This window comes from Camelus ferus, chromosome 16 (genome assembly GCF_009834535.1).
Source record: "Camelus ferus isolate YT-003-E chromosome 16, BCGSAC_Cfer_1.0, whole genome shotgun sequence".
NCBI classification, from domain to species: Eukaryota; Metazoa; Chordata; class Mammalia; order Artiodactyla; family Camelidae; genus Camelus; species Camelus ferus.
In genome coordinates this window covers 9,022,054-9,094,142 of record NC_045711.1, presented here as the reverse complement: position 1 = coordinate 9,094,142, position 72,089 = coordinate 9,022,054, and positions in this window count along the sequence as shown.

Genomic DNA, 72,089 nt, shown 5'->3' with positions numbered 1-72,089 from the left:
TTGTGTATATATAAAATTATCTCATTGTGCTTTTAATTTGAATTTATTTGGTTAAAAAGTAGACAAAGTATCTTTTTCTTTGGTGTATTAGTCATTTGAATGTCCTTTTCTGTGAATTTCCTATTCAAATTTTTTATCAATTTTTCTATTATCTTGTCCATTTTTTTAATGATTAATAAAATTTCATTAAATGATTAATTCTAAAAATGTTTATTGGGCTTTATGTACCAGGCCCTGGTCTAGGTACTCAGGATGCATCAATGGAAAACACACATGAACACACACACAGCTCCCAAACAAAATAAACATTTCCCGATCTTAGAGACCTGACATTCTAATGCTGATGTTAGTGACTGAGGGGAATCAGGCAAAAGTACAGAAAGAAAAGAGAGAAAAGAAAGAAAAAGGAGAGAGAGAGAGAGAGAGAGAAAGAAAGAAAGAAAGAAAGAAAGAAAGAAAGAAAGAAAGAAAGAAAGAAAGAAGAAAGAAAGAAAGAAAGAAAGAAAGAAAGAAAGAAAGAAAAAGAAAACAAGAAAGAAAGAAAGAAAGGGAGAAAGAAAGTTATGTGTTAAAATTTAATAAGTTCTATTAGTAAAAAAATAAATATTCAACAGGGTAAGTAAGATTTGGTTGTGGGTGTTGCATGGGAATGGACCACATTGTAACTTAAAATATTATGAGAAGAAGCCATATGGAAATAGAAATGAGGAAGACAGTTTCTGTGGAGTTGAAACTTTCACCATCCTATGATAGGCAGAGATCCCTTCCTGACCTGCCCTGACATTAGCATGAGCAAAACACTTTGCTGTATCACTCTGTTGAGATCTACAGGTTGTTCTTCACTACAGCATCACCTGATTCATCTTGCCTGAGACAGAGAAATTATGAGATGCAAATGAAAAAGCTATTTGCATCATCTTGGAGAGACAAGTCTCTTAAGCAAAGCAAAAAACTCAAACATGCTAAAGGAAGAGAACAAATTTCATTACATAAAAATCAGAAATATGTGTAGAAAAGGTACTATAAAGAAATATAAAAAATACACTCTACATTGATGACAAAATGACTGATACAGACAAAGACTAGATACCCATAATGAACAAAGAATTTCTGTATATCAGTAACAATACAAAACAATTCTAGAAACATAGGCAAGGGATATGGAAAGGCAATTCACAAAGATCAGTGTGTGGTAATATAGAAGAATATTCAAAATATGACAGACTAATATTTATATACACACATATTTAAGTCCATGTGAGTAGATATGTGTTCATATCTGAATAAGCACACATATGGTCCTACATATTTTATTTGCATATATAAAGAAAAATTTAGAAAATTATGCAATAACCTTTCAACCATTAGAGATTGAGAACATTTTTTAGCTGGAAGTCCTTAATTTTATGAAACAATTTAAAAAATGGCAAAGTGATATTTTTTGGTAGATGTCCCATTAGCACTTAAAAATAATTTTATTCTTCAGTTTTGATTGTGTTGTCCTATAAATGACAATAAGGTCAGATTGTTTCACGACATTGTTCAGAGCTTCTTCATGCTGATTGATTGGGTTGTTCTATAAGTTACTGTGTTAGAATTTCAAACAATGATTGTGGATTTACCTGTATCTTTTTTTGGTTCTGTCAAGTTTTCTTTAAAATTTGAAGTTATGCTATTAGGTATATACAAATTTAAGATTGTTATTTATTCCCTTGAAAGACCATTTATTTTATTTATTTGTATTTTGAAATATCCATTTAGTTTGTCTGATGGTCTTACAGCCACATTGGCATTCTTTTGCTAGGTATTTGTGTGGTATATCTTTTTCGTCTTTGTCTTTAACCTATCTGCATTTTTCAGTCTGTTTCTTCTAAACAGCCTATAGTTGAATCTGTTTAAAATTCAGTCTGACAAATGTCTTGATCCATTTAAATAATCCATAAGCACATGAAAAATTGCACAACATCATTAGTCATCAGTGGAAATGCATTTTAAAACCATAATTCGATGCCTCTACAGAGTTGGCAGAACAGTTAAAATATAAAGAATGACAATAGTAAGTTTTGAAAAGATATGAAACAACTAGAATTCTCATACATTGTCGGTGGGTGTGTGAATTGGTTAAGATACTTAAGAAAATGATTCAGCATTATCTACAGGTGCCCTAAGACATCAGCTCTGCTCCTAGTTATCTACCCAACAGATAAGTATGAGTGCATATGTCCAATAAAAGACATGTGCAAGATTATTCATAACAGCTTTACTCATCACAGCAAAACTGAAAACAACTCGAATGTCTATCAATAGGAAAATGAACAAATACATTTTGGTTTACTCGTGCAATGATAGACCACAAGACAAGAGAAAAGAACTACATGATACATGAAAAAACATGAATGTATCTCACAGACATGATGTTGAGTGAAAGAAGCCGGGCATGAGAGTTAAAGTGCTGTGTGAGTCAAAGTGTACGATGTTCAGTAAGAGGTGAAATTAACCTTGGGTGATGGATACCAGAGCAGTGGTTACCCCTGGGGGAAGTCGACTGATGATAAGGTAGACTGGCAGAAGGAGACCCTCTGGTGTGCTGGAAATGTTGCCTATCTTGACCTGAGTCGTGGTTTCATGAATATATACAAAATTAACCTAAAATGTAATCAACCTGTACACTTCAGATGTGCACGTTTACTGTATGTGTTATGTCTCAGTAAAAAGAACAACAACGAAAAGAAAATAAATATTAAGTTTTTGTATTAAAATAAACAGTCCCCAAATCAGTGCATATGAAAGTCATTTAAGATATGCCAGTTTGGGTTTTATGTTATCTCCCCATGATGTAATGTTGGGTAAGGAGAGGTACGTCCCTACAGCACTGCTCAGCAGAGAATGCATGTTTTGAGTGGTCTTTCCAAGGTTTTGAAAAAGTGAAATTGATCTTTGGTTCTCATGGAGGGTTGTGCCAAGGACACAATGAGGTGGAATGCAGTAGAATCATCAAAGTGTTCAGCTCCAGATTTTGTGGTCCTTTACCCTCCAGAAAGGCACTGGTGGGTATTTGTTCAGCCATTTGTTTATACTGACCATGCACAGAGAGAGGCATGAAAGATAAAGAATCCAGCTGGACCTGAAATGTTGTATAGCGGACTTCAGGGAAATGATTAACTGAGATAATCTGTGTAAATTGCTTCGAAGAGTACCTGGCACATAATGTTTGATTATTAATGTTAGTTCTCTTCGTTTATTTTTGGCACTTTGAGAAAAACAGGTGCATGTTTGGAATCGAGACATGTCTTAATCCCCAAGTAGATTCAGAAAAGATACTGATTTATTTTTCATCTCTTTATTATTCATTGATGGCAAAGCATTAGAGTGGAGATTCAGAAATCACTTGTCGAGAGGTGATGAGAAGCAAGAGCCTCTTCCCTACTTTCATTTTGTTCACATGGGTTTTTCTGTAAAATACATGCTCTTGGCAGTCAGACGGCGTGATTCGCTTACATCCCACGTGGTAGAGTGAGTGACAATTAGAACAACCCCCAGCCCTCCATATTATTCTTTATTCCGCATTATTCCTTCTTTTTTTTTCCTTTAGGTTTTAAGCTCCTTCAGATGGATAATAAATTAGCCCTCTGGATCAAAAAGAAATTCCCATGTTGTGTAAAGTCCAGTTGTTCCAACTTCTCAGGTAACTGGTAATTAATCTTTCCATCATCCTTCTGTAAAGGATGATGAGTTTTTACTGAGTTACAAATAAATTTAGCAACTTCTCAGAAATTAATTTTGCATTAAAAAAACACAGTAAAATGAAAATTCCTCGAAGACCGCACTTCATTTTATGCCTAGTGGCAAATATTCCTTGATTATGCTGGTGGTTAGGAATGGTTTAGCTTTAATTTAACTTTCTGCAAAAATGACACATCGCCCACTGTCTATAGGATGCCAAAAGCCTGGTGACAGGTGAACACCTTAGCTGGCCATCTGGATAGCTACTAAATGCCAATCATTCAGGAAAGCACAAAGAGCTGAACAGGTGACTGAATTTTCACTTTTCTTCCAGTTTTTATGTCTTTTTTCCCTCCCACATTTTCACCCTTTCATTGTTGTAATTTCCCTTCTGATTTATCTGTGATAACCACTATTGGGTGTACTGAATTTTCTTTCAGAATGACAGCATCCCTTCCTATTCTGCTTAGAGTTTCATCCTCCTTTCTCCATAGGATTTATGTCAATTGAGGATCTAAGCAATTGATAAACTGTAGCACACCTTCCCACATATGACTGATGTTGGCATTCATTCAGGGCTCTTCATGTGAGTTTTGGGTGTAAATGTCACTGCCAATATAATAAATTGTATTCAAAGCTCTGAACGCTCATAGACACAAGATTGAAAACTGACCATACTTCAATAACCATATATATATATATATATACAAAAAAAAAAAAAAAGCTCTGAACACTCAGTAAATTTCCCAAGCTAATGACATCTTTGGTACTTTTAAACTTGCTGAAAGAGAGAGATGACAACACGAAGGAACCTTGAATTTAGATTCCTTATCATCACATCTTGCTGTCTGGATAAACTTTGACTTTTTTTTTAAATTTTGACTTTTTTTTAACTCCCTGAGTCTCCTTTTTATAACCAGTAAGCCCAAAATAACCTGTGAAGGTTTCTGTGTGGACCGAAAGAGATGCCATAATCTGAGAAAGTGCCTTGGAAACTATCAAGGGGTTTATCACTGTGACGTATAGGGATGTACAATAGCATTTACTGTGTTAAGAAGGATGGATGGCATCAGGCACTGAATACAAAGTGGAGGCTTAAAAACGTATAAGAACCTCAATGACAGGAATTGTGCCATTGGGTTATAATGTGCTCCATATCTCAGCTGAAGTGAGGTGCACCTCATAAATGTTTGCTAAGTGAGAAAGAAAAATTAAACTATAAAATAGAAGAATCTTTAAATTTCAAGTCATATGGCTCTATTTTAATAGATTCACTCTCTTGTACAATGTTATTGTTTTCAACCTGCTGAAAATCAATCAATACTTGTTTCTTAAAGGTTTACTATGCATCAGGTGGTTGGCAGGGACCATGAGAAACAAAGAAGTCATTCAGAATCAAGGAAGGAGTGTTCTGATTCAGAGCACTGTCTTCAGCCTATGTTTTTAACTCTTTTGTCCCCTCCACCCACAGCCCCTTCCAATGAGTAAATTTTATTAGCATCAGGAAGCAGAAAGTGTCTAAAACCTGTAAAATTTTAGTAGAAATAAAACAGACTTGCAAGTTGCCCAAACTTCAAGGCACTGGATGAATATAGAAAACTGAATGTGTGTAAAAGTTCTCAGTGCAACCAAAGTCAGAGTGACTCTCTCTCTTGCTCTGTCTATCATATATATTTATTTTTTGCATGCAAACATATGCATGTGCATATCGCTATTTGAAGAAAGAAACAGAGAACATTGGAGGAAGTTAGAAAAGAAGCCATTATAAAATTAAAAACTGAGAAATAGAAACAGTAATTTACATCATTTAAAGTAAGAAAAGGGATATAAGTATAGGAGGAAAGTATTTTAGCTATATTGATTATGAGTCTATAAAATTATATCATATTAAAATATGCACATTATATATAAACTTATGGTCATGTTAAAGTCCTACTCAAAAAGCTCTATTTTTCAAGAAAAATACTGTATTATCAGATTGACTTAAAAAGGAAGGACATCTACAAACAACAATAAAAATACAACCACACAAAATCTAAGGGATGCAGCAAAAGCAGTCCTAGGAGGGAAGTTCATAGCAATACAGGCCTTCCTCAAAAAACAGCAACAATCTCAAGTAAACAACCCAATCCATCACCTAAAATAACCAGAAAAAGAAAAGCAAACAAAACCAAAAGTCAGCAGAAGGAAGGGGATAACAAAGATCAGAGAGTAAACAAATAAAGCAGAAATTAAAAAACACAATAGAAAAATCAATCAAACCGAGAGCTGGTTTTTTGAAAGAGTAAATAAAATTGACAAACTTCTGGCCAGGCTCACCAAGAAGAAAAGAGAGAACACAAATAAAATAAGTAAGGAAAATAAAGAAATTACAGTCAGTACTGTAGAAATACAAAATATCATAAGTGAATTCTATGAGCAACTATATGGAAACAAATTGGACAACTTAGAAAAAATGGGCAAGTTTCTGGAAATATACAGTCCACCAAGATAGAATCCAACATGATCATGGTGTATGATCTTTTTTGTGTTGTTAGATTCTGTTTGCTAATATTTTGTTGAGGATTTTTGCATCTGTGTTCATCAGTGATATTGGCCTGTAACTTTATTTTTGGTGCTGTCCTTGTCTGGTTTTGGTATCAGGGTGATGGTGGCTTCCTAGAATGAGTTTGGGAGTATTCCCTCCTTTTCAATATTTTGGAAGAGTTTGAGAAGGACCCGTATGACTTCTTTATATGTTTGGTAGAATTCCCCAGTGAAGCCATCTGGCCCTGGACTTTTGGTTGCAGGGAGGTTTTTTTATTGCTAATTCTCTGTCATTTCTAGTGATCCGTCTGTTCAAGTAGTATATTTCTCCTTGATTCAGTCTTCTGTATAGCACAGGGAACTATGTTCAATATCTTGTAAAAACCTTTAATGAAAAAGACTATGAAAATGAATATATGTGTGTATATGCATGACTGGGACATGGTGCTGTACACCAGAAATGGAAACATTGTAACTGACTGTTCTTCAATTAAAAAAAGAAAAGAGGAAAGAAATCCAAGTAGATCACTAGAGCAATATGAATTAGGAAATTTGTGATTTAACACCACCTGTGATAAAGACCATATGCAGCTGAAGTACAGGATGTTTCCATCAAACTTTAAGAAAAACACGCATTTCCTGTGATGTGGAAACTATTTCAAAGCACTGAAAGAACTTATCCAATTTATTCAATGAGGAAAGCAAAGCCAAAGTCCTAAAAAAGAGAACATAAGAAACTACAGACCAATATGAGAAACTGCTGTTGTCATGGTTATTCTGCTTTTTGCCCAATAAACTTGTGTGTCATTTTATTATATTTTAAAAAATCGATTTTGATTGATGTTTTATTTAAAATGATAGGTTAACCTTTGAATAACAGATTCATTCACCTGAAGTACTTGAATGTCAAAATAAATTGAACATTGTGACAAAAATATCAAAGCAAGAGGAATTTTTTAAAGTATACATATTTTATTCCAAAAATATGAATTTTTATCTTAATTATTAATGTGACCACTGAGTCCATTTGCTTCCAACAGACTTTTTTGCAACAGGAAGGATGGAAAGTTGAACACTTAAAAGGGTCACTTTCAACAGCAATCCTGTGTCTGTCTGGGAATGCAGTGGTAGCGGACATCCCCAAAATCTCAGTAGCTTCTTCCAGGGCTGCAGATTTCTTTCTCACGTGTGCTCTTAGTCTGCTGTAAATTGGCTGAGGCTCTGTTCCATGCGATCTTCACTCTGGATCCCAGGTTGATGGAGCATCAAGTTTCAGGACCATGGCTGGTATAGTGGGTTGAATTGTGTTCTTCCAAAGTTCGTGTTCAGAACCTCAGAACATGACTAAATTTGAAAATAGGGTCTTTGGGGATGTAACTAATTAAGAATATCGAGATAAAGTCCTCCTGGGTTTCAGCTGGGCCCTAAACTCAATCACTGGTGTCCTTATAAGAAGAGGACACATAGACCCAGAGAAGATGCAGTGATTGAGGCAGAGTTTGAAGTGATGCATGTACCACCAAAACCCACCAAGGATTTCCAACAACCATGAGGATCTGACTGATGGGCATGGAATGGTTTCTGTCTGAGCTTCCAGAAGGAAGGAACCCCGCTGACTCCTTGGCTTCATACTTCTGGCCTCCTAGTCAATGAGGTGATAAATTCCTATTGTTTTAAGCCACCCAGTTTGTATATATTTTTTATGGCAGCCCTAGGAAACATACAGCAGGTGATAAGCCGTGGGACAGAGAACTCTGGAGTGTCTCCCCTTAGGCTTTCAATGCTCACCCTGGAAGCATCACGCCTCCTTCCTACTAATAACTCTTTAGCCAAAACTACTCACATAGCCTCATGAAAGCAAAGAAAGTCAGGAAGTGTAAGTCTATCAGGTGCTAAAACAAAACAAAACGAAACAAAACAAAACAAAACAAATAAACAAACAAAAAAACGTCAAAAATGTTTGGCAAAGACATTAATGACTCCCTGAGCCCACTGCACTATTTTGCTTTCAAAGGCAGATGTACAAGGAAACAAAACAAAACAAAACAAAAAAGCAAGTTTGCAAATGAATGCAGATTAAATAGATGCCACTCAAATCCTCTTCTCTTACGACAAATGGAGAGATACTTTGCCCCCAAAATCTCCGAAGTGATGTTCCATATATTATTTTTGACAGTAACATCAAATTTGAATTCTAAAATCCCTCTTAAAATCTGACAATGACTCAACATTAGGAAGAAAAGACTTCCTCATAACCTTCTAAATGGCATTTTCAGGAGCGACATCGGGAAAATATTGCCTGAATTCATCCTGCAGAGATTGGATTTGGATATTTTCTTTGAAATAGTTTTTAAGAGCTTTGCTTTTAGAAGCTTCATTAAGACAAGAAAATGATGAGGCATTTGAAGAGACAATTTGCTGGATCCTGATTCTGCATGTTCAAGGTAAATCATAAAGAGAAATAATGTTTGTTTTTCAGATATAATGTATTCAAAACTTCACTATATCAGAAAACTATACTAAGCTTTGTTGCAAGTTACACTTTTTTGACAGTTGAGGCATTTAGTCTTCAACTTAGCACTTCCTGGTTTAGAAAAGAAGGGGGAAAACGTGTTTCAACTTTTTTTATTTTATTGAAGTATAGTCGATTTACAATGCTGTGTTAATTTCCGCTGTGTAGCATAGTGATTCATTTATTCATTTATATATACATATGTATATTTCTTTTCATTTTTTTTTCATTATAGGCCATTGCAAGGTATTGAATTGCAGTCAGGCTGTCTCCTGTTGACAACTGAGGAACTTCAGTACAGGACAAAATAAATCATGAGAACATTCAAATCTTCAAAGAGCAAGGCAAATATCTGGTGTGTAGCTAACATTTCTTCATTTCTTTACCAAACTGACTCACTTATAGCATGGTCAGTGTCCTGTGGGTTACTGGGCTGTTTGGGACATCAGTGCATAGAGGTGGTGATGGAGGCAGACATTGGCAAGAGGGCGAGAGTCCGTATTTTGTGTGGGAGCCACACCCACCTGGGCCTCTGCTCTGGGGGTGCCCCCCCAAGAAAAGCTGTCCCTCCCTCTGGGCCCCAAAGTGGAGCTGATTCTAGACAGGCCTGTCCTCAGGAGCTGTTGTAATTTTGAGTTTCTCCACTACACAGGCCGAGTCAGTGAAGTTGTGGTAGAAAAGAAATGGAAGATAAGGAACCATGTGACGGATTCCATTCCGTCCTCCTGCATGGAGGCCTGTCTGGCATTTGCAGAAAGGAATTAACAGCAAGAAAAGATTCTCAGTGGTTTAGAGCAGCTAGAATCTGTAGAAATCCTGGGCTGGGAGGGAGATCTGAGTCACTTTAGTGACAAGAAGTGGAGCCGTCAGGTGGGTGGTTATGTGCGCTATGTCTTAGAACCTGAGTTTGTCATTTTTCCATAGTTCCCCTTGCAGATCTACTGAGCATTGACTCACCTGCCCTTCACCTCTTTATATAATGGTAGCCCACTTTTTCCTCTAACTTTGGAAAATAAAAGAGAAGGAGGGGAGCTAAGTGTCAGAGCACAGCACTGCCCCCGTCACCGAAGAGCTGGTGGTTGCCTCAAGGCAGGTGGGCAGGTGAGGGTGTCCCACTCAGATCACTGATCTTCACAGGTGTGAGAGTTGCCTCATTGGCCAGACTTTGCTCCAGCAGCAAAGCCTGCCTGCATGTTAAGCCTGGGCAGGCTAACGGATGAAGCCGAGACAGGCTGGGGTGCGTGCTCACAGCAACACTTCTCCTGCACACGTATCTTCAGTCCCACAAAGCCATTTTTTTAAAATGATGAGTAACAAGCGACAAAGTGGCCACGGCATGCACACCCTCTCAGTAACTACCCCATTCTCTTCTGCCCCATTTTCTACACCAGACCTGCACGGCACCGCAGGGAGCGCTCTACCACTGCACAGGCACACCCCAGCTACCACCAGCTGCAAGTCACTGCCCGTCTTGCTGATTGTCACAAGCAGGACCTTGGGCACTGGCACTGTCAAGGATAGTGTTACCAGACCCTTTCCAGATTCTTGGACAGCAGTACCATAGACATTGATTCCACAAGACTTTAAGGTAAACAACACTTTTTATTCGAAGAGATAGCTTGTGCACAAAAGAGAAGGTGGAAAAAAAGTGACAGCTCCCCAAGCAGAAGGGGCGAGCTGCTTTTATAACAAGAGAGGGATTTATCTCATGATCACTGATGATTTCCAGAAATCATCAGTCTTCTTTGATCAGCAGCAGGTGGCTCCATGGTGGCTCTCAGGAATAGGGGGGACTTCTGTGCGGGGAAAGGAGTGCATGATAATTTTCTGGAAGAAAGCACAGGAAGAGATAAGGTTAAAATTTATAGTTGAGTTTCTTGTCTTGAGGCAACTAGGTGCAACTTAGGGTAACAGAGATAAAGTTAATTTTTTTGTTCCTGCAAGCCTGGTTTTTGTCTCTGGGACTCTGGCCCCCAGGGCCTTTGTTCTTTAGCTTGGTGCTTTTCCAGAATGGCTGTGCTCTTGTCTTCCTGTTTCAATAGTAACCTATTCCCTGGTAAGAGGAGAGAACTCCCCTCCACGAATTGCTTGGCCCCCTGCAAATGGCACTTCAAAGGTGTCCCCGTGCAGTTGGAGTTTCCAGTGGCACATGCAAAGGTGATTAAACGTTTCAGGACTGGTTTCTCTGTTCATCTCCAATTCTGATGCCTTGGAGCAGGAACCCACACTGATGCCCACAAGCAGCTGATGCTGGCAACAGTTTCTCTGAATTTTCTTTTATCTGAGAGTGTCGTTACTTCATTTGCACTCATGAAGATTGTTTCACTGAACATAGACTTCTGAGCTAATGATTTTTTTTTCTCCCAGCATTTTAAATATGTGTGGAACTTCCTTCTTGCCTCCATGGCTTCTGATGTGGAAACTGAAGTCATTCCCAATCATAATTTATATGTAATATCATTGTTTTCCAGATTTTGTTCATTTTTTGTTTATTGGTTGGTTCCTTTGTTTGTTTATTAGCAGTTTGATTGCCTGAGCATGAATTTATTGATTGGGTTTCACTGAGCTTCTCAAATTTATAGGTCTTTTGCCAAATTTGGGAAATTTTCAGCCATATTTCTCAAATTATTTTTCAGCACCCCACTCTTTTTCCACTTCTTCTGAAACTCCAATGACCCAAAACTTGTAATTTTTTTTATATTGTCTCACAAGTTTCTGAGGATCTGTCCATAGTTTTTAATTATTTCTTTCTCTACTACTCACATAGGACAATTTCTGTTGATCTAGCTTCAAGTCCAGTGACTCTATCTTCTCTCATCACCATTCTGCTCTAGAGTATACCCAGTGAACATCTTTTTTGGAGGGAAATTACTTTTTTCGTTTCTGAAATTTCCTACTGGTTCTTTGTTTTTTCTGTTTCTTTACTGAAACTTCTTTCTCATTCTTTTGAAGAGTTTTTGGCCTTACTTGTTGGAGCATTGCTGTAACAGTTGTCTAAAGTTTTGTCAAGTAATTCTAACACCTTTAACATCTTGGCTTTGGGTGTCTATTAATTGATTGCCTTTTCTCATGCAAGTTGAGATTTTTTGTGGTTCTTCATATGTCAAGATCTTTCCGGTCTTATCCTGGACAATTTGAGTATGTTATGAGATTCTGGTTCTTGTATGAATCTTATGAAAAATTGACATTTTTGTTTTAGCAAGCAACTCTTGTGCTGAATTTAAGTTCAGGTTGCAAATTCTGACCTGCCTCCTGCTATGGTTCTATTATCAGTCCAGTTTTCGAACCTTTCAAGTCTTTGTGCTGCTATTTGGATTTGGTCCCATGAGTGTCACCCAGTGGTTCCGTCTGGGACACTGAAAGTGCTCTATCTGTTATTTAAGTCTCAATGTCTTTGGTAGGATTAGTAGAATTAGACTTGGGCATGACAGCTTCAGATCAGCCCAAGAGTTCATGAACAATCTTATGGAATCCCTTTCCCAAGTGTCTGCCTCTCTGTGATCTCCCAATACTTGCCACTTACCTGGGGAATCCTTTTCAGTCCTCCAGCCAATGTTAACCCTAATCTGCTACACACACCTACAACTGCAACTGTGCCCTGAACAAGCAGCAGGAAACCTGAAGAGAAAGTGTTAAATTCACCTCTGGTTTGGTAGTTCTTTGAGTTCCGGTATTCCCCAACCCATCTGCTACAGTTTACTTTTCAAAGTCATCAATACCTTTTGCTCTGGTTTTGCATCTGTGTTCACAGGTACAGAATGGACTGTGCTTCCTCCATCTTACTTAGAGTCAACACTGGAACTTGATTTTAAATTAAAAAAAAAAAAGGTACAGTTTCAGGAGTAATGTATTTATATGTGCAAGATATGCAATAGAAATGACAGCATAAATTATACTGAACACATCAGAAAGCAGTTCAGGGAACTAACATGTGTCTTACACTGCTCACTCTGAATTCTTTCTTACTATATCTTCTAAGTGTGCCTACCAGCTATGATTACTCAGAGAGAGATTTGCTCTTTGTAATTTGCATTATAAAAGCACGAGATTTCTTTTTCATTCTTCAAATGTAAAATTATGGTTCAATGTTGAATGTTCTCTTTCAAACCACACCTGCCCCTTATTTCTAATGTTCTGCTGTGTCCTTTTGACTTCACCTCCCAGTTCAGAATTGCTGCCCTAGCATATGTTGACTGTATGAATGTTGCAGATGGCCTCGGAGTATTTGTTGGTTGACTATTTGGCATTTGCGGACCAGGTACTGAACAAGTAAAGGCAACTTGAAAATTCACATGCACTTCACAGAATTCACTTTGTGGGTATTCTGCCTAGTACTTGAGAATCTTCTGTAAATAAAATTTCAACTCATATTGAAGGTCTTGGGTATACAAAGTTGTCTTTATAAAGGAAAAAGTTATCCCAAATTATTACTCTTTCACATCTCTCATGGTAGCATATGGTAACACCTACTAAATTACTGGCGGCATGGAAAACAAGGTTGTTCTTAAGAGTTTAATCTGTTCTAAGAATCCATTCTCTTACTCCTATTTCTGCCTGGTAAAATACTTGCCATCCTTGAATTTCGAATCGAATGTTATTCTCACATTAAAACCTCCATTAATACCCCCAGTCAAAGTCACTTGTTCTCTCTTCTGTGTTCTTATATCACTCTGTTCATGCTCCTCACATTGCCATGCTGCCTGATAGCTTATTTGATATAGTTTTGCCTTTTAGACAAGTGCTAGCTTCTTGATGGCACTGACTTAGGACTATTACACTTTTTCATCTTCATCCTCAGTGGCTGGTAAGATCAAGGTACGTCTCTTTTTAAACAAAGCTCCAAAGGTGATTCTGAAGCACAGCCATTTCAGAGCTTATGAGATAAAGAATTTCTAAAATAAAAACTATCTTCTTCTGAAAATTGGAAATGTTTAACGAATAAACCAGATGTAGGTTCAGCAGAAGAGATCATTCAAGATGTGAGTTATCGCTCATTCTCACCCTTTTTTTCCCATCATCTTTTTGTCATTTGTTCTTTGTCAAATAGATATTACCACAGCCAAGATACCCCACTCAGTGGTTACAGTCACCCTGGGCTCTCTGGGTAACATTAAAAAAAAAAAGCCAAGGTCAGTCAGATTGACACAAATGTAAAAGGGATTCACTAGCTTCACGGTGCCTACCAGCTTCATAGGAGCCATCTATGTAGTATCTCAAAAAAGCATGAAAAGCATAGTTTTAGTCATCTATATGGTTTTAAAAAAAATAAGACTCTTTCCCATTATCCAGTTGTATTCAGTCCTCTCTCAGTCCAACCAGCTCTCATCTTCATAACAAGCGTTCCATGTCAGAGAGAAGGAGCACTTTCTAGAGGAATAGGATGAGTATTTCAAACAAACAACACCTCCAAATAGAGACATTTCTGATCTGAAGTGATCAAGGTAAAAGTCTGAAATGTATTCACTTGATAGTATGAAGTGAATTTATTTGGAAATAAAGAACCATAAATGACTTCTAAGTAGAAAGGAAGGAAATTAACATTTATTATCTTCCATTGCCAGTCAGTGTGCTGTCTGAACTGACATCTTTGTTACGCTTTCATAACCAACTCCACACTTTTCTCCTTAAAGTCTTTCAGGGCATCCCCTCATGGCGTTAGGGCATCTGAAGTTTCAGAGGCACCAAAGCCCCACAGTTTTATTTTCTTCTGTGGCTGCACCTTGAACTGCCCTAGTGAGAATCAATTATTTTGTATTTAGACCTCCCTAACTAATCAGAGGCTCTTAACTCGAACAGGTTGAGATGGGACTTGTCAAAGTGTGACTCGAGACCACTGCCATCCCAACTACTAGCAGTGGGTGTCTGAGAGAAAGATTTTTAAGTGTCACTCCATCCACACTAATGCACAATCTCTGAAAACCAAGGATCTATATTTTAACAAACACTTTGTTAATTCTTGAGTGCTCTTAAGTGGAGGGTAAATTATTTGGAGGTACATACAAGCACAATTCATTAAGAACAAGATTCAGTGAGGTGTCCCTTACTGAACATGGCCTGAATAGCGGGATGTTTAGATCCACGACCAACACTCAACATGTATGTATGTATACATACATACATATATATATGAACCCAAGTATGTGTATATACATGTATATATACACATATATATACACATATGTATATATGCCTAAGTATTCTGTTCCTTGCACATAACCAATTAATAACTGTCTAATTTTTATTCAGCAGTGATTGGTTCAACTCACATCAAAACAAATAATGGCCATTTATAACTACAAAGGACAGACCTGAACTCTAATACTTAACATCACTTGTTTGATTTATTGGATCAACAAACCTCTTACCACATTCATTTACACCTACCACACAGCTTTCAATAATTTCAGGAAATTCAATATATATTCACATATTTGCGACCTGTGTAGAGAAAAAACTCATAATGTCGTCTCAAGCTACAAGGTCTGCTTGTAAAGAACACTGGCAATTTCACCTTCTGGTAGCACCTTTGACAGGCTGTTCTGTGAAAACCAGTGACAGACACCCATTTCCCAAGACCTACAGAGCACCAGAGCCCAGGATGGGGCCTGGGAGCAGTATCGTAGCGGGTGGACCAAATGCTTTCTCAGTACAAAGAACAAGGCAGAAATAGGAAGAAATAACCAAAGAGGGAATTCAAGAAATGTGATACTTCATTCCTTGGAAGAAGGAAGAAGCCCAGAGCTCTGGCCTCTGAGTCTCCTGAGCCCTTTTTGTGTTTACTACTTGAATAGATTATCTCTTTCCATCCTTACATTTTTGATCTTTTTGTGTCTTTGGATCCAAAGCAAGACTCCTGTTGGATTTTTTTTAAATTCATTTTACTAATCTTGGCCTTTAATTGGTAAACTTAATCCCTTCACATCTAAATTGGTTATCAATAATGAAAGACATACTTTCATCTCCAGAACTGCCTTCTTTTATGTTTGATTTTTTTTCCCCAGTGTACTATTTTTTGATTTCCTCTTCATTTCCTTATCTGTATATTTTTAAATTATTTTCTCAATGCTTACCATGGAGATGACATTTAAAATCATAAAATTTATGACAATCTAGTTTGAATTGATTACAACTTAGCTTCACAAGCATGCAATTAATCCTGCATCTAACTCCATTCCCTTTTATGCTATTACTGTCACAAATTATATCTTTATACATTGTGTACCCATTAACAAAGATTTATAATTATTGTTTTATGCATTTGTCCTTTAAATTGTGTAGGAAACAAAAGAGGAGTTCCATACTAAAAGGCAGTACTATGGGGCTTTATGTTTACCCATGTAGTTATCTTTACCACTGATCCTTATTTCTTTTATATATATGCTGAAGGACTCCTTTTGGCATTTCCTTTTTCTCTTTTCCTTTAGCATCTCTTATAGGACACGTCTACAAGCAATGAACTTCTTTAGTTTTTGTGATTGTGGTTATTGACAACAAGAAGTTGGCTGTTAATCTTTCTTGGGATCCCTTGTCTGTAACAAGGCACTTTGCTCTTGCTGCTTGCAAACTTCTCTTTTTGGCTTTGGCTTTTTCCACTTGGATTAAGACATGTCTCAGTACAGATCTCTTTTCAAGTTTACCCTGCTTGGAGTTTTGCTGTTATTTGTGAATGTGTAGATGTAATTCATCAAATCTGAGAAGTTTTTAGCCATCATTTCTTCAAATATTCTTTCTGCTCCTCCCAATGTCTGTTCTCTTTCTGGAACTCCAATAACACATGTGCTGGTCGGCTTGACAGTGTCCCGCGGGTCTTTTAGGTCATGCTCCCTTTTCATCACTTCACACTGGAGAATTTCCAGTGCCCTACTTTTAACTTTGCTGATTCTTTCTCATGACAGGTTTGATTCTTCTATTATACCTCCTAGTGGATTGTTCCTTCAGTTATTATACCTTTCAGCTCCAGAATTTCTATTTGGTTTCAATCTCTTTATTGATATTTCCTATTATTCATACGCCATTCTCCTGATTTCCTTTAGTTCTTAGGCCATGTTTGGTTTTTTTTTTTCAATTCTTTGAGCATATTTCAGACAACTAATTAAAGTCTTTTGAAGTCTATTAAATCCAGTGTCGAGGCCTCTTCAATGATATTTTTTGTCAATTTCTTCTTTTATTTTTTTTTTTCCTGTGACTGGGCCACACTTTCCTGTTTCTTTGGATACTTTGTAATTTTTTGTGGACAACTGGACATTTTAAATGTTATAATGTGGTAAATCTGGAAACTAAATTCTTCTCCCTCTCCAGCAGTTGTTTTCATTGCTTAATGAAGACCTCAGTCATCCATGTGTTTACTGATTTTTTCCAAACTATTTTTACAAAGACTACATTCCTTGCCATGTGTGGCCCACTGAAGTCTCTGTTTTATTATTTACACAGTCAGCCAATGACTTGACAGAAATTCTCTTAAATGCCAATAAGAATATAGAAAGAAAAGAAAAAAAGATGTTCTATCTCTAAATCCCCTCAACTGACAGTGCAGGGAAGCTGCTTTTGTCTGTGAGAATTCAAACAACAGTCAGACCCTGTGCCAGCCCCTTAGCAATCCGCCAGGCTGATCAAAACCTTAGTTTTTGGAGAACAAGGTCATTGTCATCCACCCTGGCACCAGCAAAGAACACCAAAAATACATACCTGATCCTCACAGCTACCTGCTACAGTCACTACCTCTTATCATCACTCTGTAAAATATCAAAATTCACCCAAATTTACCAGCCTCTTTCTCCATCAAGCACTACCTTCACTGTTGCAAGTATTTGTCTAGACTTCAGAGTTCTGAAATACTTTTTGCCAGCTCAATAGTTGTTTTAGTGGGGAGACCAGTTCCTGGAGCTTTCCACGCCACCATCTTTCTTGACAGCACCTTGTCTTGAGTTTTTGAGCATTAAATGCTTTATCTAATGTAGAAGAAAGAAGGGAAGGAAGGAGAGAAGGAAGGAAGGCAGGAAGAAAGGAAACATAAGGAAGGGAGATGAAAAGGAAGAGAAGGATTTTTCATTGTTCACCATTGCTTTCAATGTAATTACCTTAGTGTAACTAAACCAACTGCTTATTGCTGCCTCCCAGTCGTTACAGGGTAAGCACGGAATACTCAGAATCCGATCTCACGAGAATGAGAAGATGCTGATGCCTGAGCTACAGAACAAAAGACAACTGACCTGGGTTCTTGGATTACTTTGTTGGAATTTCTGCCACATGAACATTTGTTCTGTTGTGTCAGCATCCCGTTGAAAAAGATCATGTGATTGCTGGAACAGCTGCATTGTTAAAATTGTACGTTTGTTTGTGTTTTTCTGGAATTACTTTGCTCTCTCACTGTAACTGGTCACCATATCATTTACAGCACTGACTTTCTGTCATGACGTATTCTGGTCCTTTTGCTTTCCTGACATTTTTCTTTGGCCGTGTGACCATATAGATCTAATGGACCGATGTTTGTGAGAAGCTTTGCAATTGCACCCCCTTTTTCATATCCTCTGTCTTTATGGTTGACTTTTTAAAGTCAAAAGGAAAAAATATTAAACTCAAGTGCCAAATGATTAATACAGTGATCTAATTACCTGATATCTTAAAATATATATATATATTGTATTTGGGGTAGGAGGAGGGGAAAAAACCTTCAAAGCAGTTCTAAGGACAACAACTCCAAATTCTGTTTATTAAGCAATATGCTAAGTCCCAGCAGGAGATTTTCTCCTACAGAGCGGCAGACACATGTGAGGGAGATGGTGAGGCACGCTGTGGAAGGCACCGATCTTCAAAGGAAGCTCTGACCTACTTTGTTTCTGCCTCGTCTCATACTGGTTCTTGCTGCGCTGGTATTCTGAGTCAGGTGGAATCAATTATTGCAGAATTTTTGGTGGCCAGTCAGCCCACAAACAAGAAATGAGACAGATTTTATAATACAGAAGCTTCTTATCTCCTGCCAATAATGAGGAGCATTACTACAAACATTTCATTGGAAGTTGGAGTTTTCTCCTTTCATTATTTCAGTGTTTGCTTCCACTTTGTCTTTATTTAAGAATGGGGAGCAACATTATGCTGTATGCCAGAAATTGACACAACATTGTAAACTGACTATACTTCAATAAAAAGAATGGGAATTGAAAAAAAAAAAAAAGAATAGGGAGCAATGTAACATTTCAAAGTATCTAACAGGGACATCATTTTAAGTAGTAGACAGTGATTTCTAAATATACACTGCACAGATCTCCTAGGAAGCTACTTATTCATAAGAACCTCAGGGAACATTTTCTGTCATAACCTGTGGTTAATCACAAGGAAGCTGCCCCCAAATCAGGAGCCTCATTGTTTTGCACAAGCAATACGCACTGTGCCCAACTATTGGCTAATTCCACATATAGATGTCCAGTTTGCCTAGATTAAGAAGCTACAGGTAGAGAAATCTAAGACTTAATTGCATAACAAAAAAAAATTTAAAAGACCAACTTGATCCTAAATAAAAACTGCAGAAAGGCCACACAAACTTTAAAAAGAGTTTCCTGCCTTCAGCTTTCTGTCTGCCTTAAACCTAACTGTGCATTGTCTGATTTAATGAGAATATTTGATTTCATTCACTTAATCATCTATTCATACAATCATTCTGTGGACCCATCATTCAAATGTTCAGGAAATTTGTAGCTCCTCTCACCTTCCTCTTGAGGGCCCATCCACTAGTCAGTAGGTATGACTTTTAATTAAAAGTCCAATTTGATTTAAAATATAACCTGACCTGATAATTTAAACAGTTTTTTTTAGACAACATTCAAGATATTTTTTTGGATAGCAATGTTTAGTCCCTTAGGAATCCTCCCTTTCCTTTGCTTCTCTCCCCAAATAATCATCTGCATATGTGTGGTAGAATCCTGAATGAGAAAATGGAAACATTATATACAGAAATCAGAGTTTTCAGACACAGACTTTAAAATAATTATGATTGATTTGTTCAGAAATGTAGATGGCCAGGTGAGTAACTCCGCCGGAGAACTGGGATCTGCAGTGGTCAATCAAATGGACACTCTGGAACTGAAAAATGCCTACAGTACCAGTTGATGGACAGCAGCTTGGTTATTCTCACTGAATCTCTTACATACCAAACCTTAATTCTGGTTCAGATTCCAAGGATACCAAGATCACCATTTAGGAAATCCCCAAGACATCTGATTTCTTAGACTCTTTAACTTCTTTGACTGCTTCTAACGTCCTCCATGTACTTTCCTGAGTTTCAGACTTATTAAAGAGTAAGGCAGAATACAAGGCTATGAACTCAAACTAATTTTTTAAAGTATGGCATCAGACCAGAAATGAATCAATGAAACAGAAACAGGCCAAAAATTGATATCTCAAGGAAAGAAAATTACCAAAGAAATCTATTTGAATTTTTTTAAAAGACATAAAAAAAAAATCACTAGTCATTTAGATAAAAACAAAAGTTGATCCTGGTGTACTACTCTATATCAACATTTCTAAAAAGTTATTAATTGATTATTTTACAACTTTGTGAGGCAAAGTTTGCTAAGCAGGAAAACAAAGTCAGATGGAAGGTAATGCTTTTCTGGATGCTTTCTCTTGGAGGAAAAAAGAAAGATAAAAGAATAAAATCAAACTAGTTAAAAATTTCACAATTTAGACAGGACACTCTAATAATAAATTAGTATTGTTTATTATGTAATGACCTACCATGAAAAAAGAATAACCAAATAGATTAGAAATATAGGCAAAATATATGTACTAGCCATGATCAAAATAGGAGGCATGAATTATACAATATTCAGCCTCACCTGAAATTTTAAAAATGTCAGTTAAATGATAATTATTTTAATTTTACTCCATCAGTCTGAAATAGATTCCAATGCTTAGTAATACCTTAGAATTTAAGTGGAGAAATGGACACTCTCAGGAAATAGTGGTGGGACTATAGTTTGGGATAATATTTCTAAAGGATATTCCAAACATGAATCAAAAAAACAATATGAGGCTATATATAATGTAGGATGCACAGGAGGAGATCTGGAGCAAGACTGCTTGGGTTTGAATCATGGCATGTCAGCTTCCTAACTGTACAAACTTGGGCAAGTGATGTCAACTCTGTCTGCAAAATCTGCTATGGTCCAGAAATTCTCCAAGGTTTAGCTCTCCTGCCAAATGGTGACTCCAGCATCTCATGACTTCACCATCTCCACACTTTTCCTCCAGTGTGTCTGTGACATGGAAAAGCAAACCTGGAGGTTCAGAAAGATTTCCACTGACCAGAATGACACAAGCCATTTGCTCACAGTCCACTGGCCATGATTCATCACATGACTCAATGTATGTGCAAGGAGTCTGGAAAATATCGTCATCTCTGGGCTTAGGATGGAAGGGAGAAGCAGATGTTCAGGAGCATTGGGGATCTCTCCCTTACACATAGGAATCATGTAATTAACTTAGCTACTAGTATTATTGTGTTCCTTTTAACCTAGAAATTTCTACTTCTCCAGTTTATCCTAGAAAAATACTTTGGGAAATGCGCAAAAATGTATATTTAAGGATCTTATTTATAGTGTTCTGTATATTATTGAAAACTTCAAACTAGCCTAGCATTTTAAAATCTTGATAAGGACCTATAGTTAAATGTGTGTTTATGTGTATTTCCCCATGTGTATAAAAATATACCAAAAAGAAGTATGTAGGATAGAAATCATAGAAGTTGTCACACTTAAATTGGCAAGTTAAAACTGGGAAGTCTGTCCTTTAGTGGGGAAATTAAAATATACTCTTAAAAGTGCCTTATTTAGTTTAAAAGCAAAAGTATACTTTGATTTCCGCTCTCATTCTTTTGCACATTTCACAAAGGAAAAAAAAAATGTATTTTATCCATAAACTCATCACAGAAATGTGTATATCAGAACTAAAGTAAGTATAAATCTAAAAATGGAAATGGGAAACACTTCATTCACTATACAAGAAATACTTTAAAATACTTAGAAATAAATATAGCAAGAGAGAAACAGAAACTATATAAGAAAAACAATAAAATTTTATTGTAGAATATAAAATTATATCTGAACAAACGGAAACACATCCCATACACTTTAAGAGAGAATTTGCCACTATAAACCTATTCTCCCTGAATTAATAGCAGTTTAATGCAATTCCAATTGGACTGCTAACAGATGTTTAAGTTGAATTTCATAAATAGATCCTAAAGTTCATACAGAAGGAAAAAAAAATCAAAGAATAAGACAAACGAGAAAGACAGTGAAAATAATAAAGAGGAATTTGCCTTAACAGATGTCAGGATATATCAAAAATTTGAAAGTTGCTAAGAGAGTAGACCTTAAAAGTTCTCATCACAAGAAAAAAATTATAATTATGCCTGGTGATGGATATTAACTAGACATATTGTGGTGATCCTTTCACAATATATACAAATATTGAATCATTATGTTGTACTCCTGAAAATAATATAATGTCATATGCTAAGTACATCTCAAAATTTTTGAAAAAGAAACCATGGCTTGTCAAAGAAGAAAATAAAATTCCCTATAAATTGGGTCAATATGTTATTGACAAAAAAAATTGATTCATGAATGAGTAAAATAGGATATAGAAGAAATGGTCACTAGTACATATGAGAATTTCTTATATACTAATAGTGACATCTCAACATAATGAAAAAAATAAAATTATTTATAAGATTGTGTCAGACTGGCTATTTGAAAAAAAAAAGTAAAGTAAAATTGTGCCCTAATCCTATGTCATAAGCAAAATAAAATTATGGAATAAAAATTGGAATGTTAAAGAAAATTCTGGGAAACATGTCCAAAAAAAGATAGTCATTCCTGTGTATAAAATATTTTAAAACTTTTATGTTCAAAGAAGCTAAAAGCCAAGGCAATAGACAAATAATGGATTGGAAAGAAACCTGTAAAATAGTCAACAGAAAAAGATTGTTATCATTAAATTGAGAAAGAATTGGCAAAAAATAAAATACTTTGCTGTAATCCATAATTTACATATACCTGACTAACAAGTCCTGAACAACAGACCACAGAACAGTGTGAGTGGAAGCTGTCTTCAGAGTCTGAGCACACAGCCAGTTAGGTCAATGCAACGTTAAATTAATTATGAAGCAGACAGTCCTATAACTTGATTAAAAACTAGTTTTATCTCCTCTTGTTCTGCATAAAAATTCTTCTTCAAAGATTCATGCTGATTGAATCACCTCTATACTTATTTCCACACATACAAATTTTTGGCATTCATATTTTTTCCTTAACAAAATCCAAAACTCTTAAATATTGACAAGGAAAAAAAAAAAAGCAAATAACCCAGTAAAATTGGGGAAAGGATATAAGGAAACTAATGCCTCAAAAGCAAATCCCAAGGTCAAGAAATACACGTTCAAACTCACTGGTAATTCAGGAAATGCAAATTAACTAATATCATTTTATCACCATTATATAGCCACACCTTTAACAAGGGCAGTATCACTTATTGATAGAGCAGATGCTGGTAGAAGATGCCCTCACAGGAGGAAACAAAGCTGGAATTGTTTACAGCCTTTTTGGAAAGCAATCAGGCAACATCTATTAAAATGAAAAATCAATATATCATTTGAGCCATCAATCTCCCCTTCAAGGATTATATCTACAAAAATAAAAACACAGGTATTCAAATATAAATGCACACATACTTTATTAGAATATCGGTCAAAGTGAAAATGGTTGAAAAAATTTCATCTGTCCATACCATGAAATACTAGACACCAATAAGAAGAAATAAATCAGAATTGTAGCTGTTGACTTGAAGGAATTTCCATGAGGTATTCTTGAGTGATTAAGAAACAGAATGGAGAACTTTTGTATACAATCTTATACTGAAAGAAAAGAATAACCTCTGTATGTGTATGAATACTTTATATTTGTGTGTTATTATAGGACTATAGATAAAAATTTGAAAGAACAATTATTAAGTGGTTATTATGAGTTTTCTAAGGTTGGAAGTGGGGAGGCCTGAGGGAGGAAAAAAAAACAAGACAGAGGAGGGAAGCAAAAAGGAAAATAAAATGACAAGATTTTCCATGTGGTTTTATATGACTCTGATTAGGAAGATCCAGAAAGAGTTGTCTCAGTTCATGCAAAAGAAATTTTATAAACCACCAAACAGGAATCTGCATAATAGCATAATACAAGTATTAACTTGGGAATCAACCATCTAAATGCAAGGTGTGGGACCCTAGAAAGTTACTTAATGTCTCAGATTTTCACTTTCCCCAACTTGTAATAGGTAATAACACATAGCAACTGACAAAACTGTGAAGATATTAAGGTAAAGTGTGTAAAATGCTTAGAATATAGGCACACACCAAGTACTCAGAAATGTTTAACTTCCTTCCTTTCCATGTCAATCCAATTATGTCTCTTGCCAGTCAGTGGCAGCCACGTAAAGTCAATTCCTAAAGCTGAGTAACGCTGATAATGCAAGTTAGTTTTCAAAAACTAAGATTGTAAATAATTTTTGTTTTAAATAAGAATTCAAAGTTTTTGTTAGACACCAAAATGTACATGACAGCCCCCAGGGATAATTAACTTAGGTTTGCTAAGATACTCCTTGACAATTTCCAGGCATACCTTTTTTTTTTTTTTTTTTTTTTTGAAGCCCTCATGAACTCCAGTTATCCTGCCAGAGCAGATATTGTTTCATTATTCGGTTGGATGCAGATGGTTGGTTTTCATATCTCTCTACAATTCTTGCCACCAGACCTACAGAGAGTAAATGAACAAAATTGATTGAGGGAACAGGACCAGAAGAGCTGAATAGGTCAGGCAGAAATAAACTTTACCCAGGAAATATATGCCTTCTGCTACCCTTTCCACGTTCGTTCTGCAGTGTGCTTCATCTCACGGAACACAGTGATGTTTTTAGAGCTGCAGAGCACACTATTACAGGAGCTGGAAAGAAGACAGGCAACAGGCTCAACGTGGCTGTACACTCCTGCCTATGGTATGAGAGATGCTAGCCATCCTTAGCCATCCCTTAGCTGGGGGTTCCTTAGCTTTCCCTTAGTTAGGGCTTGTAGGAGAACAGAGTTTACATACCTCTTCGGTCTCCTTCACTGAAAATATAAGTAAGCTGACAGATATGGAAACAGATATCAAACTTCATCTTTTTGAATTAGTTCAAAGTGTAACAGAGGGAGAAAACAACACAGAAATTACAATGCAAAAAAAAAAAAAAGAAAAAGAAAGATATGTAAGTATAATAATAGACTAGTTAGGGTAATATAAGACATAGAGAATTGAATATAAGTCAGACTGGATGACTTTGGAAATTTAGCAGATTCTTTTATATTCTAGAAAATGTCTATGTTCTAGAAAATTGTGCTGGTACAAATACCCAGAAATTCTGGGAACCTCCATTTAAATGCAAAGCTATGCTTACACAAAATTAAGGAAAGTTCACATGAAACATAAGTAGCACCAGCAGAGTCACAGGCTGCCTTACAAATGTCTGTTGCTTCTTGAAAGCCTCAGTTTTTAATGACCTCATGTTACAATAAGAAACAATGTGCTTATTAAGATGGGGAGTTGCAGCTATGACCCATAAACTTGTAGTTATTCTTTCAAAGGAAAAATTTAAGTTATATGTATCATAAGTGAAAGGGTAGAGTGGGAAAAGTATCTGTCTATAGGCAAAAGGAGGTAACAAGAGAATTTTAGATTGGGGGACAGGATAAAGTGGTTTTTTTTTTTTTAAGAACTCACAATCACACTCCTGCTGTCGTGTAGATTTGGGGTTTGCATTTATAGCACCTGCGTGGTTCAGGGAACTCAAAGGTGGGACATTCATATGGTGCTTTCATATGAATTTCATATGGTGGGTTTCATAATCATGGCAGCTCAGAGCCACTAGTGAAGTTAATGCAGATCATTTCTGGGTTAGTACACCTTCAATCCACGTCCATTAAGATTCCTAACATGAAAACCAGACAAATATGATACACAATAAACAAATTAGCGTGTATAAAGGATAAAGTCACAGAAAGAAAGTTTGCAGAAACAAAACAGAAAAATAGGTCCCCCAAGAAGTACAGATAGTTGGACTGAAAGATACAGACTATTAAGGAAGCATATTTCAAAATGTATAGATATCAAATGAGTTAAATAATGAGTGAAGAACACAAGAGTATAGAAAATGACCAAGCAGATATAAGAACCAAAACAGAATGTCCTCAAATGAAAAATAGTATTGTTGAAATTAAACCACACATACAAGCTCACAGGCTCTGCTGGTCTGGTAAAATGCTGTCATTTGCCAGACATTTTCAAACTTCTGTGCCCTGGTTGTGAAATGATATTTGCATTGGTTAAAAGTAATAATTAGTTCATGTGTTTGAAGTTATACTAACAGCAACAAAGACCAAGAAATAATAATTTTTAAAAAAAACCACACACGGAAGCAAGTATGCACATGAGCGTGTGTGAAATGCACACACACACACACACACACACGAGTTGATAAATTGAATAACAGAGCTGAAGATAGAAGCAGTAAACCAGGGGAAAGATATAAAGATATTACCGAAAAACTCTCCAGAGACACAAAGCGGTATCATCTTTCGCTTATGAGAAATTAAAAGACATGGAAGATTGAGTGGGAAAGGCTCATGCATCTCTTCTGAGTTCCAGAGATGAGAGAAGCAGGATTTGAAGAGACAACAGCTAAAAATTTGCTGAAATTAATAAAAATGTAAATTTCCAGATTTCTTCCTTTCCTATCAGTACGACTTTCTTTCCATTTCTTACCTTATTATAGTGACTGGAACTTTCAGCACTATGCTGAATAAGAGTGTTAAGAGTGAACATCCTTGCCCTCTCCATGATCTTTGATAAAAAATCATTGAGTATTCATAATTCAGTGTAATGTTAACTGTAAGCTTTTTTTATTAGATGTGCTTTATCACATTGAGGATGTTTCTGTTTCTATTTTTTCAAAAATCTTAATTTTGAATGTGTTTTCAGTTTTGTCAAGTTCTCTTTCTGCATCAAATAATACAGTCACATGTGTTTTTCCTTCATTAGTCTCTTATGATAGTAAGTTACATTGATTGATTTTTTAATATTGAACCAAATTTGCATACCTGGAATAAATCTCATCTGATCCTAGTGTATAATTCTTGATATCATGACAATGACTGTCTCTTTTCATTCAATTTGAGGTCTCTCTGGTTCTTGGTATAAGTGATTTCCATAAAACCGGTCATATTTGCATTGCTTTAGATTCTGGATCTTTTTTACACCTGTTTTAACTGACTTTCTCTGACGTCATCCTAGCAGGGGGAGGGGGCACCACCTTGTTACTACCAGGTACAGGCAGAGGCTCAGGTTGACTATTTGGACTTTATTGACACCTGAGACTTGGCCACTGTTGTTAGTGTTGTGCGGGGATGGGAGTCTTGGCTTTTCGTGTGGTCTCCACTGACACTCTGTGGAGGAGGTCAGATTCCAACCGGACAATGGTAAAGTCCTGACTCTCCGCTTGGCCTCTTCCAATATCAGCCCAGCAGGAAGACAGAAGGGCACCTTATAACCGCTGCCTGGAGTTGGGGTTCGGATCCCCCACCTGGTCTTCACTGACACAGGAGGCAGGGAGCCTTACTGACAGCCAATGGGGATGAAAATCCCAGCTCCCTCCCGGGCCTTTTCTGACCCAGCCCTACAGGGGTGCTGTGGGGTGTCTCTTTACAGTCTCGCCCTATCTAGGATCCCCATTCTGCCTTTGCTGGCATGGATGGATGTTTGACCACAGAATTTTTCCTGTGATATTTGGCTTGAGTAGAATGGTTATTGTCTGAGGACTTTCTGTTTTGTCAGATTCCTACTTTATGGTCCTTTGGCTAGAGAAAGCAGGCGCATCTTGGGGATTTTTTTTTTTCTGTGCCCTTGAAATTTTTGTTCGCTGTCTTCTTCAGCATTAATTCTGAGGTATATGAGGCAAAAAGAAATCCAGAAAACCCTACCATGTTGTATTTGGGCCCCGAATTCCCTAACTGGTCTGCCTTCGCTCCACCTAATAGATTATTTTTATATATGTTCATTTTATATATAATGTCCAGGTATTTTAGTTATTCTGAGTGGGAAGAATAGGAAAAAGTAGTCTGCTCTATCTTCCCAGGAGAAGTCTACCCATATCATTACTTTTTTTTTTTTTTTGCCTTTTTTTCCTTTTCTAGTATAAGCATTAAAACTATAAATTTCCCTCTTGTCACTATTTAAGCAGCATCCCATAATTCTGATATATTGTGTTACCATTACCATTTAGTTCAAGCAATGTTCTGGTATTTTTATGTTCTCTTCTTTGACTTTACATTCCAAAAATTTGGGGGTGTTCAAGATAGCCTTTTGTTATTGATTTCTAATTTAATTCCACTTAGTAAGAGAGTATAACCCTCATGTTTTCAATCCTGTTAAATATGTTGTGACTTTTTTTTTAAAAACTCTAAATGTGAGCTTTCTTAGTGACTGTATCTTGTACATTTGAAAAGAATGTGTATTCTGTTGTTACCCTATGTAGCATTCTATAATGAGTGTGCTATTTAAATCTTCTATATATTTACAATTTTCCACTCGTTCTTTCTATTAGGGAGAGAATTATATTGAAATATCATACTTACTTCTGATTTTTTTTTCTGTCCTGAAAGTTCTTGATTTATTGGAAACTCTGTCTTTAAGTATGTATACATTTAGGGTTTTTATGTCCTCTTGATATGTTGAATCTTTTATTATTATCCAATATTTCACTTTAGGAATTATTCCTTGTCCTGAATTATATTTTACTTGTTATTAAAATAGCTGTATCAGCTTTCTTATATTAGTTTTTGAATTTATCTTTGTCTTTTTTGTTTAGAGCCTTTTATTGCAAAAATGAAATTATTGTGTTTTGGTTTTATATCCAGTCTAATAATTTCTCCCAATTGCTGCTGTTGTTAAATCTTTAACACACTAAAGAACAGATTTTTCCTATACAGATGAAACAGCCTTCTGCTGGAAGATGATGCCATATAGGATTTTCATAGCTAAAGAGGAGAAGTCAATACTCGGCTTCACAGCTACAAAGGACAGGCTGACTTTCTTTTTACAGACTAATGCAGCTGATAACTTTAAGTTGAAGTCAATGAAGATTTACCATCTGAAAATCCTAGAGCTTTGAAGAATTATGCTAAATCTGCTCTGCTTCTGCCCTATAAATGGAACAACAAAGCACATCTGTTTACAACATGGGTTACTGAATATTTTAAGCCCACTGTTGATTCCTAATGCTCAAAAAAAAAAAAAAAAGATTCCTTTCAAAATATTGCTGCTCATTGGCAATGCATCTGATCACCTAAGAGTTCTAGTGGAGATGGACAAAGAGATGAATGTTTTCATGCCTGCTAACAGAACATCCATTCCACAACCCATGGGTCAAGGAGTAATTTTTACTTTCAAGTCTTATAATTTCAGAAAAACATTTATTGAAGCTATAGCTGCCAGAGATAGTGATTTCTTTGATAGATCTGGGCAAAATCAATTGAAAACCTTCCAAACAGGAGTCACCATTCTAGATGCCATTAAGAACATTTGTGACTTAAGAAAAGAAGTCAAAATATAAACCTTAACAAGAGTTTGGAAGAAGTGGATTCCATCCCTGATAGACGACTTTGGTAAGTTCAAGAATTCAGTCAGGAGGTAACTGTGGATCCTGTGGAAATAGCAAGAGAACTAGAATGATTAAGTGGAGCTTGAAGGTGTGACTGAATTGCTGAAATTCTTATGATAAAACTTTAATGGATGAGTAGTTGCCTCTTATGGATGAACAGAGAAAGCATCTTCTTGAAATGGAGACTATGTCTCATGAAGATGCTATGAAGATTATTGAAATGACAATAAGGGATTTAGAATGTTACATAAACTTCATTGATAAAGCAGTGGCAGGGTTTAAGAGGACTGACTCTAAATTTGAAAGAAATTCTGCTGTAGGTAAAATGCTATCAAACAGCATGGCATGCTACAGAGAAATTGCTTGTGAAAGGCAGTTTCAACTGATGTGGCAAACTTTATTGTTATTTTAAGAAATTGCCACAGCATCCCCACCTTCAGCAACCACCACCCTTATCAGTCAGCAGCCTTCAACACTGGGGCAAGATCCTCCACCAGCAAAAAGATCATTACTTACTGAAGGCTCAGGTGATGGTTAGTATTTTTAAACAATGAAGCATTTTTTAATTATGTACCTTTTTTAGACATAATAATGTTGCACACTTAATAGACATACTGTTTCTACGTGTATAGTGTAAACATAGCTTATCTACACACTGGGAAACCAAAAATAATTGTGTGACTCACTTTATTGTGACATTTGCTTTATTGAGGTTGTCTGGAACCAAAACTCCAAGGAGTGACTGTATTAGGAATGCTGGGCTGATCTTGCAGATTTCTTCAATTCCTTTCTGTCAGGAATTACAGTTCTGTGCTGCCTTGGGTCCAGTTTTCTCTTTTGTTGCAATATGAAGGCATTTCCATTACCCAGTACCAAGGAACAGAAGGTCCCTCATTTTTTTTAATGGCCTTGATTTTGAATCTATTTATTCTGGAGCATAAATCCTGAGCAGATATAAACATATCCTTCTTCCTCCACTCACAGACACATTTTTCATTTCCTTTTTATTTTTCTCCCATGCATTACATGACTATACCACTTAACATTCAGAAACTTTAAGTAGTAGCAAAGGTTTATTAAATAAATAGATAAATGAATAAATATATTCAGACCAGACAAAATGATGGAGGTGAGGAAAACCATTCCGTTATTTTTTCCCAGCATTATGATTTGAAGAAGGTTCTTAACAATTTTCAACAATTTATGGCTGCATTATTAAATTGTCATAGAGTTTCATATGGAAATAATGGAACACGGAAAGAACTCAGAGTTGGAGGGTTGCATCTTAATAATGCCACTGACTAAATGAATAATCCTAGGAAATTCAACTCTATAAAGACTTAATGTCTTCATTTAGAAAATGGAAAAAAAAAGTTTTGCCTCTTCTCACAGATTACGAATTCTACAATGTTCCATTATGTAAAGGATCAAGTAAACCATGGTTTAGTAAGTATAATAACGTGATCATCAAATTTCACATACTAACATACTTAGCAATTAAAGTGCTCATTGCATTATAAAAGAGAGAAATCCAATTTCTAATTTTTCCTCTATCAATGGCCAATTTAAAAATTCCCCAGATTTAGTTTTAAAAATCAAGGGCAGATTATCAACATAGTTTTGTGAGAGCATAATAATAAAACATAAAGCAATGAAAGGTATTAATTTTAAGTATCTCCAAGGTACTCTGTGACTTATCACAAGCATCTAGTGATTAATCCTTAGTTTTCTTGTCTTCAGAAGTTATAAAATAATATAGTCAAGAAGAAGTTCAAGGTCTTTTATGAAAATTTCTAGAATGTTCCGAACAAGGCTTATAATAAAACTCTGATTTAGGGAGAATGAATCTGAGTAGACAGTCGAACGCAAATTAGGTCATAAAAAGAAAGTAGCTGCAGAAAACTTGAAGTCGCTTGTTAAACTAGAGAAAACCACTTCTTGAACTCAAATGTACGGATGTGTGCCTTCAGGGTTTGCTTCTGGTTTTAATTGGAGAATTACTTTAAAATTGTTTCTGTTTCTCAACAGATCATATACTAAGAAACAAAATGAAATCAACCTTTCTTTACTACAAAAGGCATGAGGGAACCTTTCTGAGGCTGAGTTTTAAAACAGTTCTAATGAATGTATTTATGTGAATAAAGCAGTTAGGTAGCATGCTAGTATAGAACATCTCCGTCTCTCTCTTTTCCCATACAGAGCACAGGTTCTCAAACCAAAAGTAAGAGAAACCACTGTCATCTCTCATGTTTCTTTCTCAACAAACTGATGTACCATTCATATTAATGCATTTAGTAAGTCAAGCATTCCACTGGTAGTCAGGAATCTTAATATCTAGACACGGCTGTGTATGTTTGTGTACGATCCAAGGATTGGCAAAGAATTGCATTGGACAAGTTAAGTAGACACAAAAGACGTTTATTTAATACTGTTGTAGTGGGTGTCAAGCCTATTGCAGTAGGGGAAAGAAACTTATCTAAAATCCACTGAAACAGAAAGTGGAAAATTTTCACCGCTGTGGTGAGCTAGTGGGACGAGTAAGGGAGGACAGTAAGGGAAAGGTTGGTCCATCTGTGTTTGCTATTTGGCTCTTGTCAAAGTTAGGTTCTTACCCTCTCCAGAGACTAAAAGAAAGACAGAGTGTTATCTTTCTTAATGATTAAATTTCACAGGATGGCCACAGGTCCCTGATAAAGACATTTCTGGTTGTAAAACTGTCAAGAGGCCGGAAGATTCACATCTTAAAGGGGCAGAGAAATAAATGACAGTTGCAAGTTTTCCAAAGTAAAGGCACTAAGGAGAGGTCAGAGGTCTATGAACTGGAAGAAACCTGTCTAAAGTTTGGTCAACTGCGAAGACATTAGATGTTACTTATTATCTTTTTACACTGACCCTGTCATCTAGAAATTTGGGGGGAAATATTGAAATATTGAATTTTCAAAAACTAAAAGGAAAAGAATTCAGACTTGACTAGCACTAACAAAAATAGTGTTCTGTGGGAGGCAGATCGAATAGGACCTATGAGTTATTTCATAAAAGATTTGTCCATCCTCAACTAATGAGGTGTTGACTCTGCTAATTCACGACGCTTGTGTGAGCATTCCAGGTGCTAAGGAGCCTCACAGCTTCAGTGAAACAAAACGAAGCAAAACAAAAACGCTTTGTTTAGCTTTTTCTTCAGCCAATATTTTTTGAAATGAATACCAAACTCTGCAGAATTTATCTTCCAAGGACCAGAATTTAGGGTAGGCTAATCTTTAAGTTATCTTTCAGTTCTAAAATTCTATGATTATATGTGTCTAATAATACAGCTATTCTATGTGACAATACAAATTCATTTCTGAGTTTTGTACATTCCTCAGTTCAGTGATGACTTTGCTATTTTTCCCCCAATTGGCTCCTTAATATTTGTTATCTAAAATTTGTGAGCCTTCGTTTTGTATTTTAAGTACAATTGTCAAAGCTTGTTTTTAACTCTTACATAAATACCCAGGACTCTAGTACATACTGAACATGGGCTCACCACAGCTTTTTAAAATTCTCTGACAGGCTACTAGTATTCAAGGTTTTCTAAAAAATAATGATACCTACTTGCTCAATTATTACTTGTATCCTAGAACAGAGGAGGATTCCAGAGAGGTTCAGAAGGAAAAAAAAAAAAAAGATCCATGCTTAAAAAAAAAATCCTAAAGACGTTTATTAAGAAACATCTTTTTAATGTGTAATCCTTTGATGGTTTCTTGAGAAATTTACAAAAGAAAGATTAAAAGGAAGGGAAGGAAGAAGGGGGAAAGTGAAAGAAAGCTATGTGTATGCATTTATCTCCAGAGTCCTTATTTCACTAGATATGTAAACAAAATTCATAGGGTCCTATTTATCTTACTCTTTGAAGAATCCTGAGAGTTTAAGCCTTGTAAAATCCTTGGGCAGCAATTCTGCTTCAGATTTCTTCTTAACTGTCACATGGTGGGGGGGCTATATACTGGGAGAACTTTGTAAAACTTAGAAGGGCCATATGGCTGATGTGAGTTGGTAAACTTCTCTCATTGCAGGAACAGACACATAAGAGAGTTCCTTTGAGTTGTGTAATTCCATTTTGGTCAATTAGTAACAGAGATTAATTTAAAAAGAAGACTGGCATTGGGTTTTCTTATAAATAACATAACTACATTATTCTACTACAGAACAGAAGATATTGATGCAATGTTCTCCAAAGAAGGTAATAAATTAAGGTCACCGATACAGATGAAATCAATGTCATATAATTATCAGCTCAGAAAATTAGATTGAAATATTTTTATAGTCTCCCAATTATTTAAGTATAGTAACAGTGCTGTTGAACATATCTGCTTTTGTGCCATATGTGCATTTAAGTTGGCGTATCTAAGATGAATGGGAAGCAAAATAATTTTCTACTACGGCTTACCTCTAAACAGCCAAGTAGGGCACAAGAGAACACCAGAGTACATTTTTCCACTAAAAGTTATTCAAATTTTAATCCTGAGTAACAGTTTTATGCTGTAATTGCAGGTGTCAGTATGACAGTTCTTAACTATGAAAAGTGAATTTTGAGTTCCAAAGATGCATTTATAAATATAAACATGTGTTAATTTTATAGTGGAAACAGATGATTTGGAGGGTCATAGCATATTTTAGATGAAGCAAACAGATGTGTAAGTAATAACATACTTAATAAACGTGTTCATTATCTTCTAAGTACACATATTTGATCATTTTATAGCTTTAGTCCTATCATGTACGCAAATCAACAAGTTCTACTGGAAAAAAGAATATGGATAATAATATAGCATGCCTAATGTTAGAGAACTGACCTTATCTTTTGACAACTGGGATGTATTTTCTAAAACAACCAAGAAAGACAAAAGTCATTTTCTGTAAATCTTTTTGTTTCTAATCCATTATTCATTCTAAAGCCCATTTCATTTAATCTGTTACTTTCCTATAAGAGAAAAGCTGATTAATTATGTTATGCTACATAAGTTAGGATATGCACATTCATAAGCCCTCATGAATTATTTCTGAAATTGAAACAAGTAAACCTTTATCTTATAGGAAAGCAATTTAAAGTACTTGACACACCAGATAATAAATCAAACTGAAAATTTAGTCCCCACACAATTTGAAACACTGCAATAAGAAGTAACACATAGCACTAGATTAGACTTCCAGAGTAAAAGTAACATTTTAAATATTAAAGTTGCTGTCTTAGATCATAAAACATCCTGATGTGTGAATGTACAGCACATTTTAAAAAGCTAAGCTGGTGGGTGATTTAAAGCACTTTCGGACAGCGTATTATCTTCTGACACACCTGCTTCCCGAAAACCTAGAAGGTTTTATATTTTTATGAAAGTGCCACTGAGAACCAAGAGGACTCCTCAGACTAGAAGGGTTTAAATTTACTCCAGCTTCACAGCAGAAATTAACAAATGATATAGACACAATATCATTCTGCTGCATGCTCTATGCTCGCTTAATAATCAAGGAATATATAAAATTGTCAAAAGTCAGGGAATTTCAAAAGAAAAAATATGTATAATTGAATTGAATGACCTGAAGAAAACATCCAACGTGCAATATTCTGTGTGGAAAAAGCTCAAAGCTGTGCCCTAAGGTTAATAATTTATATGAAGTAGTTAAGCCAGTGGTGTCCTAATGACTTCTTGACCTGAAAATGTATTTTTCTTTCTTTTTTATGCTCTCAAGTATGTACAGAGCTGAATTTTTTAACCTGGAAAAAGTAGCTTTTATGGGAATGCATACTACTTTGGGGAAAACTCTTAAGTTTATGGTTCTATTGCCAACTGCATTTTAGTGGTGTTTTCTATAGTATTAATTGGCACCATTTAATATGTTTTGAACTGTTCCCAGGTCTTCTTTCCACATTTTTGTATCCAGGTCTCCATCTCAACTTTAAGATATTTCCAGGGTGTAAATCATTTTGCCTGTTTTATGCTGCTCCTTTTTTCTCTTCCTGACAAACCCTCTTCCCCTCAAACCTCCCACCATTTTAAAAGCAAAACAAAACAAACCTTGTTCAGAACTCTTCATGTTATGAAAGCCTATTCATTTCTACTGGCTTCATCAAGCAGGGCTCCACTAAATATATGTATTTTGTATGAGCAATACATCCTATGAATGTAAGATTTTTTTTCATTTCATGAAAAGGGAACAAGATATGAGGAGTCAACTGAAATTAGCCAAACACAAAAATACCTTAAAATATGTTGAGAGGGATAAAAGTTCTCTCACTGGGTTCAGAATTGTGACATAAATTCTATTTGAGTCTTACCAGCTGTGAGGTCTTAGAGGACTTTAGTCACTAGGTTCTCACAACTTCAGCTCCATTATCTATTAAGTGATATATTGAGGCTTGGATGAGCTGATGTATACAGAGCAATTTATACTGTAAAGCCTTGTGAAATGTAAGGAAACATTATTGTAAATCAGAATACGTAATTGCTAAATGACAGCTGGGATATTTGAACCATCTTATCTCAATTCTAGATGCTGCCAACGTCAACACTGCCTTTTTCTAGGAACTCAGAGCTAGCTAATGGAAAAGCATTAGATTCACAACGTGAAAACACCTGTGAGCAGGAATGTGGCACCCCAGAAAGCCTTTAAGCTCTACCTAACTGGAAAATTTTTGTGCCTCTGAATATCTCTAACCACACAAGATTATGTCGTTCCCATTCTTTTTCCATTTTGATCCCACCCTAATGCATGGTTCTAAATCAGTCACCAGGGAAGCTGTAGTCCTCCCTACAACCTCTGTTAGTTTCCTCAGTGGTCAAGGTTCTCAATTTTGAAGGTGCATATAAGCATCACCTGGAGAACTTGTTAAAGTGCAGACATTCTGATTCACTAGGTCTGAGGTGGACCTCAGATTCCGCATTTCTGATAAGCTCTCAGGTGATGAGGAAGATGCTAGGTTCAAAGGCAGAAGTCTTCCAATCTGTCTGCATATTAGAATCACCCAGAATATTTAAACAGCTTTGTTTTCTAGGCTCCACTTCCCAGATAAACTGACTTAATTAGCCTGGGTCAAGCAAGGGCATTTTTTTTTTTCCCCTTCAAAGCTCCCTGGCTGATTCTAATGTGCAGTAATTTTTGAGAACTAATGGAGCTATGGCAAGTTGTCCACATCCCTAGGGCTGGTTGGCAAATACGTGTCTGTCTCATGCTTCCTCTATTTTAAAAGGATACTCTTTTAACATATAGATCTTAACATTTCTCTCTGTGTTTGCCACATATCCTTTCTCTCCTTCAAGAAGACAGAATGCTCTGGGTTCATTACTTCAGGGGAAAGATGTGCAGAGAAGAAAGTAGAAATAGCCTGAAAGTCTTCAGGATTTTAATTTCCCCAAGCCTAAGCTTTGAGGAGAATATGAGAAGATCAGGAGGAGGTAACAAGAAGGCTATTCAGGCAATAGTGTGAGTGGTTCAACAGAATGAGGATCTGCAAAGTTTAGACAAGAAAGAAAGAGGAGTCTGTGGATCTAGAGGTCTGAGAAGACCTTTTGGTCTTTCCTGGAAGTTCTGCTGTCAAGGTATTTTCTGAGTCAAGAGAGGCATATCTACTTTATGCATCCAGCTTGACCAGACCATAGGCAAAATGATTCTTCTTTTTTAAGTTTTATTGAGTTAGTCAGTTTACAATGTTGTGTCAATTTCCGGTGTACAGCACAATTTTTCAGTCATACTAAATGGATCAAAGACTTAAACATAAGACAAGATACAATAGACCTCCTAGAAGAAAATATAAGCAAAACATTATCTCACTTACATCTCAAAAATGTTCTCCTAGGACAGTCTACTCAAGCAATAGAAATAAAAGCAAGCATAACAAATGAGACCTAATTAAACTTACGAGCTTCTGCACAGCAAAGGAAACCATAAACAAAATGACAACCTACAGAATCGGAGAAAATTTTTGCAAATGATGAAATCGACAAAGGCTTGATCTCCAGAATATATAAGCACCTCAACGACAATAAGAAAAAAACAAACAACCCAATCCAAAAATGGGCAGAAGACCTAAACAAGCAATTCTCCAAGGAAGACATACAAATGATTAATAGGCATACCAAAAAATGCTCAATAACACTAATTATCAGAGAAATGCAAATCAAAACTACAATGAGGTATCACCTCACACCAGTCAGAATGGCCATCATTCAAAAGTCCACAAATGACAAATGCTGGAGAGGCTGTGGAGAAAAGGGGACCCTCCTACACTGCTGGTGGGAATGCAGTTTGGTGCAGCCACTGTGCAAAACAGTATGGAGATTCCTCAAAAGACTAGGAATAGATTTACCATTTGACCCAGTAATCCCACTCCTGGGCATATATTCAGAAGGAACCCTACTTCAAAAAGACACCTGCACCCCAATGTTCATAGCAGCACTATTTACAATAGCTAAGACATGGAAACAGCCTAAATGTCCATCAGTGGATGACTGGATAAAGAAGAAGTGGTATATTTATACAATGGAATACTATTCAGCCATAAAAAAGACAGCAGAATGCCATTTGCAGCAACATGGATGCTCCTGGAGAATGTCATTCTAAGTGAAGTAAGCCAGAAAGAGAAAGAAAAATAACAAATGAAATCACTTATATGTGGAATCTAAAAAAAAAAAAAAAAAGAAAAAGACAAGAAAAAGACAAATGAACATAAATACAAAACAGAGACAGACTCATAGACATAGAATACAAACTTGTGGTTGCCAGGGTTGAGGAGGGTGGGAAGGGACAGCCTGGGAGTTCGAAATTTGTGGATACTGACAGGTATATATAGAATAGATAAACAAGATTATATTGTATAGCACAGGGAAATATATACAAGATCTTGTGGTAGCTTATGGTGAAGAAGTATGTGACAATGAATATATGTATGTTCATTATAACTGAAAAATTGTGCTCTACACTGGAATTTGACAGAACGTTGTAAAATGACTATAACTCAATAAAAAAGAAAATAATGGAAGATATATTTGTCTTATTATTACATTAAAAGAAGTAGTTCAAAGTTTCACCATTTAGATTATATTTGCTATCATTTTTCCTGCACAGAAACCCTTTATAAGATTAAAAATCAAAAGTTTTTTTTTCTATTCCTAGTTCAATAATTTTTATTAAATAATTTTTCTGTATCTATTTAAGCAAGCAAATTTTCTTGTTGACTTTTAACTGTTAATATGATGTCAATTTGAAAATAGATTTTCTAAGATTCAATGATCATAGTCCTTGGATAGATCTTGTTTGTCATAGTTTATGCATACATTTGATTTACTAATACTGCAATTAGGAATTTTACATCTGTATGTTTCATAAATATAATTGGTTTACACTTTACTTGCACTGCTTTTGATCAATTATGCTATTGATTTTCTATTAATTTAAAAAATTAATTGGATAATATTCCTTCCTTTTTATTCTCTGAAACAGTTATGGTAACAATTTTTTGTTACTTAACTGTTTATAAAACTTTCTTATCCTTTTGGGAAAGTCTTGGATTACTAATTCAATGATAACTGATATACTTAGCCTTTCTACTTCTGCAGTTGATTTTGCCATTTTGACCCACTTCTAAATTTGCTTATGTACTGTGCTAAAGCCATTTGTGGCATTCCCCATTTAACTTAATAGAAAACAGTTTTCTTTACTGTGTACTCTAATTTCTAATTTTTAAAACACTTTCTGCTTTTTTTCTGGATTCATAGTCCTAAAACTTCTTTAATTAATTATCTCAAGTTACCAACTGGTTTTGTTGACAATCCCTTTGAATTCTGTAGACTCAAACTTTTATTTAATTCTTTAACTGGTTCATAATTTTTCTTTTTTTTTTTGCCTTAAAAATATTTCCTTTTATTCATTTCTTTCTCACACCCTTCTCTTCTTTTCTCATTCTAATTTCATCATCTACCTGTCCTCTGAATTCAGAGCTAAAAAGTCATAGAGAAAAACTGAAATAAAAGGAAAGAGTCCAACCTGTGTCTGTTCACACACCAACCCTGTCTTCATTTTGCCTTTGACTAGAAAGATGTGGTCATTGACCTCCAGTTCTCATATTTTTACTATTTCCCTTAACGTTAAGCTAATTAGTGACCTTGAGAGCAGAATCCCAAGAAACAGAAACATAGTAAGAACTGATCACCAAAAATGCAAATGAAAGCATTTTTTTGTTTGTTTGTTTTGGGGTTTTTTGCTTTTGTTTTTGTTTTTATTTTTACCTTTTGAGCCCATTCACAATGTATTTTTGATGGAGGCAAGAATTAATTATATGGGTAGATATGAGCAATACATGCAAATAAACAAGACACTGTAATACTCTGTGGTGTTATAATGACATAAATTAAGGTTGCATGAGGGTATATATAATGCATACCCCTCTCAATCTTGTGTGTCTGGAAAGCAGAGTTTTTTTACGAATTTATTTTTTACAGGTTCTTATCTAAGTTACAAATTAACCCATTTGGTTATTATTGATTTAATGTCTGCTCGAGCTGATAAAATTCACACTCTAAGTGGTTAGAAAGCTATTTCTTTCTTCTGTAACACTTTAATCCCTGAACTTAGTGTAGTATCTGACATTTCATAGATGTTCATGTTCAACAAATGTGTTTAAATTGAAATCTGATTAATTTAATTCAAGCTCTCTAACACACCAAACACTTAGTTGAAAATATTTAGCAAATTTTTAAGAGATGAGCAAATACCAGGATGCTCTAAGTCAGGAAATCACAATATCTATATGATTAGTGTATGTTTGTTTTCATAAAAAAATGGAAGGTTAGACATCAGATATCACTTAGTTGAATCCTCTGCACCCCTTATCTTTAGTACAAAGCAAGTTACATGAAAATGATTTGACTCAACTCCAATCACTGCTAGATATCATATCCTTCCTAAAATAATACTTGTCTCTATACAAGAGTAAGACCTTTCTACACTGAGGACAATCTTTCACACACAAACATACACACACACACACACACACACACACACACACACAATTATGATAACCTCCAAACCAGTTCTCAGATCCACTGTAGAAGAACATAAATGAGAAAATTGAGGCCTTGTGTTATCCCAAATTATGGAGTTGGTTATGTTGTTCAAACTATGAATAACACTAGTTTCCCTGGATCTCAAGGTTTTGAAATGTTTAACCTATTCTTTTTTTTTTAACATTTTTTATTGATTTATAATCATTTTACAATGCTGTGTCAAATTCCAGTGTAGAGCACAATTTTTTAGTTATACATGAACATATATATATTCATTGTCACATTTTTTTCTCTGTGAGCTACCACAAGATCTTTATATATTTCCCTGTGCTATACAGTATAATCTTGTGTATCTATTCTACATTTTGAAATCCCAGTCTATCCCTTCCCACCCCCCGCTCCCTTGGCAACCAGAAGTTTGCATTTTATGTCTGTCAGTCAGTCTCTGTTTTGTATTTATGTTTTGTTTGTTTGTTTGTTTTTAGATTCCACATATGAGAGATCTCATATAGTATTTTTCTTTCTCTTTCTGGCTTACTTCACTTAGAATGACATTCTCCAGGAGCATCCATGTTGCTGCAAATGGCATTCTGCTGTCTTTTTTATGGCTGAATAGTATTCCATTGCATAATTATACTACTTCTTCTTTATCCAGTCATCCACTGATGGACATTTAGGCTGTTTCCTTGTCTTAGCTATTGTAAATAGTGCTGCTATGAACATTGGGGTGCAGGTGTCTTTTTGAAGTAGGGTTCCTTCTGAATATATGCCCAGGAGTGGGATTACTGGGTCAAATGGTAAATCTATTCCTAGTCTTTTGAGGAATCTCCATACTGTTTTGCACAGTGGCTGCACCAAACTGCATTCCCACCAGCAGTGTAGGAGGGTCCCCTTTTCTCCACAGCCTCTCCAGCATTTGTCATTTGTGGACTTTTGAATGATGGCCATTCTGACTGGTGTGAGGTGATACCTCATTGTAGTTTTGATTTGCATTTCTCTGATAATTAGTGTTATTGAGCATTTTTTGGTATGCCTATTAATCATTTGTATGTCTTCCTTGGAGAATTGCTTGTTTAGGTCTTCTGCCCATTTTTGGATTGGGTTGTTTGTTTTTGAAATGTTTAACCTATTCTTAATAAGTGATTTTATTCTAATATAGCACAGAGTCAAATAATATAGCCAAAAAGTATATCATATGGGGCAGTTCATTTATTTGACTTAAACTATACACACTCAATTTAACATGGAAGAAAAAAAAGACAAAAAATAATCATTTGAATTGTGTTGGAAATTCTTCTCACTAGAACATCAATAAATATATTGCCTGAAACAAGTGTAACAGGAAAGGCTAATATCCTAGTTTCTTTGTTAGTGTCAATTACCCTGTCCTCTCATAATCGAAGCATTTTGCTACACTAAATTGCATTTAAATATATGTCTTTTTCATACAACATGGCCTTCAGCCAAATGCATCATTAAAAGTCCAAACAAAGAAACAGAAAAAAAATTTCCCCAATCGTGTAGGAAAAACTGCCTGTTCTGGGAATATTTTAAGACAGACTGTTGAGCTCCATTGATGCACCTTCATAAAGTATCTTCAAGGGTAAGTTTTACGTCAGATTTTTCAATTTACAAGATGCATTTAGAACTAAAGTTCTGTGTAGATTCAACACCAAGAATGGATAGAAAACATGGGGATTTCCCTTGCTTGAACGGAAGGCTCTGTAAAGCAAGTGCCAAGGATATTTGGAGCCACTAAACAAAGGCATAAAAACACCTGTATAAATGAAAGGTGTAAACCAAAATAAGCCCTTTTCTATGGTTTATGTGTAAGTGTCTGTAAATTCTTTGGGAAAAAATTACTAAAAAGATGGCTGTCAATTATCCAATCTATGTAGTTAGTTATGGAAAAATTATAATATTTTTGGAAACTAATATTCTGAGAGCTTCAAATATTAATGACCCAAACAGAATCTCAGTTGGAATGTTGAATTGTGTTCTCTTTTTTGTCTTTTTGCTCATTCTCATGTTCCCCGGACAGTAGTTTTCAAACTGTAGCGTGACCCTGAGTCACCTGAGGGTGATTTCTGGGCCCCACCCATGAGTGTTCTGATTTTAAAAGTCTAGAGTTCCACCTGGCTTCCCAGGTAATTCTGGGAACTTTCAACAAATTCCCAGGTGCTATTTCTGCTACTAATTTGAGGATCACTCTTAAGAGAAACACTGACTTAGAAGGATTCAGGCAAGCTCAGTTTCCACTGAATGTTAATGTTACCAATCTCAGGTCCAGCTCCTTACTGCTTGAAGATCAATACACAAGAGGCAAGTGTTGGTAGAAAAGAAAATAGTTTTTAATCAGAAAAGTGGCAATCTGGGGGAGAAGGTAGATTCATGTTCCCCCAAGACCAACTCCCAAGATTCTGCTCAGACATGAAAGTTTTTAAAGGGAAAAGTGGAAGTCATCTCAGTTAAGCACTGAGATGGGGGATCAGACTCGTCACCATCTCCCACTAGGTGCAGACTTGTCAACACCTTATGATCTTTTCTTTAGATGCCATCTTGTTCACACGTGTGTTCACAAAATTACTGAAGGGGAAGTTAGGGAAGAGATCTGGACATCTGTTAATCACTTATCCTTCCTTTTTACTTCTTTGATCTAAGGAAAGAATCTACAGGTTAGGCAGGGTATTGTGCGAGCAAAAGATTTGAAAAGTGCGCTTGGGCCAGAGGTGAGCAGAGCCCTGGGGTGCCCGGTTTAAGTTTAGTTACAATATAGCTCTCTAAAGTGACAAGACAAAAGGGCCTCCTCTTGCAGAGAGCTCTTCCCTGCAAAGAGCTCTTTCCTGCCAAAGCTGCTTACAAATCCCCGTTTGTCAGAACATGAGTCTATTTCTCTGGGACTATGGGTAAAAGTCCACCTTCTGTAACTTCTTCACGCTGACCTCAGGTGCAGTTTTCTTAGAGGGAAAGACATCCACGCGGGTCTGTAGCATCTTTTTGCTGACAGTTTTAGCTACCTGCTTATGTATATGGGTGCAACAAGCTGCAATTTTTTTTTTTGATGCCCACAAAGATATAGATTACTATGAGCAATAGTGTTAATCTCATTCTCTTAAAGCCAGTTCTTGGAATTATGCTGCCCAGAGGCTCAGTATTGCTCAAGATGGAGCAGCTTATGTCATGGCTGCAGTCTGGTCACCATGCAGTTTGCTTTTTCCTTCTGGTACCAGGTATAGTATCCATAAAATAACTCGGGAATGTGCATCAGCCACTGAGTTTGTGACTCTTTTGTCTTAATCAACAACTTCTTGAGCCTCATCTCTTGTGACTCAGGGAGGTCTAGGAGACTCCAGCTTTTCTACAAACAAGAGGCCAAGGACATTGAGGGGCTTTGAATTGGGAGAGGGGCCCTGCAAGGTTCTGCTCAGTTCCATTAACAATGCTTATTCCTATGCATGGGGAGGCGGGAGGAAAGGGGAGGAATTTGGCATGATTTACTAACTGTCACATGTTAGACATGTTTAGAGTAAACTGGGGTCTGAATATACTCTGATTCACCTATAGCCAATATCTTTCACTGCCCCTACAAAATTATAATAAGTTTCGTAGCCAACAACTGCTGAAACTCTTATCTCTTTTATAGCTTATAATTAATAGTTTAATATGATGCTGTCAACCAGTGATTGTTGGCACATTTGCTTTCCCCATGATTAAAATACATAGAGCAAAACAGTTCTTTTGACAATTTAACATTGTCATTCAGCATTTCTTGACATTTGTTTGGCATTTGGAAGCTGTGATATAACCTCTTTCCTGTCGTATGTCAATTTTTCTGAGTTATCTTTGCCACGTGTTTCCAGGTTTTGATGAAAGATTTGCTCTTGGAATCAGTTATCTTGCTTCTTCCTTATTTTTCTCAGGATGGAAACATCTCCTTATTAAAAAAATAATAATAATAAACCATCAGAATTTATCACAATCGGAAAAAGTCAGAGAGGAAACTGAAAAAAGTGTTGAAGGACTTCATCAAACCACGAAGATATCTCCAGTGCAGCATCTTGTGGATTCCATTAAGAGAAACTCTTATAGTCAAATGACGTCTGGCCCACATTCCATTTTTCTTATCCTGATGGCTGTGGAAACACAGACAGTAACATAAAAGAGCAAAGATTGTGTTCCTTTGATAAAATAGTAACGAACTGAAAAAAAAAAATCATCTGGATGGTATGATTGCTTGAAGTCTCATTAAACATTAAATACATAAAGTATTTTATATAAATTAGTAAAAAGCTCTAGTCACTAACAGAAAACACCAGTATGAAATTTTTAATGATGAGCTGATTGAAACAAGATGATATTAAGCAGATCTGTCTGACATCAATAGCTGTAGTCTAAATATTGCAAAAAGACATTTTTCTCTCTCTTTCCCTTGACCTCATTTTTTTCTGGGTGAGCATATGCTGTGCCTGATACAGAGTAAGTGCTGAGTAAATATTTGTGGTGTAGATGAGACAAACAGTACCATTAAAAAGTCCCTGGACATTGGTGAATATTGGTAACAATTGAGTTTGACAGGATACGAACAGTGTATTTTTACTAAGACCAAGATTCACTAAATATTCCCTTCTGGTGTAGTAGAGGATAACTTTTGTTTTGTTGGAGGTTTACAGGGACACCATGACCTAGCCCACAGGAATGGCTGCAAGGATAAAGAATGCCTGCAGCAAGAAGATTTCAACAATCAACCACACCCCCTCCCTTATTTTTCCTCCCCCTCCCTTAATTTTTGTATAAAAGGAGCATGCATTCTGACGAGAGCAGGATGGTTCTCCAAGACATTAGTTGGCCATCCTCTCAGTCTTCCGGCTTTCCGAATAAAGTCGCTATTCCCTGCCCCAACACTTCGTCTCCCGATTTATTGGCCTGTGGTGCGGCGAGCAGGAGTTTGGATTCGGCAACACTGGGAGGCTTTTAGACTCAGCCTGCTAAAAAATTTTGGATTAAAAGTGGATTTTATTTTTGTATTTTGCATTTTTTTTTTGTGAAAAACATGTATTTATTCACTTAAGAAAGTTGATCATTTGTTTAGACAAAACAAAACAAAATAAGTTGATTTGCCCAAAGCTAGATTTGGGTACTTAATGCCTCATCATTCAGTGAAAAGTAGTTACCATAACAACCACTGTATCAGCTGGACACAAAGAATCTTGAGTGTTTCTCCTAGTACATGAATGCAACTTCCTAAAGGAGAACCCACTTTATATTCTCACTATATTAACCTATCAAACCATTTGGGGAAAAATATCCTAGCTCCATAAATTAAAATTCATGCCAGGCATTTCAGCTTTCAGAGTAGATTTTCACCTCATTCCTTTGTTTACATGTGGCGACACCACCTCTCCTTCTGCTGGGTCTGATATCCCTCTGGAAAACCTCTGCTGAGAAAGGAAAAGTCACCTGGCAGCCTGGGTCCCACAGTGGGGCTTTATCAACAATCCTCCTGTCTCAGCTCCAGCTCCAATCGTTACCAAGTCTTCAAGTACCTGGTGCCTCTAATTCCTAATTTTATTCTAGGGGTGCTGCATTGTGAATTTCTCATTACTAAAAGCATTATATTTTGACCTTTTTTCTCTTAAAACATTTATCAATTCTCTAACTACTTTTCATATTCATACACTGTCTTTCAGATTTATAAATATTTCCTAATTTCACTGAAGGTTAGACTGTTTCTGTTTATTATTATCTTTGTGGGATTTGGGTAATTTTGAAAGAAGTTGGTAGAAATAGTAGAAATGTCTTTCTTCACTTAATCATCTCGAAATCATAAATTCTGGAAATTTAAATGAAATAATGGGCAATTTGCCCTCTATCTTAGGAACATATTCAATTTAATAACAAATTCTCATAATGTTTTTAAAATATTTTTTGTCTGCAGAAACCTCTGGTTAAAATCAATTAGCAGTAATTCTATCAAACAATTTGTACTTATGCTTGTCCTCTAAGAAGGCTCTTATGTGGATATATCTACTATCCCATATTGCCTTCATATTAACTTTCAAATCTAGCATAAGAACAAATTAGGTCCAACAAACAAACAAATCCAAAGCTTCAATCAGCTGTGTGTGGGAAATGAGGGAATAAAGGTAGAAATTACAAACATGAAAGAGACAATAGCAGCTCTCAGCACATTATCAAAATTGTTTACTTCCAGGAAATGTAAAATTCCAATTTCTTAAGCTTGGAAAATTTAATGAACAGGGAAAGAAAAAAAAAAAAAAAGAAAGAAAACTGAGTTAAGTTTTATAGTCAGAAATAAAAAGACAATCAGGCAAAATTTCTCTCTATGGGTGATAGGTTTTATTCTATTTTGATCTATTCAAGTGCTCTGGAAGTTGGTGGGCAAAGCCAACTTGTGGCCAGCAATGGTGAAAAAGAAGAGTCTTCTCTTTGTGGTATTGGTGTTCTGAATTTGTTTATGCCTAACTTTAATTACAATGGTTTGAGAACCTGGAACTGATGAACAAAAGGCCAAGCCCCTGGAAAAAACATAATTTTGTGTGCTTGGGGTGCCTTCATATCCAAGGAAAGAGAAGGATCTGCAAGAAATTGCTGACATTCTGACTGCTTGAAGAAGGTGCCTCAATAAATGGGATTTCTGCTAAGAGTAGGATGCCCTGCATGTGCCTATCAGCTCTAAAGTAGAGTGGAAACAAAGTTATCTGTGAGTCCTCTTGACTTTTACATCCAAAGATAAGTTAGTAGAAAATGAAGGGCTTCCATTCTGATGAACCAACTTCATGTTAAAGAGGGTTTAAAAAAATGAAATTTAAAACTTCAGGAGTTTATTTTTTGTTGTATGAAGCTTTGAGCCTCCAATCCATCCCAGTCTCAGTTCAGAATTCTCTTCTTTCCCACTAAATGCTGAAGTCAGTAAATGTTTTAATTGAATGTGAGATGTGAGTTTCAGTTAGAGGGAAAAAATGACATATCTTATGAGAGATTATGGTTATGAAAGTTCATAACATAGGTTATGAAGCTGAAGGATAGGAAAAAATCTATATTTTTTAAGATCTTCTCACTTAAAAAATCATATTTTTTCCAAATTATTGTACATTTTCACATGGTATCTATTTATTTTTGGTTCTTTTCACCACACTTTTATTTTGTGTGTATCCTAATGGGTCCTCACAACTATTCTAATGGGTAATAGGGAGCATGACATAGATTAAAATGCTAATCTTGGGGGGAGGGGATAGCTCAGTGGTAGAGCACATATTTAGCATGCAAGAGGTCCTGGGTTCAATCCTCAGTACCTCCATTAAAAATAAGTAAATAAATAAAAACCCAATTACCTCCCCCCTAAAATAAAATAATACATAAAAACATTTTTTAAATGCCGATCTTGAGGTCCTCAGACAAGCACTAGTGGATCAACTGTAATATAATAATAAACTGCAGGTATGAGGGGAAAGATCTAACACATTTTTCCTAATTTCATATCAATTATGAAGATAACAGACTTCAAGGAATATCATTTCCCCCATGATGTGTACAAATGCCTACAATTAGCTGCAGTTCAATGGAACCTTATTGTGTATCTCATATCAGTACCTCACTTAGGGCAACCATCAGTGTCTCTTATGTTGTTGTTTCGTGTACATATCTCAACCTCTCTACCAGATGACACCCTCCCAGTAAGAATCTTCACTTGTTTTTTTTTAGGTGGCTACTAATTTCTTAGCATGGTGCCCAGCACCCAGTAATCACTCAGTAGTGTTTGTGGAATGCATGAATGATTTTCATCAAAATTATTTTATTTGCAAAGTACTTTTCTAAAAATGCACTTTTTGAAGTCCACACCAAGAATAAACACAAACATAAAGTGTTTTTAGTTACCTTGGTTAACTTCTTCAGATGTTTTGCATCAATGTACTTTTTAATTTTCCATACCCATTGAGATGACTGATCTGAGAATCAATTATAATGACAGAGGTGGTAATAATGCCTGGCATAAAATGTTTTTTTTCAAGTAGAGAAAGATTTCAGTCACATTGTCACATTTGATCCTCACAAAATTCCACACACTAGCAGAGTGGTTCTTACAATTCTTTTTTATAGATGAGTGAGTAAAGAAAAATAAGTCAAGTGGCTTGTTCAAGATTCCATAAGTGCAGGTGTTGGGGGAACTTGTATGCTGATCCTTCTGACTCCAATACCTCATGTTGAATAGTCAGTCCTCAATTTTCAAGTGCTTAAATTTTAAAGCCCTCCTCAACCTAAAAAAAAAAACCAAGCAAACAACACAAACATCCACATTATTAAAGAAGTCACCTGTCCAAATGACCACCTGACTACAGGAAATTCGCATCCCATTGCACCTCTCATCCCATATTTCTGGTACTTTCTGGAGAACAGAAAGTATGTGCTTTCTCAAACTGCTTTCTAATTTACAAACATACTCCCAGGGTCCTTTGCAAACACATTCTTCTGTGCAGAGAATTTCCATTGGCTTCTGTTGATGTGTGTTTGTTTACTCATCCTTAATGAGGTGAGGAGTATTAAGTTGCTATGCTGCCTGATTCCGAATTCTCCCAGATGAATTTATGCCTGAACCACATGGAAGCTGGGGTTCAGGAGGCACTTTTGGCAGGTCATGCCCTGTATCTCCAGGGAAGCGCAAGCAGAAAGTCCGAGTAGAAGCCTCCTCCTGCCTTCTTCTTCTGTCGCCCTTTTAATTTTCAGCTCAGTCCCTTCCCTGCCACAGTAAATGGAAACTTCTTTCAGAGTCTTCTCTCTCCACATTTCTGCTGCTGCCCCCATCCCTTACAGTGTGTTTAACACACAGCAACCAAGACAGTCTTTTAAAAACAAATCTAAAAACATCAACCACCTGTCCAAAAGCCTTCAAGAGCTTCTGATACATTTCTCACCTCCCCCTTCCCACCATTTTTAATGTGTATTTTGGAAATAGACCAACTTTACCATTTTTCTTACCATTAAAAAAAAAATCTAAAAATTAAGTACAATGTAGCTTTAACCTAAATTTTAATCACTGTCTATTCTTTAATATGCCTTTCAAAACATATCATAGTCTATCAACTATTTTATTATCAGAAATCTATAAAATTAAGTATCAACCTTCCCTAGGACTTGCCATTCCAGATGGTTGATAAAATGCTAAATGCAAGTTCCTTTTGGTGCTATATTTCTACACCATCCATTGCCTTTTTTTCCCCAGTGAAAACAGAACTTATATGCCCTTACTCTTCAAGGAGAGAATTCTTAAATTCCATTGGGTGGTCTATATCCCTAAACTCCACATCTCTGTGTTTACAATTCCCAGAGCCAATCATTTCAATGGAGTAAGAGCCCCCAGGACTATAGGAAATGCATTTACTATCTCACTTGAGATGAAAAGTAAATCCCATGAGTTATTTTTGTTTTGTTTTATTTTGTTTAGCTTCAGATTCAACATCTTTTAAAAGAGATAAGCCAATTCACTGTGTCAAACTAGTCTCTATTTGGTTGTCCACTAAAATAAAATTAAAATTTGATTATTTTTAAGGAATTTCTCTCAGAATGTTTCTTGGAATTGTTCAATAATAAATGTTAGCTTCTCAAAATGCAGTTAGCATTCAAATGTTAATTAATACTCTTACTTTCATCATAGTGGTCTTTTGAAATAAGCGTACACAGTTTCCTGTAGGCAGGCTTGAGCACAGTAAGAACATTTGTTAAGAACAGATAGGAACTGATTTATTAATTAAATATTTACTAAAACTCAATTCTATAGTAGTTCATGTGATATTAAGCATGAAGTAGCAGTTCGTAGAGAATGCTAGGGTAGCCGCCAAGAGGAAAGCACACACAGATTTTTCAGCAGTATACAAGCCTTCCAGAAATTTATACGCACAGCAGAAAAACAGCATTTACATTCTACCTTATAGGAAAGCAAAATCTCTGATAGGAATTAATTGTTGGGATATAATTCTCTATGAGTCTCTGAATTTCTGCATGTCTAATGAGCAGGGGCACTAGCTGCCCTTTCGTCCTGAAATATTTTTCCAAGGATGTGTGTATAGAAAATAGTCTTGTAAATTAGAGATAGTATCTCTCTCTGGAACAGGGGCAGGAATGATTATTGTTTAATATAATAATTTCCCCTTTTTGCAGGTTTGCTTACTATCCATTGTAACAGATTCAAATTACCTAAGTTCAGGTTCTTCAGCTGTGAGACAAAATTTTCTGCATATTGCATCACCCCCGTGGGATTTGGGGGGCAAGGGAAACTGATGCAAACATGAGGCTCATGATGCCTTCTATGCTATGCATAATAAAGTCCTTTGTCTCTGACCAAGAGATCTCATGTCTTCCATTAGTATCCACAAAACTGAAGCAAGTTTACCACCTTGCAAACAGGATGGAAATCTGATATGCTTAGTAGTTCTTAATATTCATTGGTAAATATCCAATATTTACAGTTTTAACAAACACCACTAGAAAATAGGGTATAATGTTATGATCTTTTTTTAATGCAGAAAAAACAGCACCTAATTGTTCTGACTATTGAAAGGGAACTTGGGTGTCACAATCAATTGTCCTTGGAAGCTGTAAGAAGACCATGCACCATGCCCCACTGTGCAGTCTGAATTTATACTACTTGCTACTTACACTACTCTTACTACTTAGTGTGAAATTAAAAAAAAAAAAAGACTGATTGGATTTCTTGAAGAAGATGATGGAAAGAATGGACAAGATACAATAAATGACAAGATAGTAGCTGAGCATTTTCCTGAATTCAAGGAAACCAAGAATCATAAGGAAAGTATGTTGAGCCTCAGCTTCATTTGAGGCCCCTCACGCCCCTTCAGTCACACTGGTCATTTTTCAGCTTCTTAAACATACCAAATTCTTTTGCTCTTGCAGAGACACCACACATGCTGTTTTCTGCCTGGAATGTTATTACCCTTCCTCTTTACAGGATAGACTTATACTCAATCTTTTAACTTCAGTCAACAACTATCTGGAAATTCTTCTCTCACCATTTTATCTAAGTCTCATTTCCCTTATTCTTCACAAAGCATCTTTTTTTTTTTTTAAATTTCCATGGACTATGGTTACTTTACTGATTTATGGATACACTTGTTTATTAATGTCTCTCATGGTGAGAGCTGAGATCATATACCTTTATATTCTTCATTGTATCCTGTCTTTGGACTGCTGTAACAAAGACCCCAGACTTGGTGGCTTATAAACAGCAGGCATTTATTTCTCACCATTCTGGACGGTGGAATTCTGAGATCAGGGCGCCAGCATGGTCGAGTTCTGATGAGGACCTTCTTCTAGGTTGCAGAATTTTTGTTGTATCCTTACATGGCAGAAAGAGGGTAAGAAAGTTCTGAGGGCACTAGTCTCATTCATGAGGGTCCCACCTCCATGCCCTAAATACCTCCCAAAGTCCCCACCCCCTAATACTATCACTTTGGAGGTTAGGACTTCAATGTGTCAATCTGAAGGGGACATTCAGTCCACTGTGTATCCTCACTGCTCATCACAATGCCTAGCATATGGTTAATAAATATTCGTTGATTGAATACATAGATCACTGAATGTAAGCACTTAATCCATTGAACATAAATATAATATTAAACAAGTATGTAACTATAGTTATAAAACTTATGTATTTTTATATAAAACTGTAGAATGATTGAAAAGAATGTCTCCTTATAATGGGCTGGGACAAAATTTAATAATAATAATAATAATAATAATAATAATAATAATAATAATAATAATAATAATAATAGTAGTAGTAGTAGTAGTAGTAACTCCAACAAAGCCCATGGGCATCTGCAAACTGATGAGAAAGAGGGTTTAAGTCATATAATTTCAATAGGAAGTTCCATTTCTGAGTTGTTAAATTGAAAACTGTAAGTGTGAGCATAGTAGTGAAAATTAGAAAGGTAAACCCTAAGCAGAACTTAGAATAGAATATGTGCTTTCCAAATCACTAAAATGAATCAAAAAACTGGGAAAATTGACTGCTTCCTTAAAACTAAGAAAGTTACTTCTTCAAACACTACCAGACCAGGACAGATTTAAGAGTGATTTTTTTTAAAAAAAATCTTTATTGAATAACTGATTTCTTTGGCATTTAAACTTTTCCAAAGCACTAAGACAGATCCCTTTTATGAATGCTGATTATTAGATCCTATATAAATGACTGTAATGTAGAATCAAGCAGTGTGCTAAAATAATAACGCCCCATGACTTAGAGAGACACTATACAATATATTGTCCAAATAGAACCTTTTTGAAAGTAAAAGAGGGCGCTATTAATAATTACTCTTTCATAGCCCACATGCAATCTCTATGGAATTGGTATTGGCTCCACATTGAAAATACATGCAGAATACGTACTTTTCTCTGTATATTCTGATTTCAGCTCTGCCTAAACCATATTCGTGGGTTTTCCAGTTTTCTGCAGTAGTCCCTAACTGCTTTCCCTGCTTCCACTGCTGCCTTATACTGTTTGTGTCATTGCTGTCTTCTCAATAGGCCAAGTAGAAGAATCCTTTTAAGATGTATATCAGATTATAGTCCTTTCTGCTGAGTACTTTCTGATGTCTTCCCCGGTCACTCAGAGTACAAGTTAGAGTCCTTTTGATCAATGAGGTTCAGAATGATCTAACCCCCTGATCCCTACCCCCACTGTTCTCCAACCAGCTAACTCCACTCTATCTACACTAACATCCCTGCTGTTCTTTGAACTTACCAGTTAATTTACACCTGTCTCTTTTCTTGACCTGGAATGGTTTCCCAAGAGATATCAGCCTGGTTTATCTCTTTCAAGACTTTGTTAAAATATCACCTTCTAAATGAATCCTATCACTGTATTTAAATCGTACGCACTCACCCCAACCATCCCCTCCCCACTGGAAATGTCTCATCTATTTACTTTCTCTATTGTACTTACAACATTCTAATGTAGCATTTATTCACTTACATTTATTGTTTATTTTTTCTTTCTATCTATGAGAATGTAAGTACCATAAGGGCAGGATTTGTTTTTCTTTTGTTCTCTTTTCTTCTCTTTGCCCTTTCCCCTCACAATAGGTGGTTAATAAATATTATTTAATCGTCTCCTCAATTTTTTCTAGAATTTCAACTTGACTCTTTTTATATATTCTAGGTCTCTTGAAAATATTATTCACAGTTTTCTCAAGGCCATGTCTGATAACTAGTATCTGAATCTCCTGTGTGTGTGTTTCTGTCATCTGTTATTTCGGACCTTCCTCTTCTTTTCCCCTATGTCTTGTTTTTGTTTGTTTGTTTGTTTGTTTTGCTGACTACCTAACATTGAAGAGGTTTGAAGCCTTGGATGGTGTTACCTTCCTCCAGACAGGATTTACTCAGCCTTTGGAAGACAGATGAGAGGCAGGTCGCTTTAATTCATTCCAAGAGTGAACTCATTGAAAGCTGAGTCTGTTGAGGGCTGGTCTATTCTAGACTGCCATTACTCAGAGCTCTGGCCTTTCAGAGTTCCTAACTGAAAGAACGTGGCTGGTCCTGAACTCCAACTTTTTGTCTCCCAAGCACTGCAAACATTTTAAATGTTTAGAATGTTATATAGTAAAGACTTGTTTTCCTTTTCTTATGTCAAAGTTTTACTTTATTTAGAAGTTTGTTTTTTGGTTTTTGTTTTTTCATTTTATACCTGTTGACATGCTAAGGAAGTGGTTTTCCCTGGGACATATATTAAGTAATTTTGCTCTGGAGGAAACTGAAAAATAAAATAGAATCAGTAACTTCCAGATATCTTTTTTAAATCAGCTAAAGAGAAAAATATATTCACATTAAGTTAAAAAGTAATATACAATTAAACTCATTCTATAAGAAACTAACATGCAAAAAAAGTCACAAGAAATCATGATTAACAGTAAAACCAATTACCCAGACTTTTGTTATCAAGTGGGCTGCAGTACCAGAAGACCAAAACCTATGCCCTGAGTTTAATTTAATTAGCATTATAATTTGCAACAAGAATACAAAGTCTTTGAGGTCAAAACTACAGAGGAATAAGCTTTGAAAATTCCAGTGCTGAAACAATGTTATTTGCCAACTGAGTAAAGGTCACAGTATTTTTTATTTATTCACTTAGAAGGCTTAGGGTGCTCCTTACAAATCTCCTGCAATAAAAATGAAAGCCATTAAAATAGCCTTGCTTCCTTGTGTAGCAAACCCTGGACATTGCAGGGTATTCCAAAATAACATACAACAGGTTTTTTCTTATATATTTCTCATTAACTTTTTATAGCCTCCTGACTTTGTGGAATCACTGCAGTAAGTTCTAAATGATGTATGAAATGGAAAACAAAATTCAGCCTGTCCTTACTTCCATCCAGGCAATAGACAATAGTATGCCTGTTTTCTTTGGTTTTGTTTTTGTTTTATTTTGTTTTTAAGCCAAACTACTGACAGGATTACCATCCTCTTCCATATGAAGCTTCAAAGGAATCTGAGAACAGGCACACTACACGCACTGAGGGGACATACAAAAATCAAGACTTCAGAATTCATTCAGATCACAGCACATTTCACCTATTCTGACCTGCTGCTGTTAGCTTTTATTATCTGTAGCGTTGTGGTGTTCTCTCTCTCTTTCTCTGTCTCTCTGGCCTGTTTTCTTAACTGACCTTAAAATTGAGTTTCCACATTGAAATCAACCCAGTGCCATCATGGGCTTTATCTTGCACGACTTAAATTCAAGGTAAGAACCCCCACCATGGTATTTGTGATTTTAGAAATATCATTGTAGCCATGGTTTTCCATGAAATAAAAATGTATCTTGCTTCTCACTGTGTACAGTGGTTAGCTACCTATAAAACTTGGGGATTTAGGAGGTTCATTACAGTAATTTTGGACTCACGTAAGAGTATATCCAACTAAAAGTGAGTATATAAACAACATGGGTTAATTTTCCTAATAATAATAATAATAATAATAACAACAATGAGTCGATAGATATGCGGATCAGAGTTAGTTAAGTGACTCAGCAATATCAATGTCAGGACTGTGTGTCAGCTTCTCCGGCCTTAAACTCATGGTCACAAGATGGCTGCAGTAGATCTGTAACATCTTTATAGGACAACATCCTACATGAACACTTTTTTTTTTTCATCAATTTCTTTTTTCTTTAACATTTTTTATTGATTCATAATCATTTTACAATGTTGTGTCAAATTCCAGCATGAACACTCTTTATTCGAGGAGAAATAAATATTTCCTGGAAGTCTGTAGAAGACCGCTTTTCTGTCACACTGGCCAGTGTTGTATCATTTGCCTGTGCCATGGGCTTCAAGGGAAATTAGGAAACAAGCATCCAGCATTGTTAGCCTCCATAGTGCTAAATGGACTCTGCCAGCAAGGAAAAAAAAAAAAGGTTGACAAGTATCTAACAGTATCTACCACAGGAAGAGGCAAAGGAAGTGGTTTTTCCCCTGGATGGACCACCAGTCCTGTTTAGGCAATCATTCATTGTGCAAGATTACATTTACTTGATGTTGGATCCAGTCTTGCCTTGGTTCCACTAGATAAAAAAAAAAAAAAAAAGTTCTTGTAAATCAAATCTTCTAAATAAAGGACACATTTTGTTTATCCATTTTATATAATTGTGAACCTTTAATATTGTTCTTCTTAAATGAGTTTTTGTTTGGTTTTCAACCCCACCACAGCATAAATGAAGAAATGCTAAAACCCAAATTACTCCTAAGGTCAAACCAACAAACTGCTTGAAATTTAGGGAAGAGCCAATAGCTTCAGATCGTCTAATGAATCCTTAAATTGTATGCAAATTTTCTAAATTTTTATGTATAAATATTTTGTTTCTGTACAAGAAGCCCAAAGCTTTGGCAGGTTTTCAAAGTGTCCATAACCCCCTAAAAGTTTAGAAACACCAATAACAACGATTGATTATAATAATGTAGAGTATTTGTATGAGTGTATCAGAGAAAGATCTCTCATCTACATTTTAGAAATTGCACTGGTGGAAAAGTGTTATTATATTTAGAGACATAATTCCACAAGAACATTTTCACATTTAACCTCCATAAGATTTTTTGTTTATCCACATTATCGAACAACAGAAGAATTACTACCTTCTTTATGCCTGACCTCAGAAAAAAGGTCAACTGATTCCAGAAAACGTAGGTGGGAACCTCATCTTTTATTTTCTTTCTATGTACTTCTTTCAGCTGTTCAACAGGAAATTATTGTGTTCTTGCAATGTGCCATTGGTTTGCCTCAATTGTTTTATGAAACTTTGCAGACAAACATAAAGCTCTGACGGAATTTGCTCAAGTTCACATAGCTAATAACTGTTGGAGACTCAAAGCCAGGACATGTGATACTGAGTCTAATGCTCTTCTTACTCTACCACAACTGGATTTCTTTATAAGGGCTACTTGGAGTATGATATATATGCCCAAACTGGGAGAAAAAAAAGCTACTCTGATTATCCTACACGTTTAGTTCTTATACAGAGGCAGTTCACAGAATTCAAGGTTAATTTTCAAATATGCTCATTTTCAGTAACAACATTACACTTCCACTGACTACACTAACACTCCCATATTATATATGTTTAGTAATATACTCCTTGAAGACTATACACATAAATCCAGAAAATAGGGTAAACCCTCTTTGATTTGTGATTCTAATTATGTGAGTACATGTCATGTATACACAGAAAAATAATTGAGATACTAAAACTTCCTTTTGATCTGTGAGAATGAAATTAGCGGCCAATCATTTTTAAGTTTTTATTTGAATCATTTTGAGTAATACATTTAATTAAATGTAATAGTTTTCCTCAATTTTGTGCTATGGATGATTTAAGTCTTCATTTAAATGTTAATTGCTAGTAACATCAGGGAAAATCCTTTATAATTCAATTTTATTCTGCCTTAATTTTATGAAATTCAGGATATTTGTTTTGTTATAAAGTATGATGGAACATAATGATTATGAGAAGGTGAAAATGAATATGAATTTCTGCGGTAGTCTCCAAACAATTTTGCATGGTGATTCCAAGAGAGCAAAATATACTGTTTTCATGGTAGTTTCAGCAAATGGAGCTTGAAATTCACAGACAGTTGCAGTCAAGCTGCAAAACTCTTCTTCATTCAAAAGAGGAAATGATTACTTTCTGGTCTTTTCATTAGTTATCAGCAAGTCACTACAATTAGATTAGGGATGGATGAAGACCTTATTTTCCATTTCATTCTGTGTTACATTATCTGTGCAGTGCATATTGTGTATTTAATAGAAGTTTAGGGAAAAAGGTTAAATAGATTTATAATTTTGATGGGCTCAGTAGGAAACAGTGCCACAGTTGCCTGGTGAGACTAAAAATCAGTTTATGAGCTTACCATGCAAACTGTGTTCAGTTTCAAGCAGAACTATTGCCTTCTTAGGGAGGCACCGGTCTACTCTTTTCACAGGTGTCTTTAATATGCCTAGAAAGATGTTGTTCCTAGAATAGGAACAGTTCTGAGAATCTCATGTTGATCCAAGTGATTCATTCAGCATTAGTAAAGAGAGCTCACTAATTTAATGCTGTGCCAAAGAGAACTGTTCAAGGTGTCACTAAAGGCTAATCATCATTATTCATTTGAATTATTACCACATGAATTTTGTGCAGTATATTGATTGCATTAATGACACCTTCAAACTTCCACGTACCTATGCCCTTTGTCATGTGAATTTACACTTTCTCCCACCAGTGGATGGGTAGATGATGTTTTCCCATCTTTTGACTTTAGTTGGCCATGTGACTAGTATTGAGAAAGAGATATTAACAAATGACATGCAAACTGGGACTTTAAAAAAGGGCTCACATATTTCCACTTCTACTCATACATCTTTGTCACTGTCATGAAAACATGCCCAGTTTGGCCTGCTGGAAGATGAAAAATGCATGACCCAGTGAGTCATGTTGCCCCAGCCAATAGTCAGCCGTATTCCAAACACGTCAGTGATCCCAGCTGAGAACCAGAACTACCCAGGTAAGCTCAGCCTTAAAAACTAGCCTGCAAAATTATGAGCTAAATAGATCTTACTATTTTAAGTCATTACATTTTGGAATTTTCCACTTATGTTTCTTCTAGGAATTTTATGGTTTCTGGTCTTACATTTACTTTGAGTTAATTTTTGTACCTGGTGTAAGATAGTGGTCCCATTTTATTCTTTTGCACGTGGCTCTCCAGGTTTCCCAACATCTTTTATTGAATAGATTCCTTTCCCCATTGTATATTCTTGACTCCTGTGTCACAGATTAATTCACCACATATGTGTAGGTTTACTTCTAGGCTCTTTATTCTGTTCTGTTGATCTATGTGTTTGTTTTGTGCTAATACTGTACAGTTTTGATTACTAGAGCTTTGTAACATAGTTTGAAATCAGGGAGTATTATACATCCAGGCTTACTCTTTCTTAAGATTGCTTTGGCTATTCAAGATTTTTTGCAGTTCCATAAAATTTTTACGATTGTTTGTTTTAGTTCTGTGAAAAAAATGCCTTTAACAGGAACTGCAGCACATCTGTAGGTTGTTTTGAGTAACATTAACAATTTTAACAATTAACACTGTTAATTCTTCCAATCCATAAGCATGCAGTATCTTTCCATTGTTTGTGTCTTGGGACAGGGAGTTCCTTGAACATAACAAGCTGTTTTTCTCTTGCTGCTTTTAAGACTCTCTCTTCATTTTCAGTTTTTGCCATGTTAATTATAATGTGTTTTTGCATGGGTCTCTTTGGAGTCATCTTGTTTGGACATCTCTGGGCTTACTGGATTTGGATGTCTGTTTCCTTCCCTGGGTTGGAGAAGCTTTCAGTCATTATTTCTCCAAATTAAGTTTTTGTATGTGTGTGTGTGTGTGTGTGTCCCTTTATTTCTCTCTTCTCCTTCTGGGACCACTTTAATGTAAATGCTTTTCCACTTGATGTTATCCCAAAGGTCCTTTAAGTTACTTTCACTTTTTGAATTTTTTTTCTTTTTTGTTTTGGTAACTTCCACTGCCTTGTCTTCCAGATAGTTGATTCTTTCTTCTGCTTCATCCAGTCTGTAGTTGAACCCTTCTAGCATATTTTTCACATTCATTATTGCATTCTTCAGCTCTGGGACTTCTATTGGTACTTTTTATATTTTTTATGTCTTTGTTGAAATTCTCACTGTGTTCATACATTCTTCTCCTGAGTTTGTTGTGCATCTTTGTGACCATTACTTTTAACTTTTTATCAGATAAATTACTTATCATTTCATTAAGGTTTTTCAGGTGTTTTATCTTCTTCTTTCATTTGGAGCACGGAGGAGGCCTCTGACTCCTCATTTTGCTTGACTCTGTTTGTTTCTCTGTAATAGTGAGGCAGCAGCTACTGCTCCCAGTCTTGAAGGAGTGGTCTTGTGTAAGAGATGAACCATATTGTTTAACCTTTCCCTAGTTCATGGCTGTCACTTGAACCTTTGTGATTGTCTAAGCAGGCTGATTTATTTTAGATAAGTCTCAGTTGCTGAGGGTGTGCCAAGACTTGTGAGTGTTCCAGAAAGAAAGATTTCACTCAGCACTTAGTTTTAGGCTGATTAGAAGCCTGACTCTTAGGCAGTAACTTTTAAGGTAAGCGAATATATACTGCCCTGTGAGACCACAATCATAAACCCTGCTGGCCTCCAGCCTAAGTAATCTGAAGGTGTCCCCTTGGTAACAGTTGGAAAAATCAAGACTCCAGTTGAATATATGAGCTTCTTTCTGGGAGGTCCAGCAGGCTACAATGAAGCCAAAGGAGAATGCAGAGGTGGTGTTTCCTGGTCTGTGTGCCCGACAAGCACTTTCATAGCCTTCAGATGTGTGGTAAGCCTGGAGCATTCCCGTCAGGCTGAAGCTCCAGGACAAGAAAATATGCTGTTTCAGTCTGCTATCTGCTCGGTGCCCTGAGAATGGTAGCCTGCTAAGGATGGCCCTTCCAATTATTTCATACTCAGGGGACCCAGCAATGCAATTTCTCCTGGCTACCAAAGTCAGACACTCAAGGGATATCCACTGTTGTGGGCTGTGTGTGCCCATCTGGTCTTGATGGGCTGCAGGAGTGACACAGGGGTGGACACACCCACTGGCACTAGTAGGTTACAAGGAGGTTACAAAAATGGTGCCCACCAGTGTCTCCATCCCGAGACAATCCCAGCAGGGTCTTGTTCCTCTGGCAGATGCTTTAAGATGAGCAAATAGGTGTCCTGCATATATAGTATGGGTCCTTTTCAAACTTCTGCTTTTGTGTTGAGTTCCAGAGCAAGTGAGCCTGTGCACAAGCCCTTTAAGATCAGAATCTCCTTTCCTTACAGCCCTATGATTCTCCTGGACATAAGCCTTGTTGGTTTTCAAAGCCAGGTGTTTTGGGGGCTTATTGCTCTGGTACAGGCCCCAAGGGTTATGTTGCCTGATGTTGAGCACAGATCCTTCACTCATCAGGAAGAAGTTCCATGTTTTTGAGATCCCTCCCAATTGTGGATCACTGTACTGGGTATGGGGTTCTTGGCAGGACTATGTCTCTGCCTCTTCTTTTCATCTTTCCTTTGTTGTGGACGAGCTATTCAGATAGTTTTCAGATCAGTTTCAGAGGGAACTGATCCATGTGTGGCCATAGGTTTGTTGTGTCTGTGGGAGGAAGTGAGTTCAGGATCTTCTTAGGCGGCCATCTTGAACTGCTCATTATGCTGCTGACTTCAGGTTTGGCTGCCCACTCCTTGAAAGCCAATACTCCAGAGACAAGCATTGGTTGGAATGGAAAGTTTACTTAATTCAGGAGGCTGACAACCTGGGAAGAAGACAGACTCATGTCCAAGAACCAACTCTGAACTTTCTGCTCAGGCATGACAGTTTTTAAAGGGAAAAGAGGGAAATAATCTCAGTTGATCATTAAGACAGGGGGTCAGATTCCTCATTTTCCACTGTGCACAGACTTGCTTACTCCTCTTGATCTTCCTCTAACTGCCCTTGTGTTCACAAAGTTTGCACGTGGGATTACTGAATGAGAAACTGGGCAAGAGATCCAGTCATCCATTAATTACTCATTTTTATTCCTACGTCTTTAATCTAAGTAAAGAATCAACATATTAGGTAAGGCATTCTGTGCTCAAAAGTTTTGAAAGTTACGCTAGGGCTGGCGGTTAGTGAAGCATGGAGGCACCTGGCGTAAAGTTAAGTTAAAATATGACTTGACAGAGTCTATCATCTGTTAGCTTTTAGGGGTTGTTTACAGCTACATTTTGAGATGGTTGGTTGGGCAGTATTATTTTGGCAGTAGGTAACTTGTATGCCACAATAAGCACCATTTCATACCCGGAGACGATAATGGAGGTTATTAGAATTCATATCATTAATGCCTTCTTGGCTGGTGGGGGAAAAGAAGGAGAGAAAGAGAAAGATAGGGCATTATTTTGTTGTTCTACATAGCAAGTACTAGTATTTATTCTTCTCTACCAGGTATAGAATAAGGATGGGTTCACTGGGCCTTATCTCTGTATTAGAAGAAAACATAGTCACTACAAACTATCAATGCTAGGACTGGATGAACCAACACACAGTCAGGGCTAGGCTAGAGGCCAGGAGTTCAAGAGAGAAGTGAAAGGAAAATATGTTACTGCTGACACAACCACCCTGGGGGACAGGTTTAGTTATTTCTTGTTAAATTAAAAAGTTAGGCCAAGCATATGGGTTGCCAATAGGTTGCCAGATTAATTAAATGAAAATATAAGGCACCCAGTTAAATCTCAGATAAGCAACAAAAATATTTTAAGTATGTCCCATATACTAGATATCTGTGTATTCTCTAGGCATTGGGATTTCTGGGGGAAGGATTTGAAGAATGGCGAACTAATTTAGTTTTATATAGTGTCTAAAGTAGTGTTTAAAATCTCTCCTTCTGGTATTTATTTTGCAGTTTGTGGTCTAAGGAGTGATGCCCAGAAGTATCTTTTGCCATGTTCTGTAGAGTAAGTGATTAACTGTTACTATGTGTGATATGGGAAGGTACAACGCAACACGGAATGTGGAGCTGGTAAAACAAACAAACAAACAACTCTTTTCCAACCCATTATCCATTTGTGAATTCACCCGCAAACACCATGACAAAACAAACATGGGAAATGGCATAGTGAGTATCCTTTACCTACCTAACATCTGACTTGACTTTGCAACAAAGTCCATCCCCAAAAACTTTACATACATAACTATTTTTTTCCCAAAATTATGTTGTCTTTCTGTTTTTATAATTATAAAATAAATTAGAAGATAAAAAATTTAATTTAAAAAGAGAAAATAACCCCCTGAGATAATAAAATGTAACCCCTTTTTACCACCTGAGATAATAACTTTTAACTTTCAGGTAAAAATTCTTTAACTTTTCTGTGGACACAGATAAACAGATAAATAGATAAGGAAAGAGAGAGAGAGAGAGAGAATAGATAGATAGATATGGTGTCCTTTCACCTCCTAGAAATAGAACTACATTATACATGCTGCTTGGTAATCTGTTAATCTTACTCAATATATTGTGGACTTTTTCTCACTATCAATAAATATGCATTTACATCCTTGTTTTTAAATACTGTGGTCAGTGAATCAATAGTATTTATTGAGTTCCTCCTGAATGCAAAACAGGATGTATTTCATTGCACATATACCCCATGATAGATTTAACCAATTCTCTACACTCAGGCATTTTATGTTGTTTACCATTATTCACTACTATAATCAAACCTACAAGGAAATCCTTGTAAGCCTACAACCCAATTGATAGAAGCAGATGTGTCTAGACACACTACAGAAGACACAATGTCTTTGGAAATATTCTGACTGTACTGGGGCAAACTGCATGCACATTTCTGATTTTTATGCATATTGTTAGATTTTTAAATCAATAGTCTATAAAAAGACTAGTCATTCAGACCTCTCCTTTTCATTATTCCTGACACCTTTTTCTGCCTGTAGTGTATTTATAGGTACAATTATAATCCCATGATAAGGCAAACAAGGGGAAGGAAGAAAAAGTCAGTAAAACCAGTCCTGGAGGCTTATATCCATGCTAGCATTTAGGCGTACACATTTTCCCATTCGTTAAATATGTGCTGAATACCAAGTATGTGTCAAGCCCTCTTCTGTGTATAGCACATGATAAGGACAGGATGGCTCTTTCCATATACGTTATGGTATGATCAGAGACACTTTGCTTGCTATTTCAACTATTAGAGCATATAGAAACTGCCCATTCATCACACTCTCTCTAATGCCAAGCATGTGTTTGTTCTTTGCCAATAATAATACATTCATAAAAGGCTATTGTAACTAGTAGTTCTAGACTAACTTAAAAAAATTGAGATAAAACAAGGAATCATAAAAACAATACATGAGTCTCTTAAACATTTAAATATGTTTAAAATATACTAAGGTGCATTGATCCTTAATATTTTGATGTAGAGTCAAAGCCTTTTCTATTTTGGGCATGCGTCTGTTAAGGCAAACTTCTCAAGTAAATCACAAACACATTTCAAAGTGTTGTTTTGGACTTGTTGCAAAATAAGTAGCTCCAAATAATACCAGTTCAAATATTTATGAGTAAGGGTCATCTTTAGTGGAGAAAAGGGACTACTAGACGAAGTATAAAAAAGAAATGTCTGTTTAAAAATATAAGACTAGTCATAAAATTGGTTAAAAGGTGGATTCATCTGCTTTTGTGGCAATAATAAAGTGAAAAAACAAAGCAAAACTTGGTGCCTTCAACAGCACCTGGTTAACTGAACCCCATCACGATTCTGTGGGATAGCTGAGGCTCAGTGTCAACATGACCTGGCTTAGCTGGGTCATCAGCTGATTCCAGGCTGTTGGTCAGAATCAGGTTGCCTCCATTTTGAGACTCAGGCTACAGGAACAGCTTCAGTCTGTACATGACCTTCTCATAATGGATGTCAGAGGCTCAAGGGGATGTCCAGAAGCCAGCCAAGCCTCATCAGGCCTTAGCTAAGAATTGATACATTGTCATGCCTTTCCACCTTTTACTGTCTAAAATAAGTCACATGGGCCCGCCCATGCCAGTGGGATGGGGAAATAAGCTCATCTGTGGAGGGAAAGAGGGGTGAGTGGGTAGTTGCTGAACAGTCACGCAATCAGTCACACTCATTATCAGCTGTGCAAATGAAAAGCTGACATCAAAGGTGGACCAGTTAATCTGATATACTGCAAATTAGTACAGACATCGCAAAACAAAGTGCTGCTTCAAACAGGCTAAACATAAATTGCTGAAGTGTGTTACTGGAAATGCTAGATGGCATGTTTTTGACTTCTAACAGGATTAAAATTTTTCCCCCCTTTTTAGGTATGTGTTTGGGTTTTCTTGCATAAATCACGCCTATAATTTGTCTTCTATGATTTCCACTTTCTATTATAAAGTTCAGAGAAAATCAGGTATTCTGAATGCACTAGTCTTTCTAGATTTTTATTGCTTCCATTTGTCTTACAATTATCTCACATATATCTAACTCAATTACCAGTAATTTTTTTTCCTAACTCATTTTTAGTGGCTTTCTAAAGCCCTCAACTTTGCTTTTATAGAGGTAACATTCTTCTCTAGTTGCACATAATTATTTACATAATTAAATTAAGTGATTATAAAGACAAGTATTGCTATTATAAAATGGTCTGAGAACAAACACAACTGATTCACAGTAGGCATGGGGCTCAGTGGCTAAGAGCAGAAAGGCACTGCCACCTGCCATTGTGTTCTTTTGCCCCTCTTATTAATTAATCATTGTGTTTCACAAGGCAAATGGAAGGGGTTAATCCAGTGAGTCAGTTGAGTGGAGAATGTCTACTGTTGATTTCATTTTTATGTCTGATAACTAAAGAAGTCAATTGCCTTTCAAATATGTATTAGCCACATATATTTTCCCAAATAATTTATTTTGTTTATAGATATAAAATCATATCTTTTGTAATTAAGTAACTCATAGCAATACTACATATGAAGCTAAGGGAGTGAATTTAATGAATTTCAAAATCAAGAAATGTATTGGAAAGATAACATGTATAATTCAATCATCATCAATATACTGTTACCAAGTCCAAACCTGTTCTCCTTCCCACACGACAGGCCAATAAATCAGGAGATGAGGTGTTGGGGCAAGGAATAGTGACTTTATTTGGAAAGCCGGCAGATTGAGAGGTTGGCAGACTAATGTCTTGGAGAACCATCCTGCTCCAGTCAGAATACAGGCTCCTTTTATACAAAAAAACAAGGGAGGGGATGTGGTTGGTTATTGCAAACTTCTTCCTGCAGGAATTCTTTGTTCTTACAGCTGTCCATGTGGGTCAGGCCATGGTGTTCCTGTAAACCTCCAACAAAACAAAGGTTATTCTCTGTTTTGCAACTTGCCATCTCTACATAAGTGCAGAAGTTCTAACATCCTTAAAGGTCAGAGCCCCGAGAATAGGCTTTCCTGTATATTTTAGGCTAAAGGCAACATTGTTTTACAAAAGGTGCAGAGCTAGCAAGGCTAAGCCTAGAAAACAGGGCACAGTGGTTATGGGGTCAGATTTGTTCTCTATTACAATACTATTTACAAAAGATAATGTTTTGTATTAAATATATGCTCAGATGAGTGGTAGTTTTACATGGTAGATGTATTGGTTTGTATTTAAATTTTGGATTTAATAAAGTTTTTAAGTAAACAAGCTCCTGCTCATTTCAATTAACATTAAAGTACGTTAGTCATTTGATAAAGAAAAGAACACTGCGTTATCAGTAGGGAAATGTCTTAAAGAAACCTCCAACTCCGTGTGTTGCTTGGCTCTTTTCCTCCATCTAAATAAGTTGTTCTTTTCTTTTTCTCTAAAGGTCAGTTGATGGAATCAAGCCTTTCATCTTGCTGAGCCGATGTCAAAAATAAAGGTCAAGAGGAGGCATGGAGATCTGTTTGAATCAAGAATCCATATGGAAAGGCTACCCTGAAAAGCAATATCTAGTCCTCGTCAAAGGAGTCAAGTGGCAGTTAGGGAACTCCTGCCAAGTTAGGTTACTTTTTCAGCACTCTATCTGGCTTTTCTTAATTCTAGCTAGCAAAATTGAGCTCCTAATTCAACATAAATTTCTCCGAGGTAGGCACTGGAAAAGACGAGTTCTAGTGTCATGCTATTTATGATGATCAGATGCGATAGGTTCAGGTCAGCCTGAATACATTTCTATTTCACCTCTCACAGGTTATTTTGCTCACTGCATTACTGAAAGCTGAGACACTAACAGCCCTTGAATTAAAATAAGTCTAACAATGTCCAGAAAGAAAGAAAATAAAAGACATGCGGTTTCAAGATGAGTTGCACATCTTTGCACAGAATAGGAAAGGTGGTTAATAGCAGATCTAATGGAGGAGTACAAATTTTTGTTGCTGGAGAACTTCAGGTGACAGATTGACTGTTTTTCTTTTTTGTATTTATCACAGGCAATTGAACCTGGCGAATGAAAGGAAATTAAGTTACGGAGGAAAATCGGTTCCAAGTGAAGCTTAGGAAGCAATTTCTACCCATGAAGTAATTAAGGAGTGAAATGAGTTTCTACATTAGCTCTTGACAGAGTCATTTTAATGAGAAGTCCTCTTGGGGAAAGTATTAAAAGTAATCTTCCCAGTGGTCAAGCAGTAGCTGATTTTGAAGTTATAGAAATATAGTCCTTTACAGACAAGGTGTCTTCTTGCTCAACACGGTATTAAACAAGGACATCTCTGCCACTTTAATAACGACTCTCATTCCAGAAGAAAATAGAGGAAGGGTATCAAGGGATTTTAGAATTGTTTTGGTGATTGTTTATGTTTTTGCTTTAATTGCTAACTACTGCATCTGTGTTATATTAAGAAATAATAATAATTAAACAAATAGAAGTGTGAAAAGCAAAAGATGAGAGGGATTCACCAAACATGCCCGTACTTGGGTACACTGCACGTAACCATATTTGGGTACACCTCACATAACCCTGCTAGGGATAACTGGTGTCCTCTCTTTAGATTCACTTCTGTGCATTTCTTGAAATTCTAAGTCACACAGGTTAGTGCTGCCAAACTGTTAGAGCAGGCAGATAGCTAGACATGAATAAATAAAGGAAGGATGCAGCCCAAAAAGGAGGGCTACAGGCCAACTGCAGAAAACCATACATTGTGTAAACAGCAGGGGTCCCTGGGCAGAGAAGGAAAAGCAGGAACCTCTGGGCTGATAAGCAGCCACACATTTTGGTGTGACAAGTGGCTTGGAGGCTAACAAAGAAAGGTGGGAAAAGGCAAGAATCTCCAGTGTGTCAGTGTTACCTTCGACACATTGTGTCCTCATTTCAATAAAGTGAACCTTGCAGATGAGAAGTACTCATCATGCACCGATGCCATGACACTTCTGATCCAGACTAAATAAGGACAAAAATCCTTCCTCCCTTTGGGAAGGTGGAGTTGGGGTGAAAATCAAGGAATATGACCTCAAACCCTTCCTTCCCCAATAGATATTCCTCCCATTCATTTTTACACTCTATGTAACCAACTTGCCAAATAAACTCAGGGCAGCTGCTCACCTGAGCCTGTCTGTTGTCCCTTTGAGAGTGTACTATCCATCCCTTTATAAATCCCAACTTTACTTTCTCGACCTCCATGTCCTGTCTCTGAATTATTTCTGTAATGGGAAAAGAACCTAGTCGCTGGCAAACAAACAAACAAAAACAAAACAAAACAATACATTCTTCCTCCTGTCTCTCTCCAGATGCACTTCCTAGAGAGACCATTCTGGATGATTTAGGAAAGCCAGTCATCAGGGTAAGGAATCTCTTGACCCAAGCTAAAGACTAATGTTTAAATAACAGAAAGAGAGAGACTTTTCTTTTCAGTGTCCTCTGAGGAAACTTAATAATCTGTGACTTTGTTATCACTGCACTGCAATAAAAATCAAATCACTGTCCAGTATTGCCTGGCAGTAAAGAAATTTCAAGCAATAATCCTTTGCCCAAAAAATTACTTTTCTTTCTCTGTGTCTTCTTCAGTTTGTGTTAATTATATCTGTCTTGATTGACTGGTTGGCATCTACTTGCATTTGCAGGATAAATCTCTTTATGTCCAGTATATTTTGAGTTTCTCTGCAAATTATCTGCCAACCATCATCTCTTCATAGCGCTGGTTCAGAATTCTGTTAAAATGTCATGCCACAGGTGAGTTACTTAGCTCCCTCTTCTCATCATCTGTACTCTTGAAACTGAATCCCCCTAAAACCAAGTCTCCCTGCCAAGTTTGTGATTAACCTCTCTATTCCAAATTTTACTCACTTTTTGTCTCACTCTTGTTCCCCTCGGGATTGAGAACTATCAAAGAAAAGGGGGATTGAAATTGAGCAGGACCCTGAGATGCTTTTCAGCACAAGCCCCTCCATGTCCCCTGCTTCTGGTTTGTCCTTCAATGATTTCCAAAGTACAGACAAAAGCAGTTAATGATGAGAACTATACAGTCACAGGACTCCTAGTTCCTCCTGAAGGGATGTAGATAACAATCTGATGAGTATCTTTAACTTGTTCTGCAGAAACTAAGACCCCCCCCCCACCCTGCAGAGGATGGTGACTACATGCTGAGCACAAGCACATAGATTCCAAACTGATTAGAACCAGTAGGTTGATAATTAAAATTCCCAAAACATAACCATGTTACCTCGCCACCAATCAATCAGAAAAATGTCCAAGAGCTGATCACACACCTTGCAATCCTCACCCTTAATGCTGCCTTTAAAAACCCTTGCCTGAAAGCCATCAGGGAGTTCAGTTCTTTGAGCATAAGCTACTTGCTCTCCTTGCTCAGTACGCTGCATTAAACACTGCACACGGCCCAGTGTCAGTAGACTGACTGTACTGTGTGTCAGGCAAGCAGATCTGAGTTCCATTCTGTAACACTGTTCCATCCAGTCTCCAAGACAATTGTTTTCTGAAACTGGGTTCTTTAGACCCTTGAGTGTCCAAAGGCATATTCTGTAAGTTAGGAAATTCTCTACAAGAATTGAGTGTGTATTAACTTTTATGATTATATTTAAAAATATTAAATCTAAGCATAGTCTCAATTGTCTAGGTGACAAGTTTACAATCAAGCACAGATACACAATTTATGTGACCATGTTTTCTTTCATGTTTATGGTTGGTCTAAGGGAGTAACTTCTAGCTTAGCCTTGAATGAGTTAGTAAGCATTTGATTGATGTTAAGAAGGCATAAACTAGTGTCAAAATGGCAATAATCAGCCATCGTTGTCTTTATCCACCTTTGTTTTCATGTTGGCTCCTTAAACAATAATAGTCATCAAGTGTTCTTTTGCAAGAAAAAGACATTCTCAGATACAGGACTAGCCCTTTAATAAATTGAGACTGATTTGCAATTATGAAAATGACATTAAGAAATGATGATGCAATATAATTTGTACTATAATGGCAAGAAGTGGGGCATCTCACCAAACTGGGGAGGAAGGTGATGGCCAGAGAAGACCACTGTAGGTTAGGCTTGAAGAATCATTAGGAGTTAGCATATGTAGAAGTGGAAGGGTGAAGCCTGTACAATGGAAGCACCTTTGCAAACATGTGGATGTAGGAGTACTTGCATAACAGTTTATGCATTTTAAAAAGAACATAAGAGGAAGGGGCCAAGATGGCAGAGTAGAGGGACTCTCAGCTCACCCTCTCCCACAAATATACCAAGAATTACATCTACAAACCAACTGAATCACACAGAACATCTACTGAACTCTGGCAGAGTGTCTCTTGCTTCAAAATACAGGAGGATTCTCACAAAATCTGGTCAGAGAACAAAAGAACAAAGAAAAGGAAAATAATTGTGGGACTGGTCCTGTGGGGAGGGAGCGGCAAAGGAAGAAAGGCACCTTCATGCTAGGATGTCCCCTCTCCAGCCAGGAGGTCAGTGGGGACAGAAGTGGAGCTTCCAAGGCTTGGAGGAGAAAGTGGCAATTTCTTGGCAGACAGAACAAAGAGAAACTGGCACAGAATGTCCCTGTGATTCCCCAGCCCTAGACACAAGCCAGCAGGAACAAGCCAGACTGGCTACTGGAGATCAGTGAGGAGCCCGGTAGTGGGCTGGGGCCCACTGCACAGGGGCAGCCTCAGGGGACTGGAGAGCATTGTGGGCTCTGGCTGGGAGTGCATGCAGAATAGAAAAGCCTGGAACTCCCATCAAAAAGTACCACTGCTGGTGTACAGGTTGGGGGGAAGGGGCACAACATAGACTTGCCATAGTCACATCTCTGCTTGGCTTCATTTTGAAGTGTTCTCCAGAGAATATAGGTGGGGCTTGGTCACAGCCATACCTGTTACAGGAAGGCAGGGCTAAACGCTGAATCCATACCCAGGGGCCCTGCAACTTCACAGGCAGGACTGAGATTTTTTTACAGCCCCAGACAGAAAGGGTGGATGTGCTCCTCTGGTGCCATTGTGAGCCTGCACTTCTAGGGCAAACAGGAAGTGAGAGGGAGTTCTGGCACATGGTGGGGGCGAGAATAGGTATTTACAACAGGTATGCATACTGTACCAAATATGGAGGTGAGGCTAGGGTCCTGCACTGACCTTGTGGTGCACCACAGATTCAGCTGTGTGACTGCGTGCTCACTATGCCAGGTCCTGGCACCTGACATTGGTGGATCTGCACTAGTGGATCCTGGGGCCCAGAACCTGGGGGACACCAGAGTGGGTGGCTGACATTCCTGCAGCTGAGCCAGGGACAAAGACACCATCAACAAAGAGTTCTTTGAAAGCTCACATAGCAAGTGACAGACAATCCCACAGAGGACACTTCCCAGCAGACATCTCCTGCAGTGGTATACTCAGTGACTCCTCTTCCCACTGAAGCGCTCCAACCCTGCCAACCATACACCACAGCTCAGAAACAGGTCTAGAAACCTCTATTCCAGCAACAGGGGAGCAGACCTGGACCCTGTCAAGGCTGTAACAACCAGAGATTTAAAAAGGAGGCCCTGCTCAACAACAACAATCAGGGCAGGCTCTGATCACCACAACACCCACCACATCCCCAATCAAAGGGATAACAGCCAACACACACTGAAGAAAGATGTGGCAACCATCCATACTAAGAACAACCCTCACAGCAAAACTATTAGACACACACACTCTACACAGGAACACTTCCCACTTTAAATAAAAACAAACAAACAAATAAAACCCCAGAAGGCCACAGTATATAACTGATACTTCTAAATCCATAGAGCCAAAGAAATATAAGTAAAACAGTATGAAGATTCCTTAAAAACTAAAAATAGATTTACCATATGATCCCGCAATCCCACTCCTGGGCATATATCCAAAGGGAATCTTAATTCAAAAAGATACATGTACCCTAATGTTCATAGCAGCAATATTTACAATAGCCAAAACATGGAAGAAAACTAAATGTCTATCAACAGATGACTGGATGAAGAAGTTGTGATGTATTT